A 57,410-nucleotide genomic window follows, 5' to 3' on the forward strand; every position below is an offset into this window, starting at 1 on the left:
AATCTAGGATTTCTTTAGAACTCTACATGAGATTTGTTGGATTGATTTACCTACTATGCAATTCTTGTGAATTATTTGTTTCTTTCACATTGGGCTTAATTTATTCATGAATCTGATCAATTTATGATTTGTTATATTAAGTGATTGGCGAATTGCTTTAGTTATTTAGAGCTATGGGTAGAAGACCTCTCGAATTAATTTCATCTATGTGGTGTCCTTAGCATCGATATATGATAGAAATATATATGTATTCCTTGAGTGACTTGATCGGAATTTGTTCTTAATGTTGCGTGTGTTAACGACTTTCATAGACATATCGTAGATTGGTTATGCATGTTAGGATTATAATTCATTGAGAATGTTGTTCATAATTAATTGGGTATTTCACGTTAGTAGATGTATTCATTGTCATGTATCAAATAATTAGTGTCATATGAGAGGACAAAGAACATTAATAATGTTAAGGAAATAGGAATAAACATTTCCAATAAGTTTAACATTATTGTGCCACAAGTTTATTAAGTTTCATAGTACAAAACATAAATCCATCAAGAATATCTTATGCAATATGTGGGATATTTAAAAAAATAAAAAGTAAATGTCTACATGCTCCTACATTATTCGTTCAATAAAATAGGACAACAAACATATATATGAAAACTTGTGTATCTATTTATGGTACCACAAAAAAGTGTCACATCTTTTGTTTTAATGATACCAACGGATCAAGGGCCATACTGCGAATTTCATGAGACCATCTTTGCAGTGGATGCCCTTGTGTTCGCCACATGCGAAATAGTACGGCTGCCACCTCTTTAACACGAACTCGAATCCTTGACCGCCTCCGGAAGTTACCTCCCCAATTTTTCTTGCTCGTTTGAGGTCACAATTTTGAAAACTCCAGAAATCCGGTAGCAAATATACACTATGAGGGAATGTGGACTCGTTTGGTGGAGCATACTTAAACACTGCATATGATCAACACATCCGATAAAGTTTACATATATACACGCACATGTGTGTGAGTGCTACGATGATTTTGGCTGTGAGCTTATTAAAAAACAAAAGTACTGATTGATTATGAGTTAAGTGAGTATTAAGTGACTACTTCTAAAAGTTAGAGGTGTTTGCGAAAATATTGAAAGAATCTATTTAAATAGAAACTGCTGGTCTAAGGGTGTTTTTTTTAAAAAAATTAACTTAAAACAACTTATCTTAAGAGAAACAAAAGCTGAAGAAGTTGATTTTCCAAATACCTAAAAAATAGATTATAAGCAAAAAAAAAACTCATAAACTGTTTCTAAAACCTTTTGTAAACACCACCTTAATCCTCCAAAATTGCACTAACGTGCATAAATGAAACTTGAGAGAATGAGATTCCAATTATATTACAATAGTTATATATAGATAGGTCCTTGTAGATATATAAAAAAATTATACAGCTTAATTACATACCCAATGTGTCGTTCAAGTAAAATGGACCATTTTTCATTGCCCAATCGCTGTAATTGAACCCGTGATGCCAGTTCTCTGATCCACCGACTACGATTCTATTGGATCTTTCAGAACAATTTTTGTGCGGGTAACCCCAAAAGTCACCTCCGGTGTGATTCCAGGGGTTCCAGTTACCTGCAACAGTACTCCAATCCTTGTTCGCCATAGCAATGGCGAAAACGGACATTGCCACAACAACGAAGAGGGCTCCTCCGAATTTCAGAGCCATTTGTTTTTTTTGTTTTTTGTTTTTTTTTTTTGTTTCGATTTGCAAGATTAATGTTAGTAGAAGTGTAAAAATCTTGCTAGAAAGACAAGTTTGTTGTTTTGATGGTGTTCTAATAAGGGAGGGAGTTAGGGGTTTCTATGGTAGCATTAACGAGCCCGCTGGAAACAAATATAGTATTTATTGGTCCCGCAGAACACGAAATCTTGGCTCTGATAATTACTTTAAAAGTATGACTGTGATTACCAACACCACAGAAACCTTAAAAGTCTTCTACCATATCTCAGAAGTGTTGGTGTAATTTACACTAACAATTATAGCGCTTCAACAACTTATGAAATCTTAAATAACTCATAAATTTGCCTCAAAATACCATAAAAATAATTTAAAAGTAATATTTAACATGATTACATTTTGACTCTTAAGTCTAGTATATCCTCGTCAACGTATTGCTTTATTAGTAACCGACCCTATGAAAGTCTAAATTTTCAACTGAAAATTAGTCAAATGAGGTAATAATCCATTTAGGAATTAAGAATTCACTAATGCACGCAAAATTAGATAATTAACAATTTGCTCTACCATTGAATGATGGATGACCTGATATTTACGTAGTTGATGATACAATTTGTTAGACGAATATACATGGATAAAAATAAATCAACCCCCAATGAATGACCTAGTAGTTGGAGCAAGTGAGTATGTGTCGATCGACACATGTTCGAATCCCCTCGTCAACGGTCGCAAGGTCGAACTTGTTACACATGATTAGCTTAATGTTGATTATATCTCTCATATGGTTTGCAAGCTATTTACGAGAGTGTAGGTTTACCCAGTGCAACGTTATGGTTGCACATTTTGTTTTCTTCCGTTTTTGCCCGTTTTTGACCTTTTTTTGGCTCGTTTCATCCTTGGAAATTCCAAATCGTCAAGTTGTACCTAAAATACAATAAACCACTCATTAAGCATCATTAAATCAATAAAAGTATGCAAAAATCCTCGTAAGAAAGTATACATTGAGTGTAAAATATATGCTCAACACACCCCCAAACTTGAACTTTTGTTTGTCCTCAAGCAAAAACTAGCAACCTTCAAAGGAACACTTTCAACAAGTGCCTCTCATCACATAGATTAATGGTCAACTTCACGTTTTCAGAACTTGCAATTATCATGACAATTCTTAAAAATTTACAAGCTCGTAATTCAAAGATACGTATTCACTCACCCTTGCCAAAAACCACAAACCATGCTATCGCTTCAAGTATCCCATATTTGTAAATTAAAAATGGAGAAAATTTATACTTACATAATAATATTCAACTCCAAAGACTCACCAAATTTCTTTACTCGGCTAGTATCAAATAATTGAGCTATTGGGATCATTGGGACTTTTTGGCTTTCAAATGTTAGGCTTTTTGGTTCGAGGTAGGAGATATGGGTATACGTGGCTATGCTTCTTGAATTGAGGTGATTACGCCAAATTTTGAAATATAGGCGTTTGAAACAATGAATTCACCTCTAAGGACTTTTAATAAACTCGATTCTTAAGAGTTCAAAAGTCTCCACTTTTGCTCTTAAGACAATGGATCGAGGTTTCACAAAAATAAATTCAACAACCAGTCCTTTCATCTCCCTTCTAGTCTCTTCTTCTTCTCTCTCTTTCTTCTTCTTTTTTTTTTTTTTTTTTATTTTTATTTTTATACATATATAAATATATTTATATATAACTTTTGCTATATTTTATTTTATTATTTTTTTTTTCGAAGAGGAAGAAGAAGGACCTTATAAAATTTTCCAACCGAACTTCAAAGGGTAATTTTTCAAGAATCTCCATTTATTCTACCTTATACACATTGACTAAAAGAAAGAACACCGTTTCTCCAAGGCTCAATCAAGGTTCGAATGATAAAAATTTAAAGGTAGGCTTGAAAGGCTCAAACGGTTCAAAGATGGCCCAAATCACTTCCCAAATTGCTCAACAATTTAATATTTCACTTTGTAAATTCGTAAGGCAAGTTTTAAAACCGAATAGCATATGATATAGCATAAATTAATTCCACGTTTTAAAACACAAAACTTTCAACCAAAGCAAGGCATAATTCGTGATTCCTAACAATGACTTCTTCCTACGACACTTTGAATCAAAAGCTCACCAAAATTCAATCACAATCACGATAAAGCAAGCAATTTCATCATTAAACATCAACCATCTTTCATCATCATGATTCATCGAAGCATTTATCTCAACATAATTTTTTTTTTCCGAAAGCAATAAATAAACCAAAATAACTAAACATAAAAAAAATCCTAAGGCATGCAAACTAAAAAAATAAAGCACATAAAAGCAAGTAATTATCCACCCCCAAACTTAAAATTTACATTGCCCTCAATGTAATTAGCACGAAGTTCAAGGATAGAAAACACCTGACTAGTCGACATGGCCATCTCCGGACTGTTGAAATTTTCGCCTTTTATTGTGCTTCTATCCATCTGGCACGGCCGTGTCAGTTTTTTGAACTGTTTTCCGCACAGCCGTGCGAATTGCCAAAATTGGGCAGTAGCTATATGTTTCTCACACGGCCGCGTCATATTATAGCGTGTTTTTCGTGCGGCCGCGCCCCAAACTAAAATTGGGCAGTAGCTTCCCAGATTTTCCGGACGGCCGTATGTTACTTTGCCTTGTTTTGGGACGGCCGTATGAGCTCCAGAGCTGCAATTTTTTGTCCTAAATATTAAAAACATGTTTAATTTGTTAGCTTGCATGCTTATAAAATAAATAAATAAAATAAAACAAGAGAAAGAAATAAAATAAAAAAAAAAAAAAACGAAAATCTCGGGTTGCCTCCCGAGAAGCGCTAAGTTTACAATCTTCAGCCAGACTTTGTCTGCTTCTTTGTTCAAGCTAACGTGACCGAAGTCACTTGGCGATTGAATTCTTCTCCCCGATAATGCTTGTTTGGTTCTTTAGGTGGCCACATCCTCCTTGCACGTTCATCGCCGTTAGCACCCCAATTCTTTTGACTATATCTCTCGGAGGATTTGAAATTGGGTCCGCAAAATAGACTTGCTCCTTCCGATTCCCTTTTCCGCCATCATCTCCTGCACTCAAAGATGTTTTCCCATGGTCCAAGATCAAAACATCAAATTTTTCATGATTTGTAAAATCCATAAGATCAATAGTAAAACACTCATTATTATCACATGGATTTTTATTCGCACAAAAAACATTAAATTTGATCGTTTCATCATGCACCGTCATTGTAAGATCACCACTAGCACAATCAATTAGAGTTTTCGACGTGGCTAAAAACGGTCTCCCTAAAATAAGAGGTATCTCCCTGTCTTCATCTATATCAAGTATAACGAAATCAACAGGGAAGATAAATTTGTTCACTTTTACTGGCACATTCTCTAAAATACCTTTTGGGTAAACTAAAGACCTATCGGCTAATTCAAGAGTTATAGCCGTCGGTTCAATCTCACCTAACCCAAGATTTTAATAAGTGGAATAAGGCATAAGATTAATGCTAGCGCCTAAATCAATGAGCGATCTAAAATTTTTACCTCCTATAGTACAAGGAATAGTACGAACTTACCTGGATCGCCGAGTTTTTGTGGAAGGGGTCGTGTAAGAATTGCACTGCATTGCTCCGTGAGTTGAATCATCTCGTTCCCTTGCAATTTCTTCCTCTTTGTCACGAGATCCTTGAGGAATTTCACCCACTTTGGCATCTTTTGAAGGGCTTCGAGAAACGGGATATTTATGTGAATCTCCTTCAACTTGTCCAAAAATCCTTGATATTCGGCATCGAGCTTCTTCTTTAGAAGCTTTTGAGGATATAGAATTAGAGGGGCTCGTGATTTCACTGTGGATGATAGTGGTTCTTCGTGAGTTGCTTCTTTTTCCCCAATCACGCTCGGCTTCTCGATTACCGTGTGTTGCTTCTCTTTTCGTGGGGCTTCCTCCAATTGTCTCCCATTCCTTAAACTTACACCGTTGCACTGCTCGATGTTGTTCTTCCGAGGATCTTCCGTATTCGACGGCAGTGCTCCCGATGGCCTCGCGTTTAGCTGGGTTGCAAGTTGACCCATCTGTGTTTCTAAATTTCTAATGGAATCTTGCGTTGATGTCATAAATTGAGCTAAGATGTTTGCGAGATCTCCACCTTGAGGTGGAGCTTGAGGCGGATTTTGGAATCCGGGAGCTGGCCTTTGTCCTTGCTGATTTCCTCCCCATCCAAAGTTGGGGTGATCTTTCCATCCCGGATTATAAGTGTTGGAATACGGGTTCCTCTGTTGTCGGTTGGTGTCATTCACGTAATTTAGAGACTCCATTTCTTCTAGGGACTGGTCGGGACCTTGAAGTGCATGGACTTGCTGTGTCTGCAAAGCTGCTACTTGCTTTGATAGCTTTTCTAACTCGGCGGTGATTGCGGTGACCCCGTCTAACTCCAAAATTCCTCCCGTCTTAATGGCTCTGCTGTTTGACCGGTCCGATGCCCGCATGTATTTGTTCCTTGCGATCCGCTCCAAAAGTTTGTAAGCTTCGTCATAGGTCAAGCTCATGAACATACCGCCAGCTGCTGAATCGAGCACCGTTCTCGAATTATCTTACAATCCATCATAAAATATTTGAAGTTGTCGCCACTCTTGAAGACCGTGATTCGGGCATCTCCGAATAAGTTGTTTGAACTGCTCCCACGTCTCGAATAATGCTTCGCCGGCTTCTTGTATGAAGTTTTGTATTTCTCTCCGGATTCTCTCAGATTTTGTTGGGGAGTTATATGTGTTCATGAAGAGTTGTGCTAGCTGGGGCCAAGACGAGATGGAGTGCGGTGCACGAGTTTGTAACCACTCTCGGGCTGCTCCTTGTAAAGAGTGCTTGAACAGGTGGAGTTGCAGTGCTTCAGGAGATACGCCGTTCATCTTATGCGAATCACACGTTTCGAGAAAATTGACCAAGTGGAGATGTGGATCTTCATGAGCTAATTCGCTGAACAACCCATTGTTTTGGAGTAAGAAGTCCCGCTCGAATTTCGAAATTGTTGGCTTCAATGGGGGATGCTGGATGCTCGATTGAAACCCAATGAGTGTTGGAACGGTGTACTCATGCAATGCTCGTTGACGAGGTGGTGGATTAATTAGCTGAAGTTGCTCTTGCTCGTTGACGATATTTCCTGCCGCATTCGGTAGGCGCCCTTGGTCATCTCCCCTACGATTATTCTCTTCTTTCATTGTTGCGGGAACGTTTCGAGCTAACCGTTGATTTCTCCTGGCGTGCCTAAACGTTCGCTCAATTTCGGGATCAAAAGGTAGCAAGCTCGTGTTGTGTCCTCTTCGCATAAAAAATACCTAAATCAAAAATAGTAAAAATAAAATAAGCAAGTAAAATAATTAAATAAAATAAATAAAACGGCTGAAGTAAGAAAAATTGCTCAAATTTAATATTAGGATAAATAAATAATTTAGCCGTATTCCCCGGCAACGGCGCCAAAAACTTGTTGGGGCTAAATACCTAACACGCAAGTGCACGTATCGCAAACAAGTCGTAAAAGTGGACTTGTGAGAGTCGGATGTCGATCCCACAGGGAATACTCAAATTATCTAATCCTAAGTACCAAATTCTAACAATTATGAATTTTATCCAGCCTACGCAAAGTTGTCAAATTTAATCAACTAAATAATTAAACTAATTATGAAAGCAATTAAACACGAGAAAATATCAATAAAAACGGACCTAGGATTTTATCTTGACCCTATGCATGAATTGCTCACCCAAAACCCCTCAATTATGAAATATATGATTCATGATTATCAACCCGAGACACTAATTTACTCATAACCCGCTGTCGCGTGTATTACGAGTCTATTATTCATAAACGGTTCACTATATGTCTATGTAAACAAATTATGAATAAAGCATTAACTAACAAGTCTCGTAAATGGCTACCTAAGGTGATATCTGTATGTCTACGACGCCACATGCAATTGACACACTCATCCGGTGAAATCTACTCAAAGGTTCTTATACTTACCGTCTAATTACCAAAATAGCTCTGTCGAGTCAATCCCAATAATCACAGATAAAGCACATAAATTGATCAAGTTCATGCACTAACAATCATAACAAGTATAAGAAATAATCATAAAATCATAATTGCATAATCTCAAGAAAACGGGTTCACCATGCCCACATAGGGTTCCAACAAAATCCTAGATTAAAAACTTAGCTACGCATAAAGAAAAACATAATAAAAGTAATAAAAGTCATAGATTAAGAAAAAGATAGGTGAAAGAAGAATTATGATGAAGATTCGTCAGGTCTTCGTCTTCGTTTCTTCGTTCTCTCTCCTCTTGCTCTAAGATTGTGTTCCAAAAGTCCTTTAATTCGTGCTTGGTTTGCCCTTAAGTAGATGTCCCAACTTGGTAGATGATTCTAGGTTTCCTTGTGTGATTAAAAGTCCAAAATTGTCTCCAGCGTGTTTTGGCGCGGCCGCGCGAAAATCAGTGTAATTCCCGCACGGCCGCGCGAGAATCGTCGAAACGTTCTGCCCAACTTCTGCAGTTGGCGCGGCCGTGCCAAAAATAGGCTAAATTTGGCACGGGCCGCGCGGGCTACTTTTCAGCCAATTTTCAACATATTTTGTTTTCCTTCGTTTTTGCCGTTTTTGACCTTTTTTTTGGCTTGTTTCGTCCTTGTAACTTCCAAATCGTCAAGTTGTACCTAAAATACAATAAACCACTCATTAAGCATCATTAAATCAATAAAAGTATACGCTCAACAGCAGCGAGTTTCTTTATTACTTCAAAAAAAAAATTGAATTGCTATTAATGTATAAACAAAAAACACCCTCAGCTAATATATGAATTATTTTGAGATAGACCTCTCATTAGCTTACATAATGTGGGATAAGCCCATGTCGTTTTAATTTTTTTAATAAAACTCGTTAGGTCTAAGTTTCATTTAATTTACTTATTTGTCATGGACTTTATTATAATGATTGAATAAAAAGAAATCAATAATGGTAATGAAGAGCTATATATATTATATGAAATGCTAAATCCCGAACTAATTTTACCAAATCATGCACATACATAAAAATGTTACTCTCTCTTAAATCTTCTCTTCTCCTTTTCCACCCTTCTTTTTTCCTATTTTTTTCACAAACACACTAAAAAAAACGTCCCTAGCATTCCAAGTTCGAATTTGACAGAATCTTTACATGTTCAAACTAAAATAAAGTTGGAATTTGAGGAAAAAAATCGAATTGATATGAATTTGAATAATTAAACAGGCTTAATGAAATCAAATAAATATTAATTAAAACTGAACACATTTTTTATGATTATTCACGTGAAAAAAGAATGATGAATTTTGAGTGATTTGAATAAAATCATCTTAGAGAGAAGTTAGAGAGAATATGAATAGAGAGAGATTTTTTTTAATTTGTATGTAAGATTTAGTAAATTTTAGTGTGAAATTTCAAATTTAGCACGCCCCGGATATTATATATAGTACTAGTTTGAGATATCAATTTTGGTGGTTTACTGAATTTGAAGACATTATATATTAAAAATATAATATCCAATCTTGCAGGCTGAACTCAAGCCCTAGCAATTAGGATACTTTCTGAAGTCAAAAAGTGTGTGAACTTATATTCAGGCCATATAATCGTGAAAATCAATTTAAGATGGGACGTGATAAATGTCGTTCGAGCTTTAATAATGTCGTTTCGACTTCAAACGTGATTTTGATCATTTTTAATTCTAAATTTTGCAAAACCTAAAAAATAGAATTTGTAGTATTCTGAGTTAGTTTTCTAATCCAACTTGAATGTCGGACGAGAAAGATATGCATGAATCAATGGATAATGCCCACAACTTTAATGTATTGAGGTATCTAAAATTCAAAATGTGACTCATTCATGCATAACTTTGTCACACGACATCCAATCTAACGGATTTAAGTTGGATTAGAAAGCTAACCCAAAGGACAACAATTTTCGTGTTTCAAATTTTGCCAAAATCAAAATAGAAATATGTCAAAATCAGGTTCGAAGTCAAAACGACATTAATAAAATTGAAACGACATTTAACATTTTAGATTTAAGATGGTTGCCAAACAATTTCTTTTTTTATTTTTTATATGAAAGAAATTTGCTGTCAAACTATATATATTTAGGTGTATAGGTGCACTAGATAATTTACACTTTTATTCAATAATTGATACACTACATATCTAATTCATACTAGACTAACTATAATAACAAGTTTAACGTAAAAAGATGTTGACAAGGAATTCAAACTTTGATTTACCCATAAGAATAAGAATATCCAAAAGTAAATATGTGATTGGATCATAGAACAAACAATATTAACTGTAAAAAGACCTTATCAATTGTTTAAAATTCGAACTTTGTTAAACATTTTAAATCATTCTGTTTTCTTGTTCCGTGTCAGGGTGGATATCGATATATTGGACCAGTATGCATTTTAAGAAATTTAAAATTTACCTGGTTTAAGAAAATATAAAAAAAATAATTAAAAATTTTGTAATTTTCGACATTTTGAAAATTTTAGAACAATTTCATTTGTTTAAAAAAATTCTAATCTTTTAAAAATATATATTTTCTCAACTCCAGCCATATAATTGTTTTCACAAAACATTCTCCTAATCATGCCATTTTAATTATTTAGTAATTACACTATAATATGTTTCACTTACATATGTAAAAAACCATCATATAAAATGTGATAGTATTAATATAATAAATACATTTTTGGGGAAAACTGAATTTTGGAATATTAGGAATCTAAAATTGCATGGGGTATTAGAAATTTCTGTAAATATTATACATAACTCTTACTTCGATCCAAAAACGTTAGAAACATCGAAATCAAATTATTTGAATCGAGTGAAAACACCTTACTGTTAACGAAGTAGATGGAATTTTGTCTCAATTTCGATGCATTGTTCCATGCCCAAAAAAAAATAAAAACACCCCTCATTAGGAGAGTTGGTACATACCCTCTACTATTAGAGTAGAGGTCTAGGATTCAAATATGTCCCTGCGCCACTTCCCCGGTTTGAAACAAGATTTGAAATTTAAAAAATACTAGTTGTACAAAGCTCATACAAAAGTCGCGTTCTTAAACAAGTTTATATTATAGTATTAAAGTATAATATTTTAAATTTTACAAATATCATATTCGTAAATTTGAAAATATACAAGGCGATGGACCACTATTATTGTGATACCAATTTATTACAAGAATCAGTTACGTGTCATGAATTCGTTTTGCTTTACGGAGGTATGTATATCGTGACTTCTGTCGTTTTCTTCTTCTTTTTATTTGGCAAGTACATCATTAGCATGAGCATCATATGGTAATTCTAATTTTCAAGTTGGCTCCACAAAATGCTTAGTTATGTATGTTCAATTCAAATGTTAATATAGTTATGTAATCACTATTCTCTTATATATATTTTGTCCTATAAAATCAGGCACATAACCTCTACTCCTTCCGAACCATTTTGCATTTATCCTTTCCGACCTGGCAAGACAATTTTATAATTTAATTGCACCATCTCGACTCACAAAGTTCTCAATAAATTTACTCTTCATTGTTTCCATTCCTCCATAGTTACATTTTTTCATAAAAAAAAATATAATTTTCTTTAGCTCCTCTTTAGGTGAAATTCCGGCATGAATTCTAACATGTCTCAGAGTGATGCACACAAAATGAAGAGAACGACAATTCTATTTGCAATAATAGCGGAATTCAAGGACAAAATAGAAAGTGTCATCAGCGCCACAATCTCCATCAAATTCAACGACTTGAGGAGTAAATAATTCTTAGAAAGTGGAATTTATTCATATAAATATGAATTATTAATATCAAAACATTGATAAATTTTGTTCTCCATTTTTTCGTATATGTATAAGTTTCCTTTATTTTTGCACTAATATTAAATTAAATTTTTATTCATAGGTATTTTTGGGGCAATCCTCATCCCAACAAAAAGGAAAGAAACGAACTCGGTGAAGAATTAGGGATGGAGCCATCACAAATTAAAGTTTGGTTCCAAAACAAGAGGATTCAAATGAAGGTAATCATAACATGATTTTTCATTAAAAGATTTATAAAAAAAATTATCCTCGAAGCCTATTTGATTTTTATTTTCTTTGATTTGCAGGTGAAACATGAGCATCGAGAAAATACTATTCTCCGAGTTGAAAATGAAAAGCTTCAAGAAGAGAACTCGAGACTTAGAGAATCTCTCATCAATGCGTGTTCTATTGGTTGTGGTCGCATATTTGCCGCGAGAGATATGTCCTTCAGTGAACGCCAGCTAAGAATGGAGAAGGATCATTTAAATGAACAAGTAATACATTAAGAAAAATTATATTTAATTTTTTAAATTAAAAAACAATAAAAGTTAGCGGTGACCTAAAAAACTTTTAAAGGTTAGATTTAACTCTTTTCTCTAACTGAATTTTTTTCTAGAATATTCATGAAAAAGTAAAGATATAATATATTATAATATAAGTATGTTGGATGTGTTTTTAGGTACACTAAACAGTTCCATTTTCATTTTCTTGTAGACATATATTTATGGATGGTTACAACCCTAGATCTGTCATATGTAATTTCTTTTATGGACTAAAGATACCCAAAAAATAATCTTCTTAAATATTGATGAAAAAATTGAACATAAAATAGGTTTTTTTTTTTACCTTTTCTTTTTGACATGATGTACACATAATTATAATAAACTTTTGTTTTTCTTATTAATTATGTTTGTATACAGTTCTATCGCGTAGCTACAGTAGCAGAGAAGTGTATTGACAAAAAATATTCATTATATATCTCCTTTTGTTGTGCGCTCAACTGATTTTGAAGTGGCTCCTATTTCAAGAGGAAGAAAGGGCAAGGGCAAAGGCAAAGAAGTCATGTTTTGATGCTCAAGGTTTTCTAATTAATCATGAATTGTTTTTTCTTCTTTATATATACATTTTCTTGGAAGAACTTTAATTAAAAGACCAAGTGATCATCTTTCTCATTGGATTTTTCATCAAGTTACTTTAATATTTCAGACATAAATTTATATAAATTGCTTTCGTTTACCTGTTTGTTCTTGTGCTCAATTTGTTAATTTTTAAAAATATACAACTAGATTCGAAGCCTATGTCTAGGTGCGTAAAACGAGGCAAGCTCGAGCATAGCCTTGGTATTTTGCGAGTTCGAGCTCGAACTCTTCGAGTTTTATTTTATAAACTTGAGCTTGAGCTCATTTTGTGTAATTTTTTGAAAATTTTCTAATGTTTTTGTTATTATAAATTATAATACAAAGATATGAAAAAAAAAAAAAAAAGGAATTGTAGTTTATTTTCCTAGTTATTTATAGAATTGCATTATTAAATTTTATATTAATTATATTTATAATAAAAATAAAAAAGTTAATATTAATATAAATAAAAGATCCGCGAAGTTACGAATAACTAAGAATAAGTTTGAGTTATGCTCATCAGTAAGCTCGAACTAGAAAAATTCAAGTTCGAGCTTTAGCCGAACCGGCTCATCGAGCTCATGGGTAGTTTCAACTCATATACATCATTTTCACCCTACCTAATGTCTTTATAGTTCATTAATAGTATAGTGGTACCCTTTCTTCTCTAATAAATAAAAATATTATCTCTTCTCTTTCAAAAAAATAAATAATATTATCTCTTCATTAATTATTAATTAGGGGTATGAGGGCAAAATTTTGGAAAACATAATAACGCATCATTGGAAAATACTAGCAATTCTAACGACTAGCACTGCATAAATATGAAAATTTAGATATATAAATATTAAATTATGTTAAAAAATAAATTATATTATATTAAAATAATTAATTATGAAATTTGAATTACCAAAATTACGTTAATATTCTTACAAATATGATCATACAAATCCCAACAAAACACATAGATTTAATCAAGTCACCTGACTTCCATTTAGTTGTTATAAGTAAGAAATATTAACCACAAATAAATTGTTTACAGGGAAAATATATATATAGAGTAAACTGCAAAAAGTACCCCTGTGAAATTTCAAACTAGCAAAAACCCCCCTATGATAAATAAACTAGCAAAAACCCCCCTATGAAAATTTGTTAAAGGCAAAAACCCCCCTAGTGCATTTTCGTGTTGCACACTCGCCGAGTGTGCAGCTGGTGACGAATTTTTAGATCTGAAATTACATAATTACCCCCAAAATTTTATTAATATGTAATTTCATGATTTTTCCGGAAATTCCTACACAAACCTTAATCTCCATCTTCCCGACTTCAATTCGACCAGCGTCCTCCCACTACCGCAGCACAGCCTCCACCGTCGGCTGCTCTGCTGTGCTGCTCTACCATAGCCGTCGCGTAAGTCCAGGCTCGATCATGAGGACGAACAAGGGCGCTGACGATCGGAGGAGCTTCCGGAAATTTGGGGACTTGGGAAGCAGTTAATCTTTTAATCGACTCTGATTTAGAAGCCCTCTTCGGCGGCGGCGGCAATTGGAGCCTAGCGGAGCCCTACAACCCCGATTACAAACTGGCGTTCGAGTCTTTCTTCACCACATATCACATCTGCGTTCGTGTTCAACGGATTTTGTGGATTTTTTTTTTTTTTTGTGTTGTTGCTAGGTTTGCAGAAACAAAGCTAGCTTCTTTCCCACTGTTTTTAATTTTTGTTTTGTTTTGTTTTGGATCTTGAAAAAAAAAATAGATAGAATTTTCTAGTTTGTTTTTGCTGGTTGGGATTGAATAATTAAGTGGGAAGACGATGGTGGTGGTGTTGGAGATGGCATCGGGATTCAAATCGTTGAAGATGATGATGATTCGATTTATCTTTTTATTTTTATTTTTTTTATTTTTTTATTTTCTTGATTTTTTCTGATTATTAAAAATTAGGTATGCAAATTAAATGGAAATATTATATTTTAAAAAAAAATCGTCAATAAACATATACATAATATTGTAATTTTTTTTTTCTCTTGCACAATTTAGTGTAGGAATAATTTAAAAGTTGTAAAGAAATTATATGATAATTTTAAAAATAAAAAAACCCCTTTCCATTTTTTTAATTACAAGATATAACAAAAATAATTTTTTTTATCAGTAATAAAAAATAAAATAGTTAGAACATTAGAAAATAAGAATTGAAATATCTCATTTGTGCTTTTTTTAATACTATAAAAATAGATATTTCACAGGGTTTTTTTGTCAATTTACACAAGGTCAGCCTTTAAATTGGTGGTGGGTCAAGTGTGCTATTTAAAAAAAAACACAGGGGGGTTTTTGCTAGTTTATTTATCACAGGGGGGTTTTTGCTAGTTTGAGATTACACAGGGGTACCTTTTGCAATTTACTCATATATATATATATATATATATATATATATATATATATATATATATATATATATATATATATATATATATATATATATATATATATATATATATATATATATATATATATATATATATATATATATATATATATATATATATATATATATATATATATATATATATATATATATATATATATATATATATATATATATGCGAGTGGATTAGAATTTTGGTAGCCGATTTGCAGATCTAAATAATGAAAGTCAGTAGAGAAAAAAAAGACTGAAAAATAAGAAATGTAATTAATTTTAATTTTTTTACAAATATATCATTAGGGTTTCATAGGTTGACCTAGCATTTTTTACTTTTATATATAAGATAACAAAAAAAAAAAAAATCAATTAAAGCTCTATTAGAAGTAAATGAAAAGAAAAATCTGGAGAAAAAAAAATTTATTACAAGAAAATAATAACATAGTGCCGCACTCGAATATTAGCCCATGTATTAAACAAATTACGGAGGCAGATTAACAAAATAAAAATAAAAATAAAAATAAAATAGGAACCTTAAAATGAAAGTTTATTTTTTTCAATTGTATTTATTAATATTTTAAATAGAAGGAAAAGGGATCGCTGTTTCGAAAATCATATCAAAGGCATCTTGAACGCACTGTCTGAATTTTGGTGCATCAATTAAATCATTTTCTGTTCCCAAAGCAATTCTCAACTGTCCCATGTAACTCACCATTGTTACTGTTAAGTTCTGCAAAAATTGATGAATAAAAATAATTACATATAATGACAAGGACTTTGCTAAATGGCAAGAATCTGGCTAGCCAAAATAGCATTTATTTCATTTTTTTGGTTTTTTTCATATATTTAATACCATTTATGCCCTTAGTTATTTTGGCTCCAAGATCTATTCACAATTTCTTTTCTAATTTCCCTCCCTATTTTCCCTCCTAAAATATAGAACCCCTCAATTCTAAATTTTTAGTTTTCACGTACAGTAAAAAAAGAATACATTATATCAATTTTACAAGTTTCAATAATAATAATAATAATAATAATAATAATAATAATAATAATAATAATAATAATAATAATAATAATAATAATAATAATAATAATAATAATAATAATAATAATAATAATAATAATAATAACAAAAAATGACGAAATATTATTATTATTATTATTATTATTATTATTATTATTATTATTATTATTATTATTATTATTATTATTATTATTATTATTATTATTATTATTATTATTATTATTATTATGTCTACAACAAAAAAAGACGAAATATTCTCATCTACTTCACTATTTTGAAAATGGGTTGCAATGGAGAAAACTTAATCGATTCAAATCTTACGATTAACAATTTGATTTTTACGATTTTTACGAATTATATTGTATTACTTTTTATGATATAATTCAATTAGAAATATATTATACTTTAATTATAATTAGTTAGTGTCATTAATATGTTCTTGTCAACACATTTTCCCTCTAAAATACAATTATACCAAGTATTAAAATAAAAATAATAACATAGTATTTTGATTCTACTAATCATCTATAGTTTTATTTTAAAGTAGAAAGATTAATTGGAATGAGTTATGATCTATTTTTGTTAAAATAAACATCATCTACATTTTTGTTATATATATATATATATATATATATATATATATATATATATATATATATATATATATATATATATTATTGTCAATAATTGATGTCAATCGATTATATTTTTTGAATAAAGTTTAAGAATTGAAAGGAATTGAGTATAATTAATACAAATCTTACTATTTAATTAACTAAATATTAAAAGAAAAATCACATATAGTATTTTTATTCTACTCCTAATATATACTTTTGAAATAAACATCTGATATTAATTTTTATTAAAAATTATCACACTTTCGATTTTAATAATATAGGTGAGCTTGTATTAAGTCATGCATTAGCATATAGTTAGTTAATTCAATTATTTGTATTTTTCAATAGTGGAAATTAATAATAATAATAATAATATTGAATAATTATTACTCTTTATAATATGACATTTTATAATATATTAGTGAATAATAATAAATAGGAAAATTAATAATTTATTAAATATTATTTAAATAATAATGATGAATCATTTTACACTATAAAGTTATGGTGAGTATATATATATATATATTCGAAGTAATGTCCTAAGCATTTTTTATGCCCCGGTGGTTTGCATTGTTGTGCACATGCGCGAGACCTGAGTTCGATTCCTGATCACAGCATTTTTTGTAACAAAATCTGATTTAATATTTTTGTTAGGAAGGGTTAGGAAGGAAATTGGAAGTTGTGTAGGAATGTACCAAAATATTCAAATTTAAATATGGGCAAATGGGAAAAAGGCCCATCACATGGGACTTAAATGCATTTTGGTCTACAAAAAAAACAGTCTCTCAATTAAGCCCATCCCCATGTCTTTAGTCTAAAATACCCTTAATATTATAATTCTTATCAATTCCACCCATTATGATCTAACTTCCTTAATATTACACATTGACCCCGGAATTAAACAAATATATCACATTAACCCCCAAAACTTTTTTTTTCAGAAAATAATTTTTTTTCTGAAATGTCCAGATTCCGGCGTTGACTTTTTTTTTCGAAAACTTTTTTTTTTCCTGAAATTTTTTCCGGTCGGTCAACCACCGTTGACCGCCGGTCTCCGGCGTTGACTTTTTTATTTTTTTTTTGAATTTTTTTTTTCTTAGAAGAAAAAAATATTTTAATTAATATTACTGTTTTAGCTACTAAATTACTGTCTCAGACAGTAATATTACTGTTTGGGACAGTAATATTATGAATATTATTTTTTCCGAACAGTAATATTATGAATATTATTTTTCCGAACAGTAATATTATTAATATTATTGTCTAAGACAGTTAAATTACTGTTGAAGACAGTAATTTAGCATCTAAGGCAGTACTATTAATTAAAATATTTTTTTTTAAGAAAAAAAATGAAAAAATATTAATTAAATTGGGCTAAAATTGGTTAACTGATTAAATTGGGCTAAAATTTGTATTCGTTTGCTAAATTATTAATTAATAATATTGTATTCGTTTGGGTTAAAATTGGTTAACTGATTAAATTGGGCTAAATTGGGGTGTAAATCATGAAATTGGAGTTGAATTGGGTTTCAATGAATTAGGGGTAATTTTGGTATATATAAAGGGATTTTCCTTATTTGCAAATAAGTTTGAAAGACAAAAAAATTGGATGTCCATCTTTTAATTAAGTGCCCTTGTCATAGGCCTATTTGCTATTACCCCTTTAAATATTAATTGTATAGGGGCAAAATAGTAATTATACTTTATGACTTTTTTCAATATTACAAAATTGCCATTTTCTGGCTGGCCAGAATCTGGCCATGTAGCTTTATTGTAATGGGAATTATGATAAACTATAAAATTAAATTTAAAATATATAAAATATAGTTAATATCTAGATTTGAATTAATTATGTTAAAATAGAAAAAAAGGACAGATAATATTATGGGACAGACGGAGTATTTAGTTGGTACTAAAAACAGTAACCGTACCTTTTAAACACAATATAATATTTCCGAAATTAATATTATTTTCTAAATTAAAAACAATAAGAAATTAAATTTTAATACCTGAGGAACACCAACATTCATGAAATACATGCCTTTGATTGGTTGATTTGATAAAGCCATTCTTTCCATTGGTCCTATTATATTTGAAATTGTCATGCTTGTGTTCTTCAATGTTCTATGTATGTATTCAGCTGTCACCTAATATATACAATTTATTAATTAACACCCTAAAAAAATAATAAAAAAAAAAAAGAATTATTTATTTTAATAAATTATTTATTTACAAAATTACCTCAGGGCCTCTTAATTTCCTCAATGTTTCGAGCAATTTGCTAGTTAAAATCACTGCAGCAAAATTTCTTTTCTTCTTAATTACTTTCTGAGCCTCGAGAACAAAACTGAGAGGATCAATTGGGTCTGAAATAGTTAATTTAGGGACTGGAACGTGAAGAAAAGCAAATTGATTTCCCCATAGTGACTCGCCATTCTGTTTGACCATTTCCGAGATTGATTTGTAGCCGCTGATATTTCTTGTGTTGAGAAGAACCAATGCCGTTGACTTTGCATTTGACTGGTCATGTTTCGTTGACTTTATGTATAGTCTGATCCCCAAGAACAATGCTCCACATATCACATCATTTATCGTCTGTCGGAAAATAAAATTGAAATTATATTTTAATTTTTATTAGAATTTTAAAAACACTATTAGTGAAAACTAATAGTGTTTAGTGTTGAAAACTATTTTATTTAAAAAGATTACATAATTGTTTTTATTAAAATATCCTTTACTATCAGTGATAAGAGATATAAATAATGTTTAGGGTTAAATACAGTTTGCACCTTTGTACTATCACTACATTCACATTTACCCCTCATGTACTATGAAATGCAACAAAACAGCCCTCACATTACCAATCAACTCTCACGTCTCTAACGACGTTAGTTTCTGCAGTATACTTACCTTTTTACCCTTACTTTTATTTTAAAAAAAAATACTATTTTCTGACTTGGGGAAAAAAAATCTTAGACATACAGAACAAAAGAAGAATAGAAGTGAGAAACCTTCCCCTCTTCTCCCCTTTCATCTTCACCATAGCGATTGAACACAACATGTATGTTTTGGAAGCAATTCGAAGAAAACTTGGTGTAGACAAATGTAAGTTATCAAATTACCGCTTAATTTAGGGTTGAGATATTTTGGGAGTTTTTATCCCACGCACAATTTGGGTTTAGATCTTCAAGGGTTAAGTTACAGACCTATTTTTAGAGAATTACCAACACAAAATTTATGGTTTGGGAGTAGTATTCACAATAGAAGCTGTATTTTATATTTAAATTGATGTTCTTTTGGATTTGGGGATTTTGGGATTTAAGGGTTAGGAATTTAGAAATTTTTTTTTTTTTTTCGGGAATCTATTTCAAAAGGGCTTTGAAGAGAGGGTTTCTATATTCAGTACAATTTTGGGGATTTTTGGGTTTAGGAATTTTTAGTTTTTGGGAATTTTTGGGATTTTAGCCACAATGTGCTTCTGTAATTTACTTATTTTCATGTTTTTTTTATGTAGGTTAAAATGTCTGATCCATTGTTTACCCTTAGGATTAATCATGGAGGGAGGTTCCAAACTTATTTTAATTACGCTGGGGAAATGGTTTCAATTATGCCGAACATTGATCCTGATTTAATGTCGTATTTTGAGCTGTTAGTTATGGTTAAAGAACTTGGATATCCCGAATATTGATCCCGGTTTATATTATAACTTTCTACTTTTGCATTGTAACTATACTAGTCATAACGAATAATCTATTTTTGCATTTTAGGTAACACAAACTTGTCAAGGTTTTATTGTTGCCGTAGGACATTCAACCCAAGTATCTACAACTGGTGCAACAAACTCTAATAGGAATTGAGCTAGAGGGACTATAAGAAGAGGTAGAGGTAGGAAGAATACAATACTTGGAGTGGGAAATTGGAATAGTGTAAGAGATTTTAGACCTCGTGGGCAGATTATTTAACTCTCTTCAAATTTCTTAATTTATACTTGAAGGCCTGCAAAGTATTCATTAATTTACTACGAAGGTTCCACCATCAAGGCATGACGGAAGATCAGCTTCCGCGGATGGAATACCAGCCCAACAACACCCAAGATTGAACCCAAGATTTGGGAATATGTTGTTCTCAAGTCAACCTACTCCAACCAATAATTTCACTTTTACTACTGATAATGGGGATCATTGAAGCTTGTGTAGCTTTATTTTTAGATGATTCTTAATGTTTTGGGTGATATATTTGATATTTGATGATTTGAAATTATATTTTGATAATTTGGATGTTCGCTTTGGTACTTTCGATAGATTTGACATGTTTTGCCATTATATTTTGGTACTTTTGCTACTTTTGACACCTTTGATGATTTTGAACATTGGTTTGGATGATTTCACTTTTACTATTGACGTTGGGGATCATTGAAGCTTGTGTAGCTTTATATTCAGATGATTTTGAAGCTTTTTATTGATATATTTGATGGTTTTGAATTATGTTTTTATATTTTGGATGTCCGTTTTGGTACTTTTGCTACATTTGAACTACCGGAAGATATTTTTAAACCGAGTGATTATAAATTTAAAAAGAAATTAAAACTAATTTCTAGAATATAAAAATTTGTTCAGAACTTTTGGGTAAAAAAAAGGTTGGGAACAAAAAATAGGAAGAAATCGGTTTGAAATTGAGTACAAATAACTGAAGAATGATGTACACATTTTATACACAATAAAGAGGTATTTTGGTCTGAAATTTTTCAAGGGGTAATATAACGAATAGTCAACCACTGAACATTTTTTTAACAAAGATGGACGGCATAGGCTGTTTTATCGGATTTCATAGTACATGAGGTACATGCGACAGTGCTACAAACTGTATTTAACTCTAATGTTTGTAACAAAGTTGAATTAGTAACGGTATAACAGGAAAAAAAAATACATTATTGAAACTCTAATGAATACAAATATGGAATGGTGAATGGGAATATAAATACATACCACATGAAGACTAGCCTTGACTTTCTTGATTTGGTCAACTGAGAAGACCATGGTTGTGATTGTGATTGGCCGGAACTCGACCCCGTCATCGCCCGATCGTATCGGAGTTTTATCATCTTCAAGCACTATGCTCTTCAAAACACTCCATCCAAAATCATACACACTATCAAAAGCCCTTGATAAAATGTTATTTTTACTATCATTAGTTTGTATTTTCTGATTCAATAAAGGGAAAGTCAATGGGAGTTGAGGATTATCTGCCCTTTGCAAGCAAGAAAGAAGAGCTCCCATTAGTGAGTAGCCATCTCCAAGTGAGTGGTGAAGTTTGAAGACAAGATTTTGAGCTGCATTTTTTGTTGGGTAATTTATTATGTGAAATTCCCATAATGCCCTGCTCTCTGGTAATTGTTGTAGGGATATTTTGGACAAGTATTCAGACAGGCAATCCTCGTAGAATTCGGGTGATTTTCCACGTGGGAAATTTGGGATTTTGATATGTTCTTGGATATCCACTTCCACCTTTTTCCAGTGTTTTTTTCCATTTTTGTCCTTCACCTGTGATTTATTATTAATTAATCTTTGTTTAATTTATCACCCACTATTTTTTTTGGTCATAAAGACTTTATTATTCAATTATTTAAAAAGATTTGGGGTCTCGATAAAACCTTGTAAGCCTACATAAAGTGAAAGTGTATCTCTAAAATGGTAATAAAAAGTCCGAGACTCCCCTAACTTTTCTACTATTTCATAAAATTAATCACACTTATAGAATTAAAAAAAATATATAAATTTATAAATATATAATTAACACACACAAACACACAGTAATGAAGAAAATGTAGCAATTACCATGAGAGATGAGAAACGAGGGTTGATTGGAAGAAAGACAGTTTGGAGCAACGTGTCGAGCCGGGATTGGTCGATCGGGAATTCTAATTCAAGAACAGCAATTATAGATACTGAAATAACAGAGCTGGTGAAGTATTGTCCAGTTGGACTAACTGGTTCTAAAATTTCATTTTCCATTGAGTGTATATAAAATATAATAAAATGAAATGGTTTAGTGTGTGTGTGAGTGTGTTGTGTGTGTTTTTTTCTTGCTCAATGAGACACATCTATATATATTGTCAAGTGATGAGTCGTGCATTAAGTTTATTTATAAGTACTTTATTTGCTGTAAGTTGGTTGTTGGAATTCATTTATTGATCGCAATTAAGACCTCTCTATTATTTCGAAACTTTCTAAAACACTCCTAAAGTTTCATCCAATTTAATTTAATCTTAATTTTATCAATTGATTAATTTTGACCAATGAAACCCCGGTTTGAATCGCCGGTTTTTTTTTTTTTCTAACAAACTTTTTTCTGGCGTTGACTTTTTTTTAACTGGGTTGACTTTTTTTTTTTTGCCGCTGTTGACCGATAGTCGAATGCCAATTTTTTAATTTAAAATGTGGAGTAGCGCATAAATATGATTTAAAAAACAAAAACAAAAAAGAAGTCAAAGCTGATAACCGGCGAAAAAAACTAATTTCATAGAAAAAGTTAAATAAAATAAAAAAGAAAAAATCAACACAACTTAATGATGGGAAAAAACGTTAAAAAAAAAAAACAAAAGGACCGATGTTGGCTCCAAAAACAGATGTACTAGAGTGGTTGCCTCGTATCCAAATTATTTCGCACATGCCTAAATTTGTGTTGCGCAGGCCGATCCACTAAGAGCAATTTGAGGAGAAGAAATTAGGAATCTTTAGAAAATTTTCAAATTGTACCTTGGTTCCAAAATTTAAGATAAAATCTTTGTTAGCAGTATGAAATTCTACTATTACGTTGCTAGGCATTAATATATTAATTAAAGTAATAATATTGTGATCAGGAAAAAAAAGGCAAAATGAGTTTTTTAGTCCTGTAAATTTACCAGTTGGGAGTTTTAGTCCATCATGTTTTAAAATCAGAAATTTAGTACTTATAGTTACAAAAGTTGGGAAATTTGGTCCTATGACCTACTATAACAGGTAATGTGATGGTTGGTTGAATGAGTTGGCATTTAAAATATAAAAATAAATAGATTAAAAATAAATTAGGTGATGGCTAATGAGTTGAATGATTTTAGAGAGAAATTTGATCCTCCATATCAAATTCACCAAAATAATGAAGAAAATTTAACATATTATTTTATATATTCATTTTTTTGTTATATTTGCAATAAAAAACCACAATAAATTATTGAATAAAATCTACCATTATATTTTTTATGAAGGAAATAAGACTAATTAATGTGTAATAAATATTTCTTAGTTTTTATTTGATAAAAATAGTAATTAAATTCATATTTATCTAAATATTTTATTTTTTACAAATCCATACTTAGTGATTACAATGAAAAAGAACTAACAATCAAATTCAACAAAAATACGAAAAAGAACCATTTATTAAAACTTATTGTAAAGTTAAATAACATGCACAATCATAATTAGTATAACACATCAAATACACATTTACGAATTAACCAACAAAATAATAAAATATATTCAAAATTAAATGTACCAAAAAAACATTCTAGAGCCTCCAAACATAAAATACATTATCAAACCAAGAGTAACAATTATCCATAACGAGTAATAAAAAATAGTTCATTACAATTTTTATCAATTGAAAACTATGAAATATTAATTAAAAAATGGTAACTTCAAAATGCTTATTTCATTTGTCAAATAAAATAAAAATTGATAGCATGTTTTATTTCTCTCCAAAATCGTCCAACTCATTAGCAACATTACCTAATTTATTTTTAATCTATTTATTTTTATATTTTAAATGCCAACTCATTCAACCAACCATCACATTACCTGTTATAGCAGGTCATAGGACCAAATTTCCCAACTTTTGTAACTTCAGGACTAAAATTCTGACTTTGAAACATGGTGGACTAAAACTCCCAACTGATAAACTTACGGGACTAAAAAACTCATTCTGCCGGAAAAGAAAAGGTAAAAATAAAAATCAAGAGAAAGAAAAAAGTTGATGTAGTTATCAGCCAATTCAAAGTCGGTGAACGGTACCAAAAATAATATTAAAAAAAAAAATCAATACCGATTAGAAGTTAATTTTTTTTAAATAAATAAACTGCGGTAAACGGTAACGGTGGTAAAAATGGGGATGATTGGTCAAAATTGGTTAATTAATGAAATTAGAGTTAAATTAAAATCGGATGAAATTCTAGGGGTTTTAATTATAATATTTTGATATAATACAGTGGTCTTATTACAAGTTTCTCAAAGAAAAATCTCAAATTTCGCCTAATTCAACCATTGACTGTTATTTGTTGATGATCAAACAGACAGAGACACCAAATGTATTAAAATGTGGTAATATTAAAGTGTATTTTGTTGACGACGGTAAATAGGAGACTAAAAGTGAATAACGTACAAAAAAATTACTCTAAACATTGACCACAATATTTTCAGCAAAACATCACAATAATCACAATTCTTGTCTCTTGACAACAACTCACTTTTAAATGATCTCAAGTCAAAATCTCGTAAAGTGTCATCTATGATTTAAAAGTAGGTATTAATTATTTCTGAATATGGCCTAAGAACCTAGAAAAGTGGAAACCATTATGTTGCACTCATTTACTCAATACCTTCAATGAGTGATGGCGTGATGTGGATAGATGAGAAGGAAAAAAATGGAAATAAAATTGAGTAAATTAAAACAATATATAAATATCGGGCAAATTACGGCCATTTCTGAGGTATGACTAAATTACAAAAGATCCCTTTTGTTTGGGTAATTATAGTCGCCCCTTCCTTTTAAATATTTTTACATAAAATTTATGTAATTCGTTTATTTATCAAACCAAATTGTATATTTAGTTCGGTAAACGGTATGAAATGTTGGCGTACTGAAATTCGGTTCAGTTTCACCGAATTAACATTCCTAAATTTACCTCTGGAGAGATCTTTTCATAAGATAATACATAGTTGAGGGGTAGTAAGTACTGAAACAAGAGCGGGATTTTCGTAATTTGACCATAACTCAGCGGGTGACAGTAATTTGCCCTCTAAATGCATAACTTATAACATTTTTCTCAAATGAGACCTTGGGCCAGGGCCAGTGCCCGGTTTTCCCATTGTAAACTTACAACTAATCATACTATACATGGGTTGATTACATTACCGATTCAACTTTAATTGACGAAAATTTTAATTTATCCCCCCAAATTTGTTGGCTATTGTAGGACTTGGTTGAAGCTATTGTGAAGGAATTAGAGTTCCAATCGGCAACCATTAAGATATCAAAAAAATCCAAGATACCGCCAGACCACCGCCATAACAATGGTGTCGGTGAGTTTGGCGCCGAAAAGCGATAAGGGCCGGTGACTGATTATTCCTGAACTTCAACTAATAAAATAACTTTAGACCGCTGAGAGTATCTGTCTAGCATGCTCTGTCTTTTCTCTTCGTAATAGAAGACCTAAGAATACATTATTTAAGAAAGTGACATTCTTTTATATATTTGGGTACATATCGAACCATGTCGATAACTCAATATTAGAGGGTAATGTACATTTGTTTCAATTTATACTCGACAAAAATTAATATTTCGACAAACATTTGTTATGCGTAACCACACGTTCCTGTGTGCATAACAAATTATGTTTTTAGCAACCGGCGATACATCTACCCATTTCATGGAATACGTTCGTGTTAAATGCATGACACAATTGTTTTATTGGTTTTAATTTTTTTTAAATAATCATTAATAGTGTAATGACTGTAAAATTTATTTAAGAACATATTTGAACAAAATATATAAGTGTTATGCTTAATTGTGCCTGGCCAATAAGCTTACAATTTCTCTATTTACTTGGCCATGAACCCGATTTAGAAGAACACTATTACGAAAGTCCAATCACCTTCAGCTAAGGTTTGGCCCAACAAATTAACCTCAACCCAATCGACAAGGTATAAATAACGATTTAATTCATTTATTAAATGTACGCCCTATTATATGGACAATTCTACAATTCGTATCATCTCAACTATTTCTACTATCCGCACGTCTGACTTGAGCGTCGGAGGGATTTCCGCTGGATCAACTCCCGACCTAGTTCACGTGTTCTCTGTTCGCAGGTATCTCAGGACCATCTAGCACATGAGCCGTGATCCACTTTACTCTTCCAGCTTCTTCTACCTTCACTATGTAAGGAGATTTATTTATAGAATCATCAATAAGGATTTATAACATTTTAAGCCAAAGATGCTTTGAAATTGAATTATATATTTATATTGAGTACAAGGTCTTGATCTAAATAGAAATGACCATTTTCTGTAGAACACATAATTGAATGAATACAAGATACACATTTATCATTTTAAACTCCAAAAAATTCAATTGAAGGACATTACCAAACGTATGTCCATAAATAGTGATACATTCGGCTAGATCGAGCACGTTTGATGTTCCCAAGACAAATATATTAGTGTACATTTCAATACTACATGTTTTTTTTTAATGTTTTAATTTATTGATTTTTAAATATATAATACATAAATGGTTAACCTAAGGACTATAAACGATGATTAAATACATGTTTGAACATAATTTATAAGCATTCGTACCACTTGGAGCCCAAAATTGTACAATATTAAATGATTTCCTCATATGGAGTAGAAAGTCTTGGTGTACGAGTGACATACTCATATTGTAGATAGTGTGCTAAAAATCGGCCGACGCGGTCGATTAATCGGTCTTCGAGGTGGAGGCAGTCTAAAACCTTAATAATTTTAGTGTAAAGATTAGAAAAATCGATTTTTGCATGTCAGGTTGTTTTAGGTGGTCTGAGGCGGATTAAACTTTGGTGTAAAAATCGGTCAAAAATGGTTTTTTTTTTTTTTTTTTTAAATAAAAAAAAGTTAGGCTTTTAATTAGAAATGAGTTTATGCTTTGTTTTATTTTGTTACTGTTAATTTTTATTTTTAAAAGACTAAATGATATATGCTTGCAATGTTCAAATATAATTTTGGATGCACAAGATTTTCGTTTTATTTTTATTTTGTAAGGATATTTATTATATTATGATCTTATTATTATTAAAATTTTATTATGTGATTATGATCTATAAATGATGGGAATAAAATCATTTTTAATATATTTTTATATATATTTTAAGTATTTACAAATAATATCTAAAATTATATTATATTAAATTTAAAAAAATGATTTATTTCGATTTATCAGCGATTAATTACCGTCGCACCAATTAATCGTGAGTTAGTGCCTAACCGACTTGGGTCTGATTCCCAGTTTTACAACCTTAAGTGTAGATAGTAGAAGTAACAATTTTCTAGACAACAAATAATTCGATGAATACAATATACATGTTTGTATACAATATGACTCGTGGACTTGTAATATGGCAGTATTTGATCAGATGAGATTTCAAAGAACTCAATAATTAACATACGCGTGGATCGAGCATGCAACTTTATATCTTCCAAAGACATATGTTTATGTGTACATTTCAATACTATGTTTCTTTTCATATTTTCATTTACTAATTTTTAATTATGTAATGAATAATTAATCGTTTAACAACTATGAAACATGTTTTTAATATAATTTGAAGCCCAAGATGCTTGAAAATTGAATGATTTACTTATATTCAGTAGAAAGTCTTAATGTAAGAGTGAAATAATAGATAGAAGTGACCATTTTCAAGACTGTTGACATCGAAATTTTGTTAAATTATGGGATTAAATTACAAATTAATAGCCCACATGAATTGGTTATTAATTTGGATCTCGGATCAAGGTCCATAATATAAATTTGGACTTTGAATCAAAATCCATAATAAATTTGAATTTTTACAAATATGTTAAATGATTTAACCAAAAAATAAGTAATAAATTCTTATTTTTTGTGTTAATTATTTGGGCCCAAGTCTAGCCCAAATATATTAAACTGCAAGTGTTCAAGTATACTGGCTTAAGTTTCAAGTCAAGAAACCCTAAATCGAGCCTATAAAAAGAGGACACATGCACACATACAAGTACCCAAGCATCAAACAAGGCGTACATCAAGCACTCAAAAGCTCTCAAGTCTCGAGCTCTTGCCACGACGAAGAACAACAACCGCGGAGGTTCGACATCTTCATCAAGGCACCATATCCACAAGACCTAGAAATCCCCAAATCGATTTCTAGATATCCATATCTACTTACGCAAATCAACGGTGGAATCAAGCTCTCAATTCAAGAACAAGTTTCGGCCCTTGGATTATATCTAGGAGAAGAATCAGAGGAATCAACAAAGATTGTAACCCATTTTCGTTTTGATTAAAATATATTTATTTGTTCCTATATTTTCTTGTCTTGTAATTTATTTTGCAAACATTTAAATTTGAGGTTAACAAATTGGCACGCCCGGTGGGACGACTTTGCCTCTCATCTCCTCTCCTACGTCGATGCACATATCATCTTGTTGAACAATTCAATAGCTCCAAAGAACCAAAGCTCTTCCAAAAAAGTTGTTGAGATCGTCATGCTGCTGGTTTATCATCCACCGGGGGCAAGATCGGTAATAAAACCGCATCAAGTGGCTAAAGTTCCTCAAGCACGGAAGAGGTCAGCTCCAAATCTCAGTCTTTCGCTGCACTATCCTCCATGGTGATTGAGACAACTACAATGGACGAGCGAATCGCTCAAATGACCAAAATAATAGCGGACCTACAGAGGATTGTGCAAGATCCACTACTAGAAATATTGGCTTTCGTGACGCCCTAAATCGTCACTACATTAAGTTATTGTGACGCTTCGGATTTTGTGACGCCGAACAAAAGCGTCACATAGGTGGCCGTCATAATAGCTTTTAGTGACGGGAACCAGCGTCTCCAAATCTACACTATTACGACGGCTTTGTCGTCGCAAATAGATAGATTTTATGATGCCTATAAGCGTCACATTATTAATTCCCACCAACTATAACTACCTATTTTTGTGACGCTGATAAACGTCCTTTTATATGGGTATAATGACACTTTCAATTGTCTCAAGAAGTTTAACAAGTGTCTTAATATGTTGAAACCTTTATTCGTCATAAATTGTTAATGACGCTTTTATTCTCATCTTATAAATAGTAAGAAACACTTCAATCATCCCAACATAATCCATACATACAAACAGAAACCATTTACACAGTACTTGCATGCTAAAACTTGTTCTTAAAATTAATTTATTAATTTCACTGGTTCAAAATTACAAAAAATTAGTAACAAGTATTCCAGCATCTAGAACATAAAATCTCTCCAAAAACTAACACACCAATAACTTTTCAATTCTTACATTTAGAAACTTCTAAGATTTAATTAATGACACTACACTTGAAAGCAATCTTCAAATTGCATACCATAGTACGACTTGGCCATAAAACTGATGCAAAATTGTCTTCGATACTGTTTATGCATCCATAGTAACCTATTAAAATTATCAAATATTAGTGGATTTCAAATAACAAAAAATCTAAACCAATGAGCTTTTAGTAAGAGATCAATACCAAATATTGCAGCCAAGCAATCTTCAATTGTATAATCGACTGCCTATATGCGCTTCCCATTACTGCAAAATAATTATCACACTATAAATAATTAACAGCAATCAATATTTCACTTCTATAATCGAAAAACATAGTAAGAATTTAGATCTATCAGCACATAAATTAAATAAATTAAAATATTAACCACAACGGATACATTTATTTCATTAGAAAGATTGAACATATTCAACCGGTCAGTAAATAGCAAATGAACAATTTTATGGATAATTCTAATCTTTACAAAGAGATTGGTTAACTCATCTTTTTTACGGTAAAATTTCATGTGTGTCCCTCCCATCTATATAGTTTGTAATGTTAACTTACAAAAATTTCTATAACAAAAAATGTGAGTTTATATAAAACATCAAGTCCACAAGGATGATATATATAAAAGGTTACCGTATTGCTTGGCTCTGTAGATTCTTGGAGTAACCAAAACTATCTTAATCAGATTCACTCACTCATTCTTGTTTGGATTTCTGAAAATATTGTTAATTGCAAACGAAAGTCGCTCATAATTCAACACAAAGAACACAAACAAGATAAATAGTAGATATATCTCAAAACTAGACACGTTCACATAAGTAAACATAAAGAATGAAAAACAAAGAGCATTCAGTTATGCCGGTATGCTTATTGGTTAAGAAAACATCGATTTCAAACTTAACCATTTATTTATATATTAACCTTGCAACATCTAAAAAGCAACCAAAATAAGTACACCAGTCATCCTAAACTTCAATAAAATAGAAATGAAAGCTAAGCCAAATTCCTTATCCGAAACCTACAGGCTACAAGAATGATATTCACAATTATTGGATTCTGAAAAATAAATAATCTTCATAGTCAACGAGGCACTATTTGATGTATTCTTGCATCATCTTTATTTCGTTTTATGTTAATAGAATTAGAAATTAGTGAAAGCTTCAAACTTTGAACATTCAGAACTTACCATGTGAATGCAAATGTACAACATAAGTAGACAAGTATTATGTATTGCTTGTTTTATAGGAAATAGTAATTTCAACTATGGAAACTTGTAATGATTATTATAACACACATATGCCAACTAAGTGGATATAGCTAATCAGCCTCAGTCAAGATAAATGGAAAATATACAGTCTCACATCAGAATCACAAGTTTTCAGCTTCAAAACATGCTAAACAGCAATATAAGGAGATACCTCTTCTTCTGGTGATATATCACCAATGTCATAATCAATAGCCATAAAATAAACCCCAATATCACCAAATCAACGTCCAAAAGCTATTAAAGGCTGCAATCTGGAAAAAAACAAACACACCCACAGAGAAAACAAAGTGTTTGACGAAATTTCACCAATTTTCATGAAATTAACAAAGACATAATAATGCCCATCACATTTAACATGTCGACTGAACCAAAACGAAAAACATAAATATAAGAACCCCAATTGAAGACGACATGTAAAAGATCAGTTTCACCAAATTATAGTGAAGTACAATAAATATAATCCAGTACATACGCTGCGCAAATATGTTGAATACTACTACAGAAATTGCAGAAGAAAAAAATGAAGTAAATAAACACAAAAGGAGTCAAACCGAGAGAGGGAGATTTGATACCTGATATTGCGGGGCAATTGAAAAATGCGGGGAGTAAGAAACAGATTAATTCCCATACATCGGAAACTTTTTTGGTTTTCGTTCAAGCGGCGCCAATAACTGGATCTAAGTAATTGGGGGAAAGGGTTTTGAAGAGAGAGGCGGCTGATCTAAGAAATTGGGGGAAAAGTTTTTGAAGAGAGAGGCGGCTGATTTGGATCGAAATATTTATGGCCAAAAGAAAAAAATAGGAGAACTGAAGTCTGGAGGGTAAGGATTTGGAATCAGTGTGTGTTTACGGCACCAACGCACACTGTGGCTGCACTTTTTATTATTTCAATGTGGGCTATTGTGACAATTCTTTGAAAGGCGTCATCAAATATTCATTTTGAGAATTAAAAAAAGAGAAAATAGAATAAAAACACGGAACTAAGGAGCACCCTTAGTTAGGCGTCTTAATAGACTAGTTCTTGAGACGTTTTTTATGAGTTGTCATATTAAAGGGTCATTTAGCCGTCACTAAAGACTGATTTTCTAGTAGTGAGATAAAGACATGCAAATCGCCCAACTAATGAAAAAATTGGAAGAGTCAAATATTAGAGAGTCGACCCACAATTGCAGATCCTCCTCGCACCATATCGAGAATGAAGAGAAAGTTGACGAAACGCCACCCAAACATAACCCCATCCAAGAATTTGACCATTCTACAACATTTGTTGCCACTATATCCGTTCAACAGCTACAAGAAATGATCACTAATGTCGTCAAAACTCAATATAGCGGATCATCCAAAAGGTCGCCCACGTACTCGAGACCTTACAGTAGGCGAATTGATGCTTTAAGCATGCCGTTGGGATACCAACCCCCGGAGTTTCAACAGTTTGATGGGTGTGGTAATCCGAAGCAACATATTGTCCATTTTATGGAAACTTGCAATAACGTCGGGACTGCTAACGATCTCCTAGTGAAGCAATTTGTGAGATCGCTCAAGGGAAATGCTTTTGATTGGTACGTTGACTTGGAGCCCGAGTCCATTGACAGTTGGGATGGAATGGAGCAAGAATTCTTGAATCGTTTCTACAGCACTCGCCGTACTGTAAGCATTATAGAGCTCACCAATGCAAAACAGTGGAATGACGAACCAGTCGTTGACTACATCAATCGTTGGCGTGCGCTAAACTTAAATTGCAAAGACAAATTATCGGAGAGATCGGCGATAGAAATGTGTATCCAAGGCATGCATTGGGAACTTCTCTATATTCTTCAAGGAATTAAGCCTCGAAATTTTGAAGAATTAGCTACACGGGCCCATGACATGGAATTGAGCGTCGCAAATCATGGAAGTGTTTTTTCGGTAGATTACAAAGAAATGGAATTGAAAGGTTCAATGAAACACGAGAGTTGTACCAAAATTCTAGCCGAAGATTCAATGGAGACTGATGAGCTTAAAGAGTCAAATCCAAATACAGTAGAAGGGCCATATTCGTCTATAGTGAAACAAACGTACAAAAACGGGGTCTATGGTTTTGTGAACGAGGGTGGATTCCACATTCGTAACGAGTTTTTTTTAATAAAAGAAAATAAGCTCCTTGATAAGAGCATAAAAAACTGTCAATATACTCCTTGATATGAGTATAAACTTTAATTTAAAAAAAAAAAAAAATTAATAAATAAAAAAATAAAAAAATAAAAAAAAAGCCTTAGGATTGGCGTGATTCCAGCAGAAGGAAAGGAGAAAAAAGATTTACTTGGGGGCAAAAGAAAGAAAATTATTTTCTTTCATTTTGAGACAATCATGATACGTATTTATTTGATACGCAAAATTCTTGCACTTGATTGACCCTCAAAATTCAAAGGAAACTTTCCAAGTTTGCGCCATTTGACGGTCTCTATGTAAGAACGCGTCGAACAAAAAAAAAGAAGAAAACAAAAAAAAAAAAAAACAGAGGAAAGGGGGAGCAGGAATGAGGATGAGCAATAGTTTTGGATCATGATGCCGACCTACTACTCCACCTCACTACGATATGCCGCTGTGGAAATCGTCACCTCCGCTGTGGAAATCGTCGCCTCCGATCAAAAATGCTGCTCGAAACACTCGCCAGTGGATATCATCTTGTACCGCCGGTGCAGGGATCTGGTCATTCGAATTCGCCGCCTTCAACTTACCACAGACCGGAAAGTCGTACTAACTATGCAAACAAAAAAAAATGATGTCTGCGAGCTTAGATCGCCGGATTTCCACCTCTCTTCGCGGTCATCCGTGGCGAGGCCAAAAAATTCCCTATTTGGACCAAATCAAAGGAGTCACCAGGGAGCTCGTCAAAGCAATCCTCTCTTTAGCCAGGAAAGAACTAGGATCTTTAGCCAGAAAAGAACTAGGAGTGACAACAACGGCCATGGCAGCCCGAAGCCCGACAGCTGCTAACAAGTCATTCCACCACCATAAGAGGAGGTCGCTGGAATATGCCCACTAACAGACGTCGTCGCCGGAAGAATCTCATCGCCGTCACAAATCTAAGAATTCAATTGTTGCCTCCGCATCGCCGCCGAAAATACTCGCCGCAGCAAACCTCTGCCCGCTTAAGCATGAGGCTGGACAAAGCGCCGAAACAACACGACGATGATCCTTTATAGCCAAGTGTCGCCTACAGCCCTCATACATTAGGCGGCAAAAGTGAGCACCAGCCACCTGCACAGACAAATCAGAGTGGCAAATGATACAAAAGGATTGATGATCGTTGGGCCACCTGAGAATATATGCAGCTGCAATCTCAGATCAACGGTTGGTAACATGCTTGGGAGAATGGTAGAAAATCCCCAAATCAGTACATTCCAATTAAACTCCCTCGAATGTCAAATTGCAATTAGGTCTGTAGGTAAAAAAAAAAAGGAGGGGGAAGAAATTCCAATTGTGCCTCAGACTGAAAAAAAAATAAAAAATGCCATATTGCAATTTGAGCCATCAATGGAAAGTGGAAAATTACAAATGAACCCCAAATAACGAGAGGAAATAGGTTCTGAATTAAAAAAAAAAAAAAACACAGCCATGGCAGCCGCAACACTTACCAACGATTCTCTCCACCGATATATGCCAGCCAGCCGACATCCCGCTGCTGCATCTACTGCCTCTTCTTTGCCGCTTAGCGTGTGGATTCACATGAGAAATTCGCTCTCTTGCACCGCCGTGTAAAACCCCAGAACTGCTGCCGCTGCAAACTTTTGCTCGCTCAAATTCGCCACTGAGACCTCCACTTTCCCAACGCCGCCGTCCCTCTCTACCTCGCGGCCGAATGAACAATGGCGCCTCACTCTCGGAAACCCGGCAAAGCTGAGCCTGATCCCAAGCAAGCCCTTGTTCCATTCCATCTCCTCTACGCCGCTTGTCGTTGTGTGGCCGGGTGTGCGTGTGCGTGGATGATGCCGAAGTTGTTATTGTTCTCCAAACACTCTTATACGGAGTCCTGGTGGCAAGAGTGGCAAAGACCCAATTGTTAACAAGTTTTAAATTGCAATTGGGTCCTTCATGTGGAAATAAAGAAATTGTAATTGAGCCTCAAACTCAGATAGGCAATTCCACATACACCCCAAAATGGGGGAAAGGAGTTTTGAAGCCAACAAGTGAAGGAAAATTCAAGTACTTCAAGTCTCGTCTCACAAATATTCAACATGTTCTTCGCCGACACTAGAAGTGGGGGCATTTGTTGACATCGAAATTTTGTTAAATTATGGGATTAAATTACAAATTAATAGCCCACGTGAATTGGTTATTAATTTGGATCTCGGATCAAGGTCCATAATATAAATTTGGACTTTGAATCAAAATCCATAATAAATTTGAATTTTTACAAATATGTTAAATGATTTAACCAAAAAATAAGTAATAAATTCTTATTTTTTGTGTTAATTATTTGGGCCCAAGTCTAGCCCAAATATATTAAACTGCAAGTGTTCAAGTATACTGGCTCAAGTTTCAAGTCAAGAAACCCTAAATCGAGCCTATAAAAAGAGGACACATGCACACATATAAGTACCCAAGCATCAAACAAGGTGTACATCAAGCACTCAAAAGCTCTCAAGTCTCGAGCTCTTGCCACGACGAAGAACAACAACCGCGGAGGTTCGACATCTTCATCAAGGCACCATATCCACAAGACCTAGAAATCCCCAAATCGATTTCTAGATATCCATATCTACTTCCGCAAATCAACGGTGGAATCAAGCTCTCAATTCAAGAACAAGCTTCGGCCCTTGGATTATATCTAGGAGAAGAATCAGAGGAATCAACAAAGATTGTAACCCATTTTCGTTTTGATTAAAATATATTTATTTGTTCCTATATTTTCTTGTCTTGTAATTTATTTTGCAGACATTTAAATTTGAGGTTAACAAAGACAACACATAATTTAATAAACACTCTATATATATATTTGTATACAATATGACCCATGGACTTTAATATGACCATCTTTATCGGTTTAGACTCCAAAAAACTCAATTTATGGACATATACAAAAATCTGAGAAAATCGGATGAAAATCCATGTTGCCTTATGAGTCCTCTGTCCCAGAATTGTGAAGGAATTTCATACCACAAATCTGAGATGAGAAGAACAGAAAACTGAATATTTGCCTTATGAGACCATTGTCTCACTTTTCACTGAAATTTATGGAATGCCGTCCGAGAAGTATTTTGTGCTGAAATTTCCTAAAAACTTGTAAAATCGGGCAAGAAGTTTAGGTATAAAAGAAGGGTTTTCAAGGCAAGTTCCTTGGCACAAAAATTAGATGTAAACTAAGAGCAAGAAGCGCGAGAAGACGGAGAAACTACGACGAAGATTTGACGATTCTTCATTATAGTTCCTCTATTATTCTTCTATTCTGAAACAATGTACTTTTACTATTTTTTTATTGTTTCATTTAAACAACATGAGTAGCTAAACTCGTAATCTAGGATTTCTTTAGAACTCTATATGGAATTTCTTGGATTGATTTACCTATTATGCAATTCTTGTAAATTATTTATTTCTTTCATATTGGGCTTAATTTATTTATGAATATTATCAATTTATGATTTGTTATATTAAGTGATTGACGAATTTCTCAATGTTTGGAACAGTTTTTATTTTGTTTTCATTGTTTCCCCAAAACAAAATGAGATTTATTATACTTTTCAAATTATTTTCTCAAAACAATTTCAAAAGTTTATCTCTCCTTCAGACATGATGTGACTGCTACAGTAAAAAATGTCTTCAATAAAAAACAAATAAACATCACTCCACCTTTCAATTTTTTTCTTCAAAAATACCTTAGTCTAACACCTTTAAACATGATTTGACTTCTCCAGTGTATTTTGTCTCCTTCCAAAATACAAACAAACATTACTTTCATTCTCAAATTATTCCCCAAAACATATTTCCTCAAAATGAAATCAAAATAAGATCCAAAACACTTCCAAACATTGATTATTTAGAGTCACGGGTAGAAGAGTTCTCGGGTTAGTTTCATCTATGTGTTGTCCTTAGCACGGATATAGGATAGAAATATATATCTATTCCTAGACACGGCCACAGGCGAAGTTTGACCCGGACCCACCCCGGATCCGACCCGAAGACTGCCCGGCCCCACCTAGTTGACCATTGAGCCGGACATAATAGGGGGACCTGAGGATCCGACCCGAATACCCGTCGAGTCCACCCGGATTTAAGTGAAATGACACAAAAAAAAAAAGCAAAGTTTGGGGTTCAAACATGGGTGGGCCCGAGTGATTTATTAAAGTACTAATTACTCAGACAAAGTAACTTCTTATTATAATAGTTCTAACCATAAATATATAAATATAAATAACACTGTAAAATGATTATAATAATTATATAATTAATGTTTAATAAATTATGAATTGTTATGTTCACTAGTATTAATATTAAAAATCTCCACCAATAACAAACGCATATATATTTAATTTTGAAAAATATAAAAAAAAATACGATTTAATTTAAAAGAAAGATTGAATTTTGATTTTTTTTGAATTTTGAAATTTTGAAAAATTTCTTAATTATTATTTCACTTTTAAATACCCCTAATCCAATCTTCACAACTTTCATTTTATTTAGTTTATGTCTCAAGGTTTTAATCGTTACATTTTTTTTCTAAAATTGTTTAATATTTAAATTCAATTTTTTTTTTTATTTTGAATTTAAAGTTAATCTCAAGTTTTTTCAAGTTTCAATTTAATTTTTTTTTTCTTTCTTGTAATTATTTGGGGAAAAAAAAGGAAAACCGATTTGACCCGGATGGACCCGCCTTGGAACCGGACCCACCTCCCCATGGGTCGGTTTCGGGTACCCTAAAAGTCAGACCCAGACCCGGACACGACCCGTGGCCGTGTCTATGTATTTTCATTGAGTAACTGTGATCACAATCTGTTCTTAATGCTGCATGTGTTAATCGATTTTCATAGATATATGGTAGATTGGTTATAAATATTAGGATTATAATTCATTGTGAATGTTGTTTATTATTAGTTGGGTATTCCAGGTTAGTAGATGGATTCATTACTTAAGTTAGTAGATGGATTCATTAGTTTGCATAATTGATGATTTTATTTGCGACATGTACACATAGGGTAAAAACGAGATCCTAGGTTTTTCCCTATTTGATCAAATCATCTGTTATCTGCTTTCTGCTATTTATTTGTTTAACATAGTCGTAGAATTAAAAAACCAAAAAAAATAAAAAACAACAGTCAATTTTGCTGCTTGAATAAAGATAACTAGTGATAATTTTAGGTATTTAGAAGTATAAAATAATTTGCTTTTCGTGGGTACGATATCCCGACTCTCAGAATCTACTTTATTACTTGTTAACGATACATGCACTTGCGTACGTGAAAAATCACCAACATGTACCACATACGCTTGCCTTGTCCGAGCACGTAGGTTGTTGTTCCCAAGTCAAGCATTTAATTGTACATTTTAATACCTATAGTTTTTCGAATATTTTAATTTTGTTGATTTTTAATTATCTAACAAATGATGATAAAATACATGTTTCAAGATAATATATAAGGATTTGTACCAATGGGAGTCCAAAATGTTACCAAAATAAATGATTTACTCATACTGAGTAGAAAATCTTGATGTATGAGTGGCATTGTAGGTAGAAGTAACTATTTTCTAGACAATAAATAATTCGATGAACACATAGATATTTGTATACAATATGACCACTGGATTTCTAATACAACAATATTTGATCAGTTTATACTCCAAAAAACTTAATATAAAGTTTTAAATTGAAATCATTTTAAAATTTAAATGGTTTAAAAAACACAAGAAAAAATAATTTAAAATTATGTAACGTTCTAAATTTTAAAAATTTTAAAACAATTTGAATTGTTTAAAATATTCTATTTTTTCAGAAGATAATATTATTTTCTTCAATTCCAGCCATATAATTGTTTCCACAAAACATTCTCCTAATCATGCCACTTTAATAGTAATTACATTAAAATATTTATTACATAAATTATATTTAAAAAAACATCATATAAAATGTGATAATATTAATATAATAAATACATTTTTTGGTGAAAAATAAATTTTGTATTAGGAATCTGAAATTGTATTTGGAATTAGAAATTTCTGTAACTATTATACATACTTCTTACTTCGATACAAAAAAAGTTAGAAACATTGAAATCAAATCATTGTAAACAAAGGAGATGGGATTGATGAAATTTTGTCCTAATTTCCACGAATTGTTCCATGCCATTTAGCAAGAAGAAAAAAAATCAACACTCATTAGGAGACTTGATACATATAGTCTATAATATTTGAATTTTAACACAAAAATAGTTGTCCAAAGCTCATAAAAAAGTTCTTTTCCTTAAACAAGTTTATATTATAGTATTAAACTATAATATTTCAAATTTACGGATCTTATATTCGTAAATTTTGAAAATATACAATGCAATAGACCACTATTATTGTATACCAATTTATTACACTAAGCAATTACGTGTCATGAATTCATTTTGCTTTACAGAGGCATGTATATCGTGACTTATGTCGTTTTCTTCTTCTTTTTATTTGGCAAGTGCATCATTACCATGAGCATCATATGGTAATTCTAAATTTCAAGTTGGCTCTACAAAATGCTTAGTTATGTAGGTTAAATTCAAACGTTAATAACGTTATATAATCACTATTCTCTTATATATATTTTGTCCTATAAAATCATGTACATAATCCCTACTTCCTCTCGACCGTTGCGCATTCATTCTTTCCGACTTGGCAATATAACTTTATCATTTAATTGCACCATCTCGACTCATCAAAGTTCTTAATAAATTCTCCCTTCATTGTTAATATTCCTCCATACTTACATTTTTCCATAAAAAAATATATATTCTTCTTTTGCTCCTCTTAGGTAAAATTCCGGCATGAATTCTAACATGTCTCAGAGTGACGGCACATAAAATGAAGAGAACATTAGTTCTATTTGCGAAAATAGCGAAACTCGACGACAGAATAGAAAGCGTCACCAGCCCCACACTCTCCATCAAATTCAACAGCTTGAGGAGTAAATAATTTCTTAGAAAGTGGAATATATTCATATAAATTTAAATTATTGATATCAAAACATTGATATACTTTGTTCTCTATTTTTCGTATATGTATAAGTTTCCTTTATTTTTGCCCTAATATTAAATTAAATTTTTCTTTATAGGTATTTTTGGGGCAATTCTCACCCCAACAAAAAGGAAAGAAACGAACTCGGTAAAGAATTAGGGATGGAGCCATTACAAATTAAATTTTGGTTCCAAAACAAGAGGATTCAAATGAAGGTAATCAAGATATGATTTTGTATTAAAAGATTTATAAAAAAATTATCCCCGAAGCCTATTTGATTTTTTTTTCTACTTTGATTTGCAGGTGAAACATGAGCACCGAGAAAATTCTATTCTCCGAGTTGAAAATGAGAAGCTTCAAGAAGAGAACTCGAGACTTAGAAAATCTCTTATCAATGCGTGTTCTATTGGTTGTGGTCGTATGTTTGCCGCAAGAGATATGTCCTTCGGTGAACGCCAACTAAGAATGGAGAAGGATCACTTGAATGAACAAGTAATACATATTAAACGAAATTTATATTTTTTTTTTTAAAGAAGAAACAATAAAAATTAGCGGCGAACCTAAAAAAAATTTAAAAGATAGATTTAACTTTTTTCTCACACTGATTTTTTTTTCTAGAATATTCATGCAAAAGTAAAGATATAATGTATTATAATTTAAATATGTTGGATGTGTGTTTAGGTACACTAAACAGTTACATTTTCATTTTCTTGTAGACATATATTTATGGATGCTTACAAACCTATATCTGCCATATGTAATTTCTTTTATGAACTAAAGATACCCAAAAATCTTCTTGAATATCGATGAAAAAATCGTACACGTGATTATAATAAACTTTTGTTTTTCTTATTAATATGTTTGTATACTGTTCTGTCGCATAGCTACTGTAGCAGCGAAGTGTATTGGCAAGAAGTATTCATCTTCTTCTCCTTTTGTTGTGCGCTCAACTGATTCTGGAGCGGCTGTCATTTTGAGAGGAACAAAGGGCAAGGGCAAGGGCAAAGACAAGGGCAAGTGCAAAGAAAAACAAGTCATATTTTGATGTTCAAGGTTTTCGAATTAATCATGAATTATCATTCTCTCGGAAGAACTTTAATTAAAAGACTAAGTGATCATCTTTCTCATTGGATTTTTCATCAAGTTACTTTAATATTTCAGACATAAATTAACATAAATTGCTTTAGTTTACCTGTTTGTTTTTTTTCTCAATTTGTTATTTTTTAAAAATATACAACTAGATTTGAACCCTATGTTAGGTGTGTAAAACGAGGCGAGCTCAAGCATAGCCTTGGTATGTTGGCGAGTTCGAGCTTGAGCTGTTCGAGTTTTATTTAATAAACTCGAGCTTGAGCTCATTTTGTGTAATTTTTAATTTTTTTTTAATTTTAATGTTTTTGTTATTATAAATTATAATAAAAAGATATGAAAAAAAGGAATTGTAGTTTATTTTCTTAGTTATTTATAGAATTGTATTATTAAATTTGATATTAATTATACTTATAATAAAAATAAAAAAAATGTTAATAATAATATAAACAAAAGATCCGCGAAGTTACAAATAACTAAGAATAAGTTCGAGCTATGCTCATCAGTAAGCTTGATCTAGAAAAATTCAAGTTCGAGCTTTAGCCGAACCAGCTCATCGAGCTTATGAGTAGGTTCAACTCATTTACATCATCTACACCCTACCTAATGTCTTTATAGTTCATTAAGAGTATAGTGGTACCCTTTCTTCTCAAATAATATTATCTCTTCTCTTTAAAAAAAAAAAAAAGAAAAGAATTAATATTATCTCTTCATCAATTATTAATTAGGGGTATGAGGGTAAAATTTTGGAAAACATAATAACGCATTATTGAAAAATACTAACAATTTTTCCCGTGCGATGTAAGGCAACCATTACAAAAATAAAGAAAATTTAGATATATAATTATTAAATTATGTTAAAAAAAATAAATTATATTATATTAAAATAATGAATTGTGAAAAAAAGGAATTGTAGTTTATTTTCCTAGTTATTTATAGCATTGTATTATTAAATTTTATATTAATTCTATTTATAATAAAAAAAAAATTAATATTAATAATAAATAAAAGATCCGCGAAGTTACGAATAACTAAGAATAAGTTCGAGCTATGCTCATCAGTAAGCTCGAGCTAGAAAAAATCAAGTTTGAGTTTCAGCCGAACGTACTCGTCGAGCTCATGAGCAAGGTTATAAATATGAGTTATCGGGTCCAAGGCGGTTCAGGACCGTCACACGATAAATCGGTGCGGCGGTGATTAATCGGAGGTGATACGAACCCCGTAGAACTTGTTACGAAACCCTAATACCCTACACGGAAGCAAGATCGAAAACATCCAAAAAACAAAGATTCAAAGGGTGGAACCGCGACCCGTTGCATATAAAGAGGCAAGAACCTTGGTATTTGAAGACGCCACAATCGATTGTGAAAGATTGATTGATAAGTCGGGGTGAACAAACGGAATCAACCAATATATTCGAAGAGTTCTTAAAGAACCAAAGAGAATATTCTCAATTAAATAATCAAAACTCGTCCAATAAAATAAGCCAAATGGACAACCTATTTATAAGTGCTAAAAAGACTCTTTTTACAAAAGGAAAATGACTCCTACCTAAACTATAATAAGGAAACTTGTAAATAAGCAAATTCTAACCATAAAAGACTCTAAAATAATAAAAACATAATAAATACTAAATAAAAAACGTGCATAAATAAATTAGATAACTTGATCTTCAAGTCGGCTTCTCGATCACCCTTCTTAACTCGCGACATTGGGTTGTGCACGTGCAAGCAATTAAAGCTCAATTTCGAAACTGTTCCACTTCGAATATCTCTTCGCTCAAAACATTGAAGTTGTAGATATTTCAGTTAGCTTTCAGAATCATTATGAATCAGCTTAAAGGTACTTCAGATGTGAGAGTTATAACTCGAATGTTAAACTCTGCCAGAATAGGCGAGAATCTCGGATGCATGGAATTCGACTTGTCCAACGAATTCTTCTCTTTCTTTTCTTCCTATTCCAAACCATCAAATCTTCAATTGTCTTATTCAACCCTTTACTCTGCAAGGACAGCTCGAATAATGTCTTCCAACTCTTCATCTTTGAGCTTGTGTGGATCGTATCATACTCCCCCTCTTTAAAAGGATTCGTCCTCGAATCCGGACAGATATAAAAATGAGCATATAGAAACCATCTTTCACAATCATCTTCAAATAATTGTAGCTCATATGGTCTAGCATACTCCAAAGTTGATACACTCAACATTCCAACTGAAGTATAGATAGTCACATTGGTACAACCAACTCCATAAATAATCAAACTCGAAGATACACCTTCATGGCACTCATTAGGAGCAAGATACTCTTCGTGTATCTCATCACCATCTTCATCAGCATGCACAATTGGTGTTTGCACTCCGGCTAGCTCAGCGGTAACTTCGATGCATGGCTGGGCTGTATGGGCTGTATCATTCTCCACCTCTTCAAAAGGATTTGTCCTCGAATCCGAACCTTCTTTTTCTTCAACTGGTGGGGCGGTTTTGCACTTTTCATTCTCCTTGGGCTGCAACTCAACAATATCGTCTTGCATCCCTTCAATTTTTACACCAATGCTTTCCATGATGTCTAGAACATTTTCCTCCATGGGAATTTCAATGCTATCATTCCTCTGAGGTGGTGACACGTAAATAATCTTTTTCTCATTTGTAGATTCATCCTCAATATTCGACCACAAGTTCATGAATGGCTTGCTTGGACACTCTCCTCTGTTAGTATTGAATTGCTGCTTGGTTTTTGATTTATCTCTTTTAGGCTTTTGCAACGATTCTCTCACCGTGCTCGCTGGAGAACTCCTTTGCGATTCCCACCTCGGCGAACTCCGTTCTTCTGACTTAGTAACTTGCCTCAAGCTTTGCATCTTCAATTCCCTATAATAATGGGCAGGAACGAACCTCTTTCTCATAACTGCCTTCATGGACTCCCAATCATCAATTGGTGGTTCACCACAGCGGCCCCTAGTTAAGACAAATTGGTCCCGCCAAGTAATTGCGTAGTCAATGAACGCTTCGACGGCGAGCTCCACCTTCTTCTTATCGGAATAATAATGATAATCGAATACGAGCTCAAGCTTTCTTTCCCATTGAATGTACACATCAGGATCACTCTTACCTTGGAAAAATGGTATTGTCAACTTGAGTGAGCTGAAGTTTTGATCTACGCCATCTCTTTCTCGACCAAAATATCCTCGGCCCGATCTATCCATTCCAGACCCTCGTCCCATACTCTCCCTCCTTGATTTTGTAGTGTTCACCCCAAAATTTCCATCACGATCTACCTCTTTATCGGGATAAGGTATAACTGGTTGGTGAACATCACGTCGTACGTATGGCCCTCGAACATGTTGATATTCATGTTGTTCCTTTAGTTGGGTAACAATTCCTTCCATCCAATCTTGGAGTTCCTAGAAGCGTTTATCCATTGACGACATCCTACGCTGCTCAATTCTTTCTCCTTTATAACCGACCTTCTCGGACATGATCAACGCAATATCTTTTTTTTTTTTTTTTTTTTGACACTAACAAACTAGAAATTAGACTCTAAGAAGATTCAAACAGAAATAAATTTCGAATTTTGTTTTTAAATGTTTTTTTTTTTTTTTGACGAAGACTCTAGACAAAACCTAACTTAGACTCTAAGAAGCTTTAAACAAAAATAAATTTCGAATTTGTGTTGGGTTTTTTTTTTCTTTTTTTTTTTTTTGGTTTATGGACTCTAAATAAACAAAACAAAAGAACAAAAAACATAATACCAATAGACACGAAGCGAAAAACAAAATGAAGACATGGAAAAAGGACTGACGCAACAATTAAGATAAAGGATAGGCGAAACCTGTTTTGGATGTTGGCTCTAATACCAACTGATACGAACCCCGTAGAACTCGTTACGAGACCCTAATACCCTACGCGGAAGCAAGATCGAAAACATCCAAAAACAAAGATTCAAAGGGTGGAACCGCGACTCGTTGCCTATAAAGAGGCAAGAACCTTGGTATGTGAAGACGCCACAATCGATTGTGAAAGATCGATTGATAAGTCGGGGTGAACAAACGGAATCCTCCGATATGTTCGAAGAGTTCTTAAAGAACCAAAGAGAATATTCTCCATTAAATCATCAAAATTCGTCCAATAAAATAAGCCAAATCTGTAACACCCCACCTTTCCAAAACCCGAAAATCCTAAAACCCGAAACTAATATTTCTAACTCGAGAACCCTTAGGTAATATTATTACGTGAAATTAATTATATGCATTACGTGAATTTAATTATGTTACTTACGTGCGCTATTATATGTGTGATTTAAATTTCCGTAAATTGAAATACTATAGAATTTCGTGAATTACGTGGTTTATGTGCATAATTGCGTATTCTTAGTTATTTGATAAATTATTTGAAACTCGGTAAATTATGTGAATTGTATACATATATATATATACTCGTACATACATGCATGCATACGTATACCTACACATATACTAATACTTGCATCATACATTTATATATATATATATATATGTGTATGTCCGAATTGTGTGTGTGTGTATTCGGATTATGTGTGTGTGTGGTATTTATGCAAGTTGTGTTTATTTTAAATAAATTAATTAGTGAATAATTGTGCATGTTATTACACTTGGCAACCCCTAATCATGTTACCTAAGCCTACACTCAACACTCCCTTTGAAAGATGAAGAGACACCCTTCATCTTTCTTCTTCCAACACATAGCCACATTACTTGTCTCTCTCCCCTCTCTCCACCGAAACCATCACCACCACCATCGGCTCTCCTCTCTCCACCTCACTTCACATTTTAAAGAAATTCCCAAAATTTAAAATGAGAATTCCTTATTTAACTCTTGCCATAGACTACTCCAAAAATACCATCAAAACCACTTGCCTTCTTACGGGAGACCACAACTCCTCCCTCCTTGAATCTCACACCATTTCCTTCACAATCAAGGTGGCTTGGATGAACTTTGGTGCTTGAAAGCTTTCCTCTCCTTTCGGTTATTTTGCTTTCTTCGATATTAAGGTAAGAAATTCGATTTCTTGCTGCAATTGAGGGACATCAATAGTACGAAAATGATTTTCATAAAATTTTAAAAGATTGGGGAAGATTTCGAAAATTTAGGGCTTTTTAAAGAAAAATGGAAAAATGAGTGTTCTTGTTAAATTCTTGTTCTTGCATGCATCATCTATGTTAATAGTGGTTAGATACAGCATTTATTGGCCAAAGGCCTTAAAAATTTCAGATTTCAAGAAGGGGTTTTCAAGAAAATGAAAGTTTTAACTTTTTGTGGTTGCATGTGTAGATCTTCGAAAGTTTGGGCCAAATCTGTAATTTTTGTAAAGTCTGTCCGGAAAAATGTTTTCAAAACTGATTTCTAGCATTTATTGAACTAAAATTTCGGATTTAAAGATTTTTTGTAAGAAAAAGTTGATTTGGACATTCTATTAGGCTTGCATGTGTAGATCTAGAGATTTTGGGGTAAAATAAGCAATTTCCGAAATTTCTGCACAAAGAGACTTTCCAACTTCATTTTCTGCATCTAATAAAGTGGAATTTCAGATTTGTTAGGGGTTTTTATGAAAAAGTTGATTTTGAACTTCTAGTGTGGTTGCATGTGCAAATTTCGAAACTTTTGGGTCAAAACTGCAATTTCCGAAAAAATCTCTCATTTTTAAAGTTTGGATCTGTTTTACAGTAAGTATTAGATAGGAAAAAGTTTTATTCAACAAGTTTTTAAACCAATTAGAGTTATATAAGAGTTTTGGGATTTTTAAATTGAAAAAGGGATTTTCTAGTTTTTAATTTCAAGAAAATTCGAAACTTTGTGAAAATTTAAAATAATTTCAGAATCTGGAATTTGAGTCAGTTAGGAGTTCTAGGATTTAATTTGAGAATTTTTGAAATTAGTTTGCTAATATTTCGAAATTAGGACAATTTGCATACCATTTAACATGTTTTGTGCTTTAATGTTTATGTTCTTGATTTAATGGTGATGAGTGATGAATTTTGGTATTTTGGTACTTTAATTGCTGTTGGATGTGTTTAATGGCTGTGGAAAATTGATTGAAATGGATTATTACCTAAGTGTGGTAATAAGTCCATTAAATGAAAGGTAAAAAGGTATTTGTTCTTGAGCTTGCTTTGATGAGTAATTAGTGATGTTTAATGTGTTGTTTGTGCACGTGTGTGTGCTGAAAATGTGTGAATGTGTGGGTGCTGATTATGCATGGTGTGTGGGTGCCGTGTGTGGTTGTGTGTTTATGTGTGTGAATTTGGGATTTTTGCCCAAAGCATAATTATGTGGTAAATTGTGATATTTGTGTGATTTGTGGCACTTGATTGATATTTGTGATGTCATGTGTGGGTTATAGCATTATTTCAAAAAGTTGCATTAAATGATTTTTATTTGAAAGGTTAATGGAATATCGGGTAATAAACAACTCGGATATAGTGGGCCGGTATCCAACTAGGATGATGTGGTAGTGGTTTGATTCCACTTAGTGAAAACGGGCTCGTAACAGGTTTATTATCCGGTACAGAAATTAATCTTTCACGGATCCGATAAACCGAAAAATGTGTTTTTCATGATTTTTCACAAAAAGGGCATTTTAGTCATTTTGCATAATTACGTGATTTTGTTAATTGATGTGTTTTCGTGAGATATGTGATTTGACCGATTGCCTTGTGTTGTTGTGCGAAAATGTGGGTAAGAACGGGTATACAATATTATATATTATGTATAACGTATTTCCAAAGTTCGATAATACTCGGATTTCTTACTGAGCTTTATAGCTCATATAGATGTCTTTTAATTGCAGGTAGTAGTAATCCTCAGCCGGGATGGATCGAGTAGTGGATCGAGGTCTTGCCCGGGATTTTGGAAGAAGTACGAGGACCTATGAACGTTGCTAGAACTTGTGGTTATTTTCTTTTGGTGGTGTAACCCTAAAACCGTAACATTTCTCTTTTCGTACTTTTGAACTCGTTTTTCATTATGAATCGCACTTATTTCCTACCTTAATATGTTGAGTTTCGTAATTTGCCATTTTCATGTCTTCGCTAGAAAACTTCGAATTATCCACCAAAATAACCTTTTCAAACTCTGATTATCTCTCGAACCAAAAATCGATAGTGATATTGTAGCACTCGAACGAAAAACCTCCTTTCGAAACTTATTTCTGAATCAAGCTTTGTATTCGGCTTAAGCTATCCAACAAAGTTTTCGAAAATGCAAAGCCTGCAACACCCAAAAGAACAATTTTTTGATAATTGCATTTTCGCCCCATTCCAATGTTTTAAAAATTACAAAGAGATCCTTTGCTTCCGCTAGTTTAATAAATATTCCGATAAACCGGTTCGATTTATCGCCCGACTAGAAGGGGGGTGCTACAAAATCGGCAACCTATTTATAAGTGCTAAAAAGACTCATTTTTCACAAGAAAAATGACTCCTACCTAAACTATAATAAGGAAACTTGTAAATAAGCAAATCATAACCATAAAAGACTCTAAAATAATAAAAAAATAATAAATACTAAATAAAAAACGTGCATAAATAAATTAGATAACTTGATCTTCAAGTCGGCTTCTCGATCACCCTTCTTAACTCGCGACATTGGGTTGTGCACGTGCATGCAATTAAAGCTCAATTTCGACACTGTTCCACTTCGAATATCTCTTTGCTCAAAACATGAAAGTTGTAGATCTTTCAGCTAGCTTTCAGAATCATTATGAATCAACTTAAAGGTACTTCAGATGCGAGAGTTATTACTCGAATGATAAACTCTGCCAGAATATGCGAGAATCTCGGATGCAAGGAATTCGACTTGTCCAACGAATTCTTCTCTTCCTTTTCTTCCAATTCCAAACCATCAACTCTTCAATGGTCTTATTCAACCCTTTACTCTCCAAGGACAGCTTGAATAATGTCTTCCAACTCTTCATCTTTGAGCTTGTGTGGATCGTATCATACTCTCCTTCTTTAAAAGGATTCGTCCTCAAATCCGAACAGATATAAAAAGGAGCATATAAAAACCATTTTTCACAATCATCTTCAAATAATTGTAGCTCATATGGTCTAGCATACTCCAAAGTTGATACACTCAACATTCCCACTGAAGTATAGCTAGTCACATTGGTACAACCAACTCCATAAATAATCAAACTCGAAGATACACCTTCATGGCACTCATTATGAGCAAGATAATCTTCGTGTATCTCATCACCATCTTCATCAGCATGCACAATTGGAGTTTGCACTCCGGCTAGCTCAGCGGTAACTTCGATACATGGCTGGGCTGTATTTAAAGAGGGGGAGTATGATACGATCCACACAAGCTCAAATATGAAGAGTTGGAACATATTGTTCGAGCTGTCCTCGGAGAGTAAATGGTTGAATAAGACCATTGAAGAGTTGATGGTTTGGAATTGGAAGAAAAGAAAGAGAAGAATTCGTTGGGCAGGTCGAATTCCATGCATCTGATATTCTCGCCTATTCTGACAGAGTTTACCATTCGAGTTATAACTCTCGCATCTGAAGTACCTTTAAGCTGATTCATATTGATTCTTAAATCTAACTGAAAGATCTACAACTTTCATGTTTTGAACGAAGAGATATTCGAAGTGAAACAGTGTCGAAATTGAGCTTTAATTGCATGCACGTGCACAGCCCAATGTCGCGAGTTAAGTAGGGTGATCGAGAAGCCGACTTGAAGATCAAGTTATCTAATTTATTTATGCACGTTTTTTATTTAGTATTTATTATGTTTTTATTATTTTAGAGTCTTTTATGGTTAGGATTTTCTTATTTACAAGTTTCCTTATTATAGTTTAGGTAGGAGTCATTTTCCTTGTGAAAAATAAGTCTTTTTAGCACTTATAAATAGGTTGCCGATTTGGCTTATTTTATTGGACGGATTTTGATGATTTAATTGAGAATATTCTCTTTGGTTCTTTAAGAACTCTTAGAACATATCGGTGGATTCCGTTTGTTCACCCCGACTTATCAATCGATCTTTCACAATCGATTGTGGCGTCTTCACATACCAAGGTTCTTGCCTCTTTATAGGCAACGGGTCGCGGTTCCACCCTTTGATACCGACTGATACGAACCCCGTAGAACTTGTTGCGAGACCCTAATACCCTACGCGGAAGCAATATCGAAAACATCCAAAAACAAAGATTCAAAGGGTGGAACCGCGACCTGTTGCCTATAAAGAGGCAAGAACCTTGGTATGTGAAGACACCACAATGGATTGTGAAAGATCGATTGATAAGTCGGGGTGAACAAACGGAATCCACCGATATGTTCGAAGAGTTCTTAAAGAACCAAAGAGAATATTCTCAATTAAATCATCAAAATTGGTCCAATAAAATAAGCCAAATCGGCAACCTAATTATAAGTGCTAAAAAGACTCATTGTTCACAAGGAAAAGGACTCCCACCTAAACTATAATAAGGAAACTTGTAAATAAGCAAATCCTAACCATAAAAGACTCTAAAATAATAAAAACATAATAAATACTAAATTAAAAACGTGCATAAATAAATTGGATAACTTGATCTTCAAGTCGGCTTCTCGATCATCCTTCTTAACCCGCGACATTGGGCTGTGCACGTGCACGCAATTAAAGCTCAATTTCGACACTGTTCCACTTCGAATATCTCTTCGCTCAAAACATAAAAGTTGTAGATATTTTAGTTAGCTTTCAGAATTATTATGAATCAGCTTAAAGGTACTTCAGATGCGAGAGTTATAACTCGAATGGTAAACTCTGCCAGAATAGGTGAGAATATCGGATGCATGGAATTCAACTTGTCCAACGAATTCTTCTCTTTATTTTCTTCCAATTCCAAACCATCAACTCTTCAATGGTCTTATTCAACCCTTTACTCTCCAAGGACAGCTCGAATAATGTCTTCCAACTCTTCATCTTTGAGCTTGTGTGGATCGTATCGTACTCCCCCTCTTTAAAATGATTCGTCCTCGAATCCGGACAGGTATAAAAAGCAGATACATCTGCCGCCTCAACCGATATTTAGAACACTGCTCATGAGTAGGTTCAACTCATTTACATCATTTTCACCCTACCTAATGTTTGTATAGTTCACTAGCAATTTTTCCCCTTGCGATGCATAGATTGTATTTTAAAAGTGATAAAAATGATCAATTTAATACATAAAAAAAAATATATAATACACCAACATAGTAAAATTTAAGAAAATAGTCGTATTCATATTTTTTACAACATTTGTGTTATTACGTAATAAGATTTATAATCCAAACAAATAGGTTAAGATTTAACAATCGAATTTCTATCTTTATCTCTTAAGTTTTGACGTTTGAGATATATTCATGAAAAATAGAAGATTGAAGTCGGTAGATTTCTTCACAGTTCAGTGTCAATTTTGATTTGTTGAAAAATATAGGTAGGAAATTAGTAAAGAAAAAATATTAAAAATAAATAATTACAGGAATGTCATTAGGGTTTCTTAGGGTTGCCATTTTGGAAAACATAATAACCCATCATTGAAAAGTACTAGCAATTCTTCCGATACATAGCTCTAGCATTACAAAAATGAAGAAAATTTAGATATATGATAATTAAAGTGTGTTAAGAAAATAAATTATATTATATTAAAATAATTAATTGTGAAATTTGAATTACCAAAATTAAGTTAATATTCCTACAAATATGATCATACAAGTCCCAACAAAACACATATTTAATCAAGTCACCTGACGGCTGACTTCCATTTAGTTGGTATAATTAAGAAGGGATTATTTGAGAAAACCCCCTCATATGCATTGTATCATTAGACTAGATCATCTTTTTTTTCCCATTTTTGAGATAAATCCAATTGTATTTTATTCAGCAAATTATATTATTAATAACCTATTTTACCCTTTCTCAAATTTTTTTAACCTACCCACGTCTCTTCTCTAGCCGTCTCTCTCATTCTCTTCTCTCCTTTCTCTCCACAACTCACGCTCACCCCATCGCCTCCCTTACCAGCCCCCAAAACGGGGCAAGACGTATGGGCTCTTCCTCCCAAACCCTCTAATTTGATGTATTGTCTTATCTCTCATATATTCTCCCCCTCACAAACGCTACCGAGCCTCATGGACGGAATCAGATCTGTGGCGACGGCATGTCCGGTGCCGATAGATATGGTCCACGTAGGAAAGGAGAAGAGATCCGATATGCATTGAACATATCTTGAATTTGGCGGTCGCAACCCCTCATTCCTTTCAGTCGTCGCCGCCATTGACGGTGGATATGGTCAGCACAAGAAGGGTTGCAATTGACTACGCAAAATCTTGTTTTGCATCTAAGGTACACCGATCCTGAAAATATAATTTATTTATTTTTCTGTATTTTGTTTCAAATTTATTTATTTTTTCGTAATTTTGTTTTTGTTGTCTACATCAGTTTTCTTGATTTTTGATAAGGTTTAACTTTTTTTTATTATTATTATTTTTTGGTGCGGTGATGAATGGTAATTATAATTTCTGTGTGAATTGGATTATGGTGTGACAGGGGTAAAGAAAGATGTGAGCATAGAGAATTTGAATGATAGTTTTGGATCTTTTGGTAAAAGATAAGTGCAATTGACCATTATGTTAATATTTTTGTAATTATTTTGTAGTGGGTTAGGTTAATTTCGTAGTGGATTATGTTAATATTTTGGTGGATGTTGATAGTTTTTTGTAATGGTTTTGGATGAGATTGTAGTAGGTTTAAAATTCTTGCTTTGTAAACTGACTTTGTTTTGAATGAATTAAGTTTACACGTTGTTGTCTTCTTTTTCTTTGATTCAGGTTCTTGCGCAAGTGGAGTAATGGCAACAAGTGGGACGAGGTTGGGTGATGTTCGGGTGACTCTACTATTGTCTATCATGACATTTTTTTTAAAGGGGAATTTCGTAGTGGATGTAAGCAAGTTTTTAGTGGATTTTCTCTTTGTAAAGAGGATCTTTTGTAGTAGATTTCTATATTTTTGTAGTGGTTTTTGATGAACTTTTAGTGGATTTCAGACAAAATATACCCACCTGACGCAGGCGCGAGCAATAGAGGAGGGGATGTCGATGCGCTTATAGTAAATAGTGGTTTTCGAATTCTCAAGTGACATTAAATAGTGGATTACGTTAGAGGGGTTGCAGTGAATAGTGGATTTCAAACAGTGAATAGTGGATTTCGAATAGTGGATTTCGAATAGTGGATTTTAAATTCGGACAGTGAATAGTAAATTAGTAAATAGTGGATTACGTTAATTTTACAGTGGATTTCGAATAGTGGATTTTAAATTCAGGCAGTGAATATTGGATTAGTGAATAGTGGATTACGCTAAATTTTACAGTGGATTACGATAATCTTTCAGTGGATTTTACGTTAATTTTTTTTATAGTGAATGTTCATAAATTTTGATGTGTAGCGAATTTCATCTTTTAGTAAATATGCTGGAAAAAAAATTATTTTCACTAAATTTTGAAATATTTATAGTGAAATTCGTACGTGTATAGTGGATTTTCAATTTGATAAACTGAAGAAAAACATCAATAAAAAAAATTAATTAAAAAAATAAACTGGAAAAAAAATTATTAAAAAAATATTTTAAGAAATATATTTAAAAAAAATAATACTTAAAAAATATTTTAGAAAACGAAAAATTAAAAATAATAAACAAATAAAAAAATTGAAAAAATTTAAAAATAATATAAAATAAATAACTATTTTTAAGTAGATATTTAAAAAAAAACATTGTTTTGAAAGGAAATCGGTAAAAAGAAAATAAATAAAAAATAAAAAGAAAACAAAAAGAATCTGAACGTTTGCATATTTTCAGATTTTTTAATTGATTTTTATATTAATCCATGAATGTAAAGGGTAAATTGGATATTATGGTAACCGAGGGGGTTATCCCTAATAGTGAATTAAAAAATGGATTTATGCCTCTATGGAAATTGTATGAGGGGGTTATCTCATATAACCCCAATTAAGAAATACTAACCACAAAATAAGGAATGTAATTAATTTTAATTTTTTTACAAATATGCCATTAGTGTTTCATATGTTACTGTTTCTTATTTTCATATATAAGATAACAAAAGATATTTTCTATTAAAGCCTTACTGGAATTTAGAAGTAAATGAAAATAAAAATCTAGAGAAGAAAAAAATATTTATTACAAGAAAAAAATAACATAGTGCCGCACTCGAATATTAGCCCATGTATTAAACAAATTACATAGGAAGATTAAAAAAAAATTAAAAAAGAACATTAAAATGAAAGTTTATTTTTTTCAATTGTATTTATTAATATTTTAAATAGAAGGAAAAGGGATCGCTGCTTTGAAAATCATATCAAAGGCATCTTGAACGCACTGTCTGAACTTTGGTGCATCAATTAAATCATTTTCTGTTCCCAAAGCCACTCTCAACTGTCCCATGTAACTCACCATTGTTACTGTTAAGCTCTGCAAAAATTGATGAATAAAAATAATATTATTTTTTAAAGTAAAAATAATAAGAAATTAAATTTTAATACCTGAGGAACACCAACATTCATGAAATACAGGCCTTTGATTGGTTGATTTAATAAAGCTATTCTTTCCACAGGTCCTATTATATTTGAAATTGTCAGGCTCGTGTTCTTCATTGTATTATGAATGTATTCAGCTGTCACCTGATATATATATATATATATATATACATACACACAATTTATTAATTAACACCAAAAAAAATGAATTATTTATTTTAATTAGATTATTTATTTAAAGATTACCTCAGGGCCTCTTAATTTCCTCAATGTTTCGAGCAATTTGCTAGTTAAAATCACTGCAGCAGAATTTCTTTTCTTCTTAATTACTTTCTGAGCCTCGAGAACAAAACTGAGAGGATCAATTGGGTCTGAAATAGCTAATTTAGGTACTGAAACGTGAAGAAGAGCAAATTGATTTCCCCATAGTGACTCGCCATCCGGTTTGGCCATTTCCGAGATTGATTTGTAGCCGTTGATATTTCTTGTGTTGAGAAGAACCAGTGCCGTTGAATTTGCATTTGACTGGTCATGTTCCGTTGACTTTATGTACAGTCTGATCCCCAGGAACAATGCTCCACATATCACATCATTTATCGTCTGTCGATAAATACAATTGAAATTATATATTAATTTTTATTAGAATTTTAAAAACACTATTAGTGAAAACTAATAGTGTTTAGTGTTGAAAACTATTTTATTTAGAAAGATTACGTAGTTTTTTATGTATTAAAATATCATTTACTATTAATGATAATGTTTAAGGTTAAATACAGTTTGCATCCTTGTACTATCACTACAGTCGCATTTACCCCTCATGTACTATGAAATGCAATGAAACAGCCCCTCACTTTTCCAATCAACTCTCACGTCTCTAACGGCGTTAGTTTCTAAGTGTAGTTACCTTTTTACTCTTACTTTTATTTAAAAAAAATTACGATTTTCTGACGTGGGGAAAAAAGAATCTGACACGTACAGAACAAAAGAAGAATAGAAGTGAGAAACCTTCCCCTCTTCTTCCCTTTCATCTTTCTCCACATCAATTGAACACAACATATACGTTTTGGAAGCAATTCGAAGAGAACTTGGTGTGGACAAAGGTAAGTTCTCAAATTATCGCTTAATTTAGGGTTGAGATATTTTGGGAGTTTTTATCCCACGTACAATTTGGATTTAGATCATCAAGGGTTGGATTACAGACCTATTTTTAGAGAATTACCAACACAAAATTTATGGTTTGGGATTACTATTCACAATAGAAGCTGTATTTTATATTTAAATTTATGTTCTTTTGGATTTGGGGATTTTTGGATTTAAGGGTCAGGAATTTAGAAAAAAAAATGATTTTTTTTTCGGGAATCTATTTCAAAAGGGCTTTGAAGAGAGGGTTTCTATATTCAGTACAATTTTGGGCATTTTTGGGTTTAGGAATTTTCAATTTCTGGGAATTTTTGGGATTTTAGCTACAATGTGCTTCTGTAATTCATTTATTTTCATGTTTTCTTTTATGTAGGTTAAAATGTCCGATCCATTGTTTACCCTTAGAATTAATCATGGAGGGAGGTTCCAAACTTATTTTAATTACGTTGGGGGAACGGTTTCAATTGTGCCGAATATTAATCCTGATTTAATGTCGTATTTTGAGCTGCTAGATATGGTTAAAGAACTTGGATATCCCGAATATTGATCCCCGTTTATATTATAACTTTCTACTTTTGCATTGTAACTATACTAGTCATAACGAAGAATCTACTTTTGCATTTTAGGTAACACAAACTTCTCAAGGTTTTACTGTTGCCGTAGGACATTCAACCCAAGTATCTTCAACTGGTGCTAGGAATGGAGCTAGAGGGACTATAATAGAGATAGGAAGAGTACAATGCTTTGGAATGGGAAATTGGAATGGTGTGAGAGATATTAGACCTCATAGACAAATTATTTAACTCTCTTCAAATTTCTCAATTTTATTATACTTGAAGGCTGCAAAGTATTCATTAATTTATTTATGAAGGTTCAATCACCAAGGCATGAAGGAAGATAAGATTCTAGGGATGGAATACAAGCTCAACAACACACTAGATTGAACACAAGATTTGGGAATTTGCTGTTCTCAAGTCAACCTACTCCAAACAATAATTTCACTTTTTACTACTAATAATGGGGATCATTGAAGCTTGTGTAGCTTTATT

The 57,410-nt window shown here is 32.5% G+C and overlaps 3 protein-coding genes and 1 long non-coding RNA gene across 5 annotated transcripts in view; 1 reads left to right on the top strand and 3 right to left on the bottom strand.

Moving 5' to 3' along the window:
* Positions 1-488: 488 nt before the first annotated feature.
* On the bottom strand, positions 489-1,742 carry LOC105966380 (uncharacterized). The gene is made up of 2 exons (XM_088811819.1): positions 1,456-1,742; positions 489-968 (listed from the first exon to the last, which is right to left on the bottom strand). Exons 1-2 carry the CDS (start codon positions 1,721-1,723, stop codon positions 709-711), a joined length of 528 nt encoding a protein of 175 aa, XP_088667945.1. The 5' UTR covers positions 1,724-1,742; the 3' UTR covers positions 489-708.
* A 13,813-nt stretch (positions 1,743-15,555) lies between these two features.
* Positions 15,556-22,923, bottom strand: LOC148765666 (wax ester synthase/diacylglycerol acyltransferase 4-like). Its single transcript, XM_088811672.1, has 5 exons — positions 22,632-22,923; positions 21,783-22,337; positions 19,039-19,392; positions 18,807-18,944; positions 15,556-15,880 (listed from the first exon to the last, which is right to left on the bottom strand). The coding sequence occupies exons 1-5, from the start codon at positions 22,806-22,808 to the stop codon at positions 15,728-15,730; spliced, it is 1,377 nt and encodes a 458-aa protein (XP_088667798.1). The 5' UTR covers positions 22,809-22,923; the 3' UTR covers positions 15,556-15,727.
* A 29,652-nt stretch (positions 22,924-52,575) lies between these two features.
* Positions 52,576-53,615, top strand: LOC148765667 (uncharacterized). The gene is made up of 2 exons (XR_016029320.1): positions 52,576-53,017; positions 53,503-53,615. It is a non-coding gene; the product is annotated as an uncharacterized LOC148765667 (long non-coding RNA).
* A 1,198-nt stretch (positions 53,616-54,813) lies between these two features.
* The window catches only part of LOC148765668 (wax ester synthase/diacylglycerol acyltransferase 4-like), a 5,263-nt gene continuing 2,666 nt past the window's right edge, over positions 54,814-57,410 (bottom strand). The window contains exons 4-6 of one of the 2 annotated variants that reach the window (XM_088811674.1): positions 55,468-55,821; positions 55,260-55,365; positions 54,814-55,156 (exon numbers count right to left, since the gene is read on the bottom strand). In XM_088811674.1, the coding sequence (XP_088667800.1) occupies positions 55,092-55,156; positions 55,260-55,365; positions 55,468-55,821 (525 nt within the window). In that variant the 3' untranslated portion in view covers positions 54,814-55,091. Of the gene's footprint in view, positions 55,157-55,227; positions 55,366-55,467; positions 55,822-57,410 lie in introns of both variants that reach the window. The other variant, XM_088811673.1, reaches the window with a different exon arrangement.

The sequence above is a fragment of the Erythranthe guttata genome, chromosome 13 (assembly GCF_056151865.1).
Source record: "Erythranthe guttata isolate IM_541 chromosome 13, IM_541, whole genome shotgun sequence".
NCBI lineage: Eukaryota > Viridiplantae > Streptophyta > Magnoliopsida > Lamiales > Phrymaceae > Erythranthe > Erythranthe guttata.

Excerpts from the sequence above, each read along its gene's own strand:
- LOC105966380 (XM_088811819.1), bottom strand. The coding sequence starts at position 1,723 with ATGGCTCTGAAATTCGGAGGAGCCCTCTTCGTTGTTGTGGCAATGTCC. Across the intron at positions 969-1,455 it reads TTACTTGAACGACACATTGG|TGTTTAAGTATGCTCCACCA; the intron begins GTATGTAATTAA and ends GATCATATGCAG.
- LOC148765666 (XM_088811672.1), bottom strand. The coding sequence starts at position 22,808 with ATGGAAAATGAAATTTTAGAACCAGTTAGTCCAACTGGACAATACTTC. Across the intron at positions 22,338-22,631 it reads CTCGTTTCTCATCTCTCATG|GTGAAGGACAAAAATGGAAA; the intron begins GTAATTGCTACA and ends AATAAATCACAG. Across the intron at positions 15,881-18,806 it reads TGAATGTTGGTGTTCCTCAG|AACTTAACAGTAACAATGGT; the intron begins GTATTAAAATTT and ends CAATTTTTGCAG.